This window comes from Rhinatrema bivittatum, chromosome 2, assembly GCF_901001135.1.
Source record: "Rhinatrema bivittatum chromosome 2, aRhiBiv1.1, whole genome shotgun sequence".
Lineage (NCBI taxonomy): Eukaryota > Metazoa > Chordata > Amphibia > Gymnophiona > Rhinatrematidae > Rhinatrema > Rhinatrema bivittatum.
In genome coordinates this window covers 592,482,177-592,554,265 of record NC_042616.1, presented here as the reverse complement: position 1 = coordinate 592,554,265, position 72,089 = coordinate 592,482,177, and the positions used below count along the sequence as shown (strand labels likewise).

Here is a 72,089-nt window from a genome sequence, read left to right as displayed (position 1 = left end):
AATACAAAGGTAACCAGGAGTGTAGCTCTGGTATCAATTATTATTTCCTGTGACATTTCAAGTATAGCTGATAAATTCAACAAAGAGTCATTCAATATATAGCTTTCCCCTCACTTTTAGAGGGGATGTAAAAGATTTTTGAAATTGCTGGAACTGCTTGTTCAGGAAATTTAAGAACATTAACTAAATAGCTCTTGAACATATCTCTCACGGTTACCATTCTTGACTTAGGGAAATTTGTTATTCTTAAATTCGCTCTTCTTAATTCGTTTTCCACTATTTCCAATCTTTTATTGCAAATACTCTCCGATTTAATCAGATTATTTTGAAACCTCTTGGATCTTTTCTATTTTAACGTCCATTTCTTTCACAGAAGTTTCAAAAGTGTCCAGCCTCTTATTCAAAATTTGAACTTTATCCATACTTTCTTTGGCCATAAAAGTTAATGTATTCAGAGTACTATTCATGGAAGAAAGAATGTTCCAAATTTCCTCCAAGGTGATCTTTGGAGGTCTCAACAAAGGTTTATTGCAAATTACCTCTAGTTCTGGTTCCTTCATTCCTTTCTCTGCCTGGCTTTCCCCTCCTTTCTGGCCGAGCTGTGCCTCTCCCTTCGCGGCCGTGGAGCTCTCAAACACTGAGCTCACTGAAGGCAGCATATCTCCTCTGCTCCTTCTCTGGGCCTCGTGGTCCTCTGAGGCAGTTCTCTTCAGCTTGGCTATCCCATCCTCCGATACCATCGGGGATCCGGACGGGGGGGTCAGGAACGGCTGGCGCGCCGAGGCTCAAAGATGTCTCTTCTGCCATAAGGATTGGCGTCTGCCCCACGCCGAATTTGCTGACCAAAAAATTCTTGCTTCTGATTTTGGAATGCCAGTCTCAGCACGGTATCTCTCAGAAAGAAATACAAAGGTAACCAGGAGTGTAGCTCTGGTATCAATTATTATTTCCTGTGACATTTCAAGTATAGCTGATAAATTCAACAAAGAGTCATTTGCTTTTTTGTGACCTATAATGCCTCCGAAGAGGAAGGGGAGAATAAGAACTTATCCCTCGGTCTCCTCATCCTTACCCGGGCAGAAGACAATCCTGCAGTTCACAGGAACGGCTGCCGCAGTGTGTGGAGGAGAACTTGCCCTGGCCTTGGAGGAGTTATCGCTGAGCCCCCAGGTGAACATCAACTGCCGGCTGCATGGGCAGCCATGTCGCAGCACCCTGCGTGGAGCCCCGAGGAAGGAGTCCAATTGGCGGAGGTCGATAGAACAGCAGCATTGGAAGTTCCCGTGCTTAGTTCTTCATTGATCGATGGAGAGAGTGCCGTTGCATCTGTGCTGGCCAATATGATCACCCAGGCTGAGAGTGGAGGTGAGAGATTGTTTGCCGGGACTCTCCCATCTAATGGTTTACCAGCTTGTTTGGAAAAGCCTGCAGTGATTACCTTAGACTCCCTGAGGGATTTAATTGTCTTCTCTGGGAAAAGCTTTTTCAGATTTCTCTCTGAAGATTAATTCATTATTGCAGCAAGTGGACACTATTGCTAAGTACAATGATATCCATTGACAGGAAATCTCTGATAAATTCAAGAATGTGGAAGAAGGAATACAATATGTTAAAGGTGTTCAGTCTATGATTATTCAAGACTTTAGTGTTTTAAACAGGAAAGTGGAATTTATAGAAAACAATTTAAGGCATTTGAATTTGCCAGTATTGGATTTTCCCAGGGTTGTGGGAGAGATTCTGCAAATTACTATAAGATATTTCCTTGAAGGTTTGGAGTTTACAACTGAATCTGCTCTCCCCCCCCCCCCCCCCCACACACACACACACCTGGATTAGGTGTACTTTCTACCCTCTCGCTCTAGTGCTCAAGTTCAGATCCCTCCTGTAGATCTAAACAACTTACCTGATTATTTAGAGTCATCTAATTTTGAAATATCTGAAAGAACCACTTTGCTAATATCTCCATTTAATGAAAAAGATCTCAGTATTGTTATGAAAAGCTATTTTAAGAAATCTAATGCAATATTCATGGGGCGAAAAGTCAGGATTTTTCCAGACTTAACAAAATCAACTCAGGAGAGAAGGAAGGGATTCTTGGCCTTAGTGATTGGAGCAACCTCCTTCCTAAGGTTTCAGTGTAAATGTATTGTTAAATATAATAGAGATAACTATATATTTTTCTCACCAGAGCAGCTTAAAAGCTTTATAGATTCTAAGAAGACTATGTTCCATGCTAGTAATGTCTAGGCTATTCATCATCCTAATATGGAATATGTGTATGCCATGTAAGCTATGTCATTGCTATTTTTAGTTTCCGTGATTTTCTCCTTTTTTTTTGCTGATATCCTCCCCCCTTTATATGGTGGTCTAATGGGTATTGCTTTTTCTGTATAAAGTGATTTCTTATTTATTGTATTTTCCTTTTTATTTGAATCCCATATTTCTGTACAACGTGGATACTAGGGATGTGCAAAGCACTTTGTTTTTGACCCGCGGCGGGCAATTTCATATTTCCTGCATTTTGGGCCTTTAAAATTCAGGGAGACCCGAATTTCATTTTAGTGCACAGTAACTCCATGTTAGTGCACACTAACTCCCGTTAGTGCATACTAATTCCCGTTAGTGCACACTAACATTTTTTCGGGAAAAATTCCTTCGAACCAGGACAAATTAGGCAATTTCATTGAAATTGCCTAATTCGTCCTGGACGAATGCACATCCCTAGTGGATACTTTGTTTCAAAGATGTAAAATTAATAAATACAAAATGGAAAAAAAAAATCATAAGGAAGATACGCAAAATACCTTTGCTCGAGTGACCACTTAAAATTAGGAGCACACATATGCATGGTAGGCATATTTTAAATCATATACACACAACTGCACACATGATTTAAAGTTCCAGAGGGGAGAGTGCCGCTTGGAAGTTTGCTGCTGCCCTCCTTCGTGACTTGGAATTCTTGGGGTGGAAGGATTGGCATCGACCCCCTCTTCTGATGTTACCATCAGAGTAACCAGGGCCTTTAAAGATCATCTGGCCTATGGCGCACTGACATCGGCGAGCAGCCTAAGGTGCAAGCTAAAGGGGCATGCCCATTGTGAGCCCCTTGGCGAGCCCAGCTGGGAGTAAGTGATTCTCTTCCACTTGAGTGTTTTGTTGTAAGTTTCTTCTTTTAGTCTTGCTTTCTTTTACATTTGGCTTATGGGTAAAAAGAGGAAGGGGCAGAGAATGCCATCTCCTGTGACAACTTCTGCTACTGCTCAGCCCCCCTTGACTCTTGGATCCTTCCATTACCAAGTCAAATTAATGGGACTGCTCTAGGAGGGACACTGAATATGGAAGCTTCAGTATCTCCTCGGAACTATGTATGTATCTTGAGCCTTGAAGAAAAGATTCCACCTTCGCAATCAGATATAATTGACTCTTCTAGTGATTCTCTATTGCCCACTTCCAATATACCAGAAATGGGTGTTATTGGGGGGTTTCGATCGGTGAATACAGGTCTTTAAATTTATCATTTGAGTGGAGTTCTTTGTCTTCCCACAAGTTTGTTAGTGGGGTCAATCTTACAAGTGGAGAAACAAGTGTTCCATCTTTTTCTTCTTCCAGTATACATCCTGAATCCCTCCCTGATTTACAGAAGAAGTCAGCCATAACTTTTAAGAGGAATATTTTTTTTGAAGACTTAGCTTCATCTTTGAAACATGAGAAAGGGATACTATTTTTTATTTATTTTATTTTAAGTTTTTCTATACTGGCATTCGCGAAGGATATCGCATCATGCCGGTTTACAATTAACAAGTGGTGAGGAAACATAAAGTAATAATAAATAGTAATAATGAACTTTAACAGGTGTTAGATAAAAGATTGCAGTTACAATAAACAGGGGAATGACAACTTGGAAACGAGAAAAGGGGCTAGTAGTTTAAAATAGGCAACAGGTTTGCTAATTAATGGTGAGGACTAAATTATAGCATTTGCAACGTCAATGAATTTCCCTATTGAGGAGAGGTAGTTAATTACCAAGTTAGGAAAAGGTCTGAGCATAAGTTAGTGGTAAATGATGGTTCAGTTGGTGTCTGGAAAGGCTTTTATGAATAACCACATTTTGAGTCTTTTCCTGAAAGTGGTAAGGCAGGGTTCCTGTCGCAAATCTGGTGGGATGGAGTTCCATAGTGTCGGTCCTGCAGTGAAGAAAGCCCTGTCTCTGGCGGTTATGAGCCGAGTGGTTTTGGAGTGTGGTACTTGTAGGGATTCTCTGAGTGACTCTCTGATGGGTCTGTAGGAAGTATATTTTCTGAAAGGAATTTGAAGGTTAAGCGGAGAGTATTGATGGATGGCTTTGTAGATAGTTGTTATGGATTTAAATAAAATTCTATACTGGATTGACAGCCAATGAAGGTCTTTGAGAATTGGAGATATGTGGTCTCTTCTCCGAGTGTTTGTTAAAATTCTCGCTGCCGTGTTTTGTACCATCTGAAGGGGTTTGGTATGAGATGACGGGAGACCTAATAGAATGGAGTTGCAATAATCTAATTTAGAGAAGATTATTGTTTGCAATACTGTTCTGAAGTCGTGAAAGTGGAAAAGTGGTTTTATTCTTTTTAGGACTTGGAGTTTGTAGAAGCAGTCCTTGGTAGTTTAATAAATGATTTTAGGTTTAGCCTGTTATCAATAATAGCTCCCAGGTCTCTTACTTGTGAAATGTGTAAGTTGTGTGGAGGATTTGTGTTGATGTTACTGTTTTCAGTAGAAATTAGAAGGAGTTCGCTTTTTGAAGAATTTAGTATTAGGTTTAGGCTGGACAGGAGTTCGTTGATTTTTAAAAGACAAGATTCCCAGAATTCAAGAGTTTTAGTGTAGGATTCTTTGATGGGGATGACGATCTGGACGTCATCCGCGTACAAAAAGTGTTTAAGGTTTAGTTCGGTTAACAGTTGGCAGAGGGGGAGCAGGTAAATGTTAAAGAGCGTAGGTGAGAGTGATGAGCCCTGCGGAACTCCCAGAGATGAAGGATAATGCTGAGATTCTTTGTTGTGTATTTTGACTTTGTAGCCTCTGTTCCCCAGGAATGATTTGAACCAGGATAAAGCTGTCCCTGTTATTCCGATGTTCGCTAATTGAATTAGTAGGGTGGAGTGGTTAACCATATCAAAGGCAGCTGAGAGGTCCAGGAGGATCAGTAGGTAGGCTTGACCTTTATCAAGGCCCATGATAAGGTAGTCTGTTAGTGATATGAGTAGTGATTCAGTACTTAAAGATTTTCGGAAACCGTATTGGGTTGGGAACAGGATTTTGTGTTCTTCGAGGTAGTCTGAAAGTCTGGCGTTAACTAATTTTTCCATTACCTTGGCTAAGAAAGGGAGATTGGATATTGGATGGAAGTTGGTGAGATCTTTAGGATTTAAGTTGGGTTTTTTTAAGAGCGGTTTGATGGAGGCAGTTTTTAGGTCGTCTGGGTAGATTCCTTGGGCTAATGAACAGTTGATAATGTCTGTCAAAGCTTTGGAGATGGTATCTGGTATTAGTAGGAGTAGTTTGGATGGGATGTGGTCCAATGGATGTGACGATGGTTTTAATTTCTTTAAAATCGATAGTATCTCTGAAGTCGTGGTAGGTTCAAAGGATCGTAGAGTAATGTCTTTGTTAGGATGGAGGTAAGTGTTGAATGGCGTTAAAGTGTTGGACTTCAGCTGAGTTAGGTTGGAAATTTTGTTGCTGAAGAAAAGGGCCAAATCCTCTGCTTTTTCTTGCACTTGGTTGAATGGAATGTCAGGTGTAATGGTTTGCGTTAAATTTGATACATAAGTGAAAAGGGCTTTTGAATCAAAAATAAGATGATGGATCTTGTGTGTGTAGAAATCCCTTTTTGTTTTTAGTGTGGAGCTTTTGTATTGGTGGAGGGTGAGTTTGTAAGCGGAGAGGGAGGTCAGTGAGGGAGCTTTTCGCCATTTGCTTTCTTTCTGTCGAAGGGAGTGTTTGAGTTTTTGAAGTACTTCGTTAAACCAAGGTTGTCTTTTAGCGGAGTTGTGTTTGAGTATTTTTGTTACCAGTGGACAGAGTTTGTTTGCTGCCATTTCTGTTATCTTTGACCAGGAGTGGAGGGCTGATTTTGGCGTGGAGATGTCTATGAGCGGGAGCTCTGGGATAAGGTGATTGTGTAGTTTTTTGTGTTTATTTCATAAAATTATCTTTTGTTTTTTCTTATCAAATCATTCTATATATTTTATACTTGTGTTTGAGTCTCATAGGTTATATATTAACCTAATTTATTTCTAAAGCGGGTTTTTCTGTTGGAATGCACCTGGCAGATGGTTCTCACTTGCATGACAGACACAGTGAATATATGACTATCACAGGCTAAATGTAAACATATGCTTTGCATCCACAGGAACTTCCCGACATCCCTAAAATGGGTTCTGAACAGAGCTAGGACATTCCCCATACAACTCACCATACAAAACAGATATTCTGGTGTCAACTCTCTGTAACAGCAACACAAACTCCCTTTACTACCAGGTGCAATAGCCCTACTTATGAAAAGTCAGCAATTTACCACCAATACATGTCCTATTGAGAAAACAACAAATAAGACTACATGCTACATGCTAGTAAAATACTTCACCTCAGTCGCACACACAGAAGCGACCTTCACACAGTACAAAAAGACCACAAATTACAAATATGGAGATAGAAACTGGTAGAGAACCCCCAAAAAGGCATTCTGCATAATGCACACAAAGGACCTGATTTGGGGAGAGAGAGAGGTCACTTTATTTATACCACTGTAAGAGGGGGCACTTTAAACTCAGTGTCAGGTTTGGGGGGTGGGGTAGATTTGTAGGGGTAGTTTTACATACACAGTAGGAGGTACGAACAGCAAAGTTGACATCACTGAAGGTTTTCTGCTGTTTGAATCAATGAAATGTTGCAATTCTGTCCATAGCTAGCGCCACAGGCAGCCTCTTACTTCTTCTTCACCTGCCTGCCTGCTTTCTGCGGCCCAGAGGCCGCCCACGTTATCTCCAGCATGGTGGGCCTTGCCACCGTGCGTCCATACGGCCTGGAGCCGCTGTCGACACTGCCACTGTCTGCGGCTGGGAGTCACCACCGCCGCCCTGCTTCCATTCTCATGGCCAGGGGGCTACTGACCCGGCCTTGCTTGTGGCAAGGAGCCGCTCCCAGCTGCCTCTTTGTGGCTTGGACACCGCCTCTCCAGCGTCGGGGCCTGTTCTGCGGCCCAGCCCAGCTCCTGTATCTCAGCAGCAAGGACGCTGCTCTCTAAGGTCCTGCACTCCTCCTCTTTAGGCGCGGGGCCATGCCTCTGTGCTGAATTTAAAGAGCCAGCCCTCCTGGCCCCTCCTGATGACCTCATCAAGGGAGTTCCTTGTCAGCCTTATAAAAGGGCCCTGTCTTCACTCCAGCTTTGCCTTTGCAAGGAGTCAGTCCTCCTTAGGACTTCTTGAACCCAGCTCCTCCTAGGTACTCTCTTCTCTGTGGGATCCCATGTCTTTGTCCTGGTCTCTCGTCTTGTCCTGTGTCTTCGTCATGGTCTCATATGATCCAGTGTCTCCATTCATGATGTATCCAGATGTTCCTGTCATCAACCATGTTTCCAGATGCCTCCGAGGCTCCGCTTGTTCCGTTCCTGCGTGGTCCGTGACCACCCCGGCTGGGGTGTGTAGGGCACTTGGTGGGATAGTTCCATCCGTCATAGCCGAGGATTCTCCATGTCCCCCATCAGATCACAATTATGTTCCTGGTTCCGGATTTACCTCCTAGTGGCCCATCCTCAGTCCAACTTTGGGATGACCTTCTGATGCATCTTTCAAGCTGGGTCAGAAGTTCCGTCTTCCATGAAATGATCTGTCAGGTGCGTCGATCACACCGAGTTCCCGAGGCTTGGTCCAGGACATTGCTGCTATGAGTCTTGGCCGGTTACCTCCATCCATCTGTCCTGACATCCTACGTCTCTGATGTCCAGATGTCAGTTTTCCTACTCCTTCAGTACTTACTGCCATCTTTAATCTATTTGAGTCAATATAAGTTTGGTGTCTGCTTTGCCTCCAATGTGGTCCGTGACCAGTCAGGAGTGGCTGTGTAGGGTGCGTGGTGAGGCAGCCCTCCTTCAGTTTTCATCTTCATCCTGAACCCCATCTGAAATGTTGTCTGAATCCACGTCTGAATCCACATCTGAGTCCATGTCTGTGTCTTTGTCTGAACCCATGTGTTCCGCCCTCAGCCTCTGTCCGTCCTGTCGCATCTGCCGTTCCCTATGGCAGGTCCAAAAGGGCTGTTGAGTGGGCGGAGGGCTCCTCCAGAGACCAGCATTGTGTTGCTGGGTCTCTCCGAGGTTTCAGGTTCGGCAGAGGCCAGGGCCACCCATCTCTAGCCTGTCCGCCCAGGCTTGGGCACTCCTCGCCTGCCTCGGCGCTTCCCGGAGCTCCTCTGCGGGCACATCATGGCCTACCTCACCAGCGCGCCCCCGCAACATGAAAGGTACAAGAGGAGCTGGTTTGTATAATACACTCTCTAGTGTATTATAGTGCATGTGTTTGACAAAACGTATGCAAATAAACCACAAACTAGTACTACTACGTCTCAAACAGCCGACTTTAAAAATAAGAAATATAGCTAAATCTAAAGGTTTGCTCTGAGCCAGTGAGCTTTTTATCTGTCTGTACATACAGTATATGACAATTATTAAACACTTCACTGAATAGAAAATGGTACTTATATGCTTACACATTAAACTTCATTTTCCAATTTGCAACACAATTTTCTAATGTGTGCATATCCTTTGCAATCTATGCCTTCATTTAAGTACATTTCCTGGATCATTCAACTGTCATATGTAAAAATAGAAATCTAGTTAGTAATATTCACATCTAAGTCATTAACTTCTTCCATGTGGGTGATGAAAAAAACCCTTCATCTCTCATGCCCTGGCTCCTCATTTTGTCTGAGTCACTGAGTTAAATGCTTTGGTGGTCCTGCTAGAAATATCTCATTATCCATGCTCCCTTACCTACTTACTAAGTATTTTATAAAATGAAAATGTAAAATAAAAAAAATAAAATTAGAATAATTTTGTAGGGTCACAGCAGAAGCTTGTTGGCTAAAGTTATAAAGTTATGAAATTCATTTCATACCAAATGCTTGTAATCACACCCTTATTAATTGATTTCTCGGTATATAATAAGCCTTGAATGCATTTTTAGAAATATTTCCATTTGTGAATGATTCATTATATATCAGATTCATGCCAAATAACTGGTACTGATTCCAGGCTCAGTCACTGATATGGGTCCAAAGATATTAGCAGTGTCATTTTTCATTCTTCTAACATGTGCTGTTAAATAAGAGACATTGAACCTTCTATAGCAAAAACATATTAAACATATTCACAGAACAGAAGATAATTCCTGTAGGAACTTCTTTAAAGAATACTTTGTCTGAGGATGGCCCTATTAGAGATCCTTTGGGGGAGGTTCTTCCATTAGCAAAACGAAGACTGTTTCTAACAGATCCATAAATCAAACAGAGAACACCAATTAGCTAAGACAATGGGATCCAAGTTTGCTGGCAGAAGAAGCCTGATCACTGGTATTGATACTGAAAAAAACCCAAAAAAACTAGAATCAAGTAGATCAATCCACCCTCAGGAGCCCCTGGATAGTTCTGCTGGGGAAACACTGATATTTAAGTAAGAGGGTCTAGAATTTGTTTTCCATATTAGACCTGAATAGAAAACTGATGATACCATGAAGCACATTTTATTTATTATTTATCTATTTGAAAGATGTATAATACGTGACTTCCAACAAAACAATGTTGGATTTTCTTGTGAATTGCTGTGAATGAAGGAGAAATTGTCCATAAAGAATGGGCTGAATTATATCTCTGATGTTAAAGGATAACATTTTATATTAAAGCCCAAAGCAGGCCTGGCATGACCAGGTGTGCATACCGTGCATTTGCATGGGGCAGCACACTCGGGGGGGTGGGCAGCAACAGGAGAGGCCGCAGGGCCACCAGCAAAGCAAACCTGCCAGTGGTTGAAGATGAAGAGAGGCCGTTGACAACGTTCAACCTGCCAGCGGCTAAAGAGGAAATACCGCATCTCTGCAGTGCTCCCTGCAATATGCCGAGTGTGTACCCGCACACTTTTCCCACTTCAGCGTCAACCCTCCCCAAGAGCAGGAAGGCCAGCAGTTCATGGTGGGGCCACAGAGAAGAGGAGCCTGTCTGACCATGATGGAGCTCATCCCACCACAGCCCGATGAGAAGAGAAGCCCACAGGGGCATGATGGAGCTCAACCCAGCAGGCCCGAAGAAAAGAGGAGCCTGGGGGCCAGGATGGAGGTTGTGTATGTGTGTGTCTGAGTCTGTGTGAGAGCTTATGTATGTGTTTATGTCTGTATGCAAGTCTGAGTGTGTCTGTGTCTTATGTGAAAGCTTGTGGTGTGTGTGTGAGTGTGTCTGTGTGACAGCCTGTATGCATGTGTGTGTCTGTGTGAAAGCTTGTGTGATAGCCTGTATGCATGTGTTTGGCTGTGTGACAGCCTATATTCTTATGTGCATGTCTGTGTGTGCCTGTGTGCATGTGTGTGTGACTGAGAGCCTATGTATATATGTATATATGTGTATGTATGCCTGTGAGAGCCTATGTATCACATATAGGCTGTCACAGGCATGCACACACACATTTATCTGTGAGAGAGAGGGAGTATGTGTGAGAACATAGGCATGTTGGATTTGTGGACCCTTGGGCCAGCTAGGACAGTTGGTGGCTCACTGAGGTGGTACCCATGGGTGTCGAAGCCGGGAGGTGGCACAAACAGGAGACCAAGAGATCTTCACCACTGGAGACCCAAAGTCCCCCCAGGAGGAGCCCGTGAGGACCCGGGCCGCTTGGACTTACGAGTGGTCTCCTGCGAGGCGGTATCCAGGGAATGGAGACGAAGAGCTGAAGCCAGGAGGCCAAATGGAACTTCACCACTGGAAGCCCGCGGTCCCCCCGAGAGGAGCTCGCGAGGACCCGAGCCGCTTGGACTTAGGCGAGGCCTCTTGGACAAAGCCGAAGTCAGAAGCCAAAGGATGAAGCTGAATCAGAAGTCTGTGGATGGAAGCCGGAGTCAAAAACCAGAAGTCAGAAGCCGAAGGATCCGAAGCAGCAACTAGCAACTCTTATCAGAGTGAACCTCGTTGCAAGGCAAAGGCCCAGTCCTAGCTGCAGGGTTTAAATACCCCTGCAGCATCTGATATCATCTGGGGGCTGTCCTGCCTGTTCCAGCGCTGGCCCCTTTAAATCTGGAGCTCCTGCATTCACGCGCGCCTAGGGGATGGGGCCAGCTGCGACGGATTGGCGGCGTCTCCCTCGAGGAGGGAGCACTGCGGGAGAGACTCCGACAGGGCCTGCCGGCCGGGACGGAGCAACAGCGGGCCGGGCCGCTCCCGAGGTGAGTGGAGGGACCGAGGCACGGCCCGGTACCGTAACAGATAGGGAGTTTGTGAGAGAATCACTGTGTTATTGTATGTGTGTATGAAAGAGAGAAGATAAGTTTGTGTGGCTCTATCTTCCTGAATCCATGGAAATCTCAGGATGATTGGAAATCCAAAGATCTCAGGTATGGAGAGCAGGAGTTTTTAAAATCCCTATTAGTTTTAATTATTGTATGTAATTTGATGTTTTTGCTGTTTTTAAATGAACTGTATTGAACTGTATGAACTGTATTCGATGGGGGGGGGGAAGGCTGACGTGCACGGAGCAGGAGAGGGACCTTGGGGTGATAGTGTCTAATGATATGAAGTCTGCGAAACAATGCGGCAAGGCGATAGCAAAAGCCAGAAGAATGCTGGGCTGCATAGAGAGAGGAATATCGAGTAAGAAAAGGGAAGTGATTATTCCCTTGTACAGGTCCTTGGTGAGGCCTCACCTGGAGAACTGTGTTCAGTTCTGGAGACCGTATCTGCAAAAAGACAAAGACAAGATGGAAGCGGTACAGAGAAGGGCAACCAGGAAGGTGGAGGATCTTCATCGCATGACGTACGAGGAGAGATTGAAGAATCTAAATATGTACACCCTGGAGGAAAGGAGGAGCAGAGGTGATATGATACAGACTTTCAGATACTTGAAAGGTTTTAATGATCCAAAGGCAACAACAAACCTTTACCATAAGAAAAAAATCAGCAGAACCAGGGGTCACGATTTGAAGCTCCAGGGAGGAAGATTCAGAACCAATGTCAGGAAGTATTTCTTCACGGAGAGGGTGGTGGATGCCTGGAATGCCCTTCCGGAGGAAGTGGTGAAGACCAGAACTGTGAAGGACTTCAAAGGGGCGTGGGATAAACACTGTGGATCCATAAAGTCAAGAGGCCGCCAATGAAGAGTAGGTGACTCGCCAGAATGATGGCTACTGCCTAGAGACAATACCCTTATTCAATAAACATACACATGGTTACTGTGACTCCAACATCGCTCTAAGCTTCAGCAGCGAGAGGAAATGTGGAAAAGGGGATTTGCACTCACAAAGACGGGAGTGGCTGGCTTGTTACGGCGGTTACTACCCCAAACCAAATATCCAAATTACTACCTCCACCTTCCTCTATTCCTGATGCCTTTCAACTAGCTTGATCACTCCATTCTTATACTTCACTTTCAATGCATATCCAGCATAGTTCTCTGCTTCAACAGCAGGGGAGAAGAAAAAAGGGTTCGCACTCACAAAGCGGGGAGTAGCTGGCTTGTTACGGCGGTTACTACCCCAAACCAAATGTACCTGATACTTCACTCTCGACGCATATCCAGCGTGGCTCTCTGCTTCGACGGCATGGGAGGAAGACTGATACATCACGAATTTCCAGCATAGCTCTCTGCTTCAACGGCAGGGGAAAAGAAAAACTGATACTTCACGCATATCCAGCATAACTTCAACGGCAGGGGAAAAGAAAAAAGGATTCACACTCACAAAGCGGGGAGTAGCTGGCTTGTTACGGCGGTTACTACCCCAAACCAAATTTGCCTGATACTTCACTTTCGATGCATATCCAGCGTGGCTCTCTGCTTCAACGGCAGGGGAGAAGAAAAAAACTGATACCTCACGCATATCCAGCATAGCTCCCTGCTTCAACGGCAGGGGAGAAGATAAACAACCAATAAGGGCTGTATAACATAATCTGGGTAAAAACAAATAAGCATGGGTGTAGCTTGCTTATTGCGGCGGTTACTACCCCTACTACCTCTAACTAATCAAGCTGGATATTTCACTTGGATGCGGCTCCATCACCGCTCTCTACATTGATGGCGGGGGTGGAAGGGAATTAGAACCAAGAGCTAAGAGAAACGGATAAGTATGAGAGAAGAAGTGGGGGAGGCTTGCTGGGCAGACTGGATGGGCCGTTGTTCTTCTTCTGCCGTCATTTCTATGTTTCTATGTTTCTATGTAAATATTTTATTGTTTTTTGGGGAAATATTAACATTTTTAAATTATTTGATTTTTTGAAATATTATATTGGTGTTTGGGACATTTTGGATATTGTATTCATTAACTGGTTTGAAATATTTATTCTTTTTATGAATATGATTTTACTATTATGTTTTATATGTCTTGATTTTATTATTTAATGTTTTATGAAGAATGGTAATGTTTCTGTTTTTCCATTGTTGCTCTGAATATAGAGGCTGGCTTATTGTGGATTCCAGTTCATTTCTTCTTAGCACGTTTCTGTTTATACTTTCTGGACTCTTTATTCTATATATGGTCTGGGTCTGTCTGTATTCTGCATATGTGACCGAGGTGAGCTATTTTGCTGGCATGTAGCTTCTGTGTAGGGATCTATAGCAACCTGGCTTGTGTTTTCCCAATAGGAGGTGTATTGGTGTTTTAGGGCCTGGTGTAATATTTGCAATGTTGCCTTTTCATAGATAAGGTGTTACTGTTTGAGTGCTGGCAGTTAGGATTGTTTTGGTATGGGAGGTTTACTCTATTGTAATGGTAATTGCATTTATTCATGGCTTTCTGAGGTACCTTATAAATTCTATAGGAGTTCCAATTGTCTTTTTTTGTAGAATTTTCTGGTTGGCATCTTAGCAGTGCATGTGAATCTAATATATATGTTGTAAGTGATATTTTACTTCAGAAGACTGTACTTTTGAATGTTCTTTTTCATGTAAAATTTGTTACAATTGCATAATTAAATTTTGTTTGGTTTAGAGGGTATGACAGTGTTTGTGTGTGTGTGTGTGTGGGGGGGGGGGGGGGGGGGAGTTTCCCTAGGGATTGTAACACCCTTCCCTTTACTGGTCTATTTCATATGCCTGACACTGCATTGCAAGGTAGAAAACACTCTGGCTCTTGTACTACCATGCTTGTTTTCACCAGGCATATAAAGTACTGTCAGCCAGGCCTGGATTTGTCAATAGGCACACTAGGCCTGTTCCAAGGGTGACAAAAATCTGGGGACAGCAGACTAGCTGAAGATTTGATGATTTTCAGCTCTGCTGAATCTCACTCTGCTTCTTGATCCAGCCCCTCCCCTCCCAAGCAGCATGCAGGGAATAGGATGGAAGGGTTGAGCCAGGATCAGATAGAGCAAAGGGGGATTATTTTGTGAAAGTTAGGAGGGATTGAGTGGGAATCATTGGGGGGGGGGGGAGGGGGTGATAAAGGCTGAAGAATGAGAAGGGATCATCTGAGGGGTGTGTCTAAGTGAGAGAGAGAAGGGAATTGGGAAAGAGTAGCAATGTTTCTGTGTGTGTTTAAGAGAGAAGGGATTGGTGCCAGGTGTGTATGTATGTATGCCAAATAGATTTGGAATTTAAGAAGAGGATGCAAGGGGTAGCAGGACTGAAGCATTCACACTGTAGTTACACAATGTTAGGTTCCATATTAGGAGTTACCACCCAGAAAAAGGATTTGGGCGCCATGGTGAACAATACTTTGAAAACCTTGACTCAGTGTGCGGCAATAGACGAAAAAGCAAACAGACTAAGGATAACTTTCAAACAAAAGCATGCAGCAGCATATATGTGCATATATGGCCATGCAAGTAAGCGAGTATTTAATAACTTGCACATATGATATATGCGTGTTTTATAAAATACATGTATTTCTACCCAGTAACATTCTCACATATGTAGACTTACACACAAATATATGCAAGGCCTTCAAGCCACATATATCAATGCATTAAATGCTTGCACTTTTCTTATCTATTAAAAAAAATGCATGTATGTTTTCCACATGAAAGTAAAGTTGAACTTACATAAGTCCCTATTTACATGCGTAAGTTGGCCAATTTTAAAACAGGTGCGAGTAAAGGAAAATAATCAGTTTACCAATTAGTCCACCAGTTTGCCCGGTCCTTCACCTAGTCATCGAGACCTTCCTGATTCTTCAGCCTGAACTTCCCCCAGCTCCCCCAGACCTCCCATCCTGACAGTATTAGACAATAAACACATTTAATATCACTTATGCCATATAATTAGCAGTTGTAAAAATATGTAAATTGGCAAATTTACGTGCATAAGAGTCTCTTAAAATAGTAACTTATGTGTGTTTGTGTTGGTCCCGCCCTGGAATACCCCTACACTGCCCATCTTTTAGCTGCATATATGTGCACACAAAAGTGAAAGCATGCAGATATTTTCAACTATTATAAAATACAGAACAGTAGAGGGTATTTAAGTGCATATGTGCTAATTTTTATATGCGTAACATTTTAAAAATTCACCCCAATGATAAGAGTTAATAGGAAAGGAATAGAGAATAAATGGAGACCATCATAATACCTCTATATTGCTCCATGTTGAGACAGCGCCTAGAGATTTGTGTGCAATCCTGGTCACTCCATCTAAAAAAAAGATATCATTAAACTGGAAAAGATATAGAGAAGGATAACCAAAATGTTAAAGAGGATGGAATGGCTCCCTTATGAGGAAAGGCTAAAGAGGTTAGGACTGTTCAGCTTAGAAAAGAGATGGCTGAGGAGGGGTTTGATAGAAATCTATAAAATCATGAATGGAAAAGATCAGGTAAATGTTGTCTGGTTATTTACTCTTTCAAAAAATACAAAGACTAAGGGACATTTGATGAAGTTAGTAAGTAGCTCGTTTAAAACAAATTGGAGAAAAGTCTTTTTCACTCAATGCACAATTAAGCTGTGGAATTCATTGCTGGAGGATGTTGTAAAGGCAGTAGGTATAGCTGGGTTTTAAAAAGATTTGGACAAGTTCCTAGAGGAGAACTTGATAAACTGCTATTAACCAGGTTGTTGGGGAAAGATACTACTTACTCCTGGGAATTAGCAGCATGGATCTATCTATGGTTTGGGATCTTGCTAGGTACTTGTAACCTGGATTGGCCACTGTTCGAAACAGGATACTGGGCTTGATGGACCCTCAGTCTAGCCATTCTTATGTTTTTATGTTCTTATGGTAGAAAGACATGTCCGCACCTCCAATGCAATTCAGATCCTCTCTCTTACTTGTGCTTGATTCTCCCAGATTCTGAAACCTTTCTTCATTCCTACCTCTCCTTTCTATCCAAATCCTTTCTCCTAAAATTACTCCCTAACCTTTCCTATCCCTTCCTCCTCTTCTTCTGCCCCAACCCGCCCCTTTCTATATGTGTAAATGTATTGTGCGCCATTACTTACGCGTGTATATTTCAGGTTTATAAAATAGTAGTTGCACAAATATGCAGTGCACTATTTGATGGTAACATTAAAATGGGCATGTGGTGCATATACATGTGTGTATGGGCGCATGGACAAATGGACTGCAATTTTATATCATGCGCGTGTGGCCCCTGTGTACCACGGAATGGATTGCAGAGTGTAATGTGCAGACAATGTATTATGGTTATTGTGATTTCCCCCTATGGGAATTACTAGTAGGGATGTGAATCGAGGGCGGGAAAACCGGCACACCAAAACAACCTCTAAACCCACCCCGACCCTTTAAAACCAATTCCTTACCCTCCCCCACCCTCCCGAACCCCCCAAAATGTTAAATTACCTGGTGGTCCAGTGGAGGGGTCCCGGCGCGACCTTCCGCTCTCGGGCCATCGGCGCCATTTTGGCTGCCACTAATTAAAATGGCGCCGATGGCGCGATAAAAAATAAACCTCACCTGACCCTTTAAATAGACCCCCCTTAACCTCCCCCACCCTCCCGACCCTTTTTTTTTAGGGAGGCCCGCGCCGCTAAAAAACAAACAAACACCCGACCCTTTAAATCGACCCCACCCTCCCGACCCCCCCAAAACCTTTTAAAATTACCTGGTGGTCCAGGGGGGCCTCGGGGGGCCTCGGGGAGAGATCCAGGGAGGCCTCGGGGAGAGGAGAGATCCAGGGGGGCCTCGGGGAGAGATTTCCCGTTCCCAGGCATCAGCTGTTCTAAAAATAAATGGCGCCAATGCCCCTTTGCCCTTACCATGTGACAGGGTATCCGTGCCATTGGCCGGCCCCTGTCACATGGTAGGAGCACTGGATGGCTGGCGCCATCTTTAAAGATCTTTAAAGGAACCTTTTATTCGCATTATAAGCACGCCTACTTGTGCTTTGGTCATTGCTTATGACATTGCTTCTGGGATACTGTTTTGTTTCTTCATGCACTAGCAGTGGACTTTGATGAGTCTTTAGTGTTTGTTTGTTTTGTGTCATTTTGGGTCTTTGTCTTTAGGGTCTGTGTATTGTCCTGAGTATTTTCATGTGTTTTTATGTATATTTTTAGAAGAGTATTTGTATTGTGTAGCACATTAAATGACAAAGAAATATTGTTCTTAAACAATGTAATTTTTGACATAGTATTTTTTGAATAAAAATTTGATACTGTGTACTATTTTAGGTAAGTTTTTTTAGGTATTTTCCTTGTTAGAACAATTTCTGCGATCCCTTTTGTATTCACTAGCACCAATATTTGCCAAGTAACTCCAATCAGCTAAAATACTGCTCTAAAGTTATTCAGGTAAAGTTGGATTTTAGATTTAATTATTCACCTTTTTCAAATACAAGCTTAAGGTAAATTAAATTTCAGATATAGTAGTATTTACCTGTCCCAAAATGGCTTACAGTCTAAATGTACTTTGGAAAATGGAGTTTGAATTGGTTTGTTCAAGGTCATAAGTTGCATCAGGGAGCATTGAAATTTGAACTCTAGCTTAGCTGGTTTGCAACCCTCTGATTTAACCACTAAGATACTCCTCCACCATTTAGCTGGGTATATTCAGTGGAACTCTTACCTAGGTATATTCTGCTGATTTGAGAAAACCCAGGTAAATTTCCCACTCCTCAACTTACTCAATATGGACCTCATAATGTTGACTTTGATAAAAAGATTATCTTATAAACAGATGCATCTGAGGATGGCTTGTGTGCAATTCTCTCACATGAAATGAATGCAGAAGAACATACAATCTTGTATGTCACCAGGAAATTTTTCACAAGATAGGGAAATTATTTGGTAGTGGGGAAGGACTGTTTGACTGCAAAATGGGGATTCTTTTTTTCTGCATAATGCAGCAACACATGAACAGGGTATGGGGTAGATTTTTAAAGTTATGCGAGGTCATAGATTTGTTCGCGCAACCCAATGTGAACAAATCTACGCCTGGTTTTATAACATGCGCGCGCTGCCACGTGCATGTTATAAAATCCAGGGTTGGCACGTGCAGGGGTGTGCATAATTGTGCAACCTCCACGCGCCGAGCCAAGCAGCCTACCTCCATTCCCTCCGAGGAATGGAGGCAGCCCTAACTAAATCCCCCCCTACCTTTGTTCAGAAAGTTATGCCTGCTCGAGGCAGGCGTAACTTGCGCATGCCCGCCGGCTGCCAGCGCGCAATTCTCCGGCCCGGGGGCTGGTTCAGAGGCCTCGGCCATGCCCCCAGAACGCCCCCAGGCTGGCACCACGCCCATGGTCCCGCCCCCGGAACGCCCCCGGAATACCCCCGACACCCCTCAAGCAAAGCCCTGGGACTTACGTGCGTCACAGGGCTTTGCGCATGCCGGCAGCCTATGTAATGTAGGCGCACCGGCACACAAGTCCCCTGCGCACGTAAATCCGGCTGGATTTACGCGCGCAGGGCTTTTAAAATCTGCCCCTTTGTGTATAAACATGCTATTTTATGAACTACTCTTCATATATATCTTATGCATGCCAGTTTACTATAGTTCTTCATTAGGTGCAGGAATCTGGAGAGAGTAAGAGATAGAGAGAGAGAGAGAAACGCTTTATAATGTTCAGTCTGATACTCTATATATGGACCATTGTAAGGGGCACTTTGAATCGGGGTTAGTTTTTGGAAGATGGGTTGGGGTTAGGAGGATAATGTTACAGGAACATTCAGAGGTATACATTTAAAACTGACATCAGTAAAGAATTTTAGACCTTATTAAGTGATGAAACGGAATTGATTTGTACAATGCAGTAAACATAAAAAACTTGCTTTAAAACAATACTCAGTACTTCCTAATATACAAAATTTATACAACTCTTTGTTTTACATGTCAAATACTTAAAAATATACATGTATCAGTCATACCTCATAGATATCACATTCATGAAACAGAGAGTAGGATTAAATGGACATTTTTCTCAGTGGAAGGGAGTGGGCAGTGGAGTGCCTCAGGGATCTGTATTGGGACCCGTACTTTTCAATATATTTAAAGATGATCTAGAAAAGAATACGATGAGTGAGATAATCAAATTTGCAGATGATACAATATTATTCAGAGCAGTTAAATCACAAGTGGATTGCGATAAATTGTAGGAAGACCTAGTGAGACTTGAAAATTGGGCATCCAAATGGCAAATGAAATTTAATGTAGATAAGTGCAAGGTAATGCATATAGGGAAAAATACCCCATGCTATAGTTACACAATGTTAGGACCAAGAAAGAGATCTAGGCATCATAGTGGATAACACAATGAAATTATCGGTTCAGTGTGCTATGGCAGTCAATAAAGCAAACAGAATGTTGGGAATTATAAGGAAGGAAATGGTGAATAAAACAGAAAATGTCATAATGCCTCTGTATCGCTCCATGGTGAGACCACACCTTGAATACTGTGTACAATTCTGGTCACTGCATTTCAAAAAAGAAAAAGTTGCAATGGAGAAGGTACAGAGAAGGGCGACCAAAATGATAAAGGGGATGGAACAGCATCCCTATGAGGAAAGACTAAAGAGGTTAGGACTGTTCAGCTTGGAGAAGAGACGGCTAAGGGGGGATATGATAGAGGTGTTTAAAATCATGAGAGGTCTAGAACGGGTAAATGTAAATCGGTTATTTACTCTTTCGGATAAAAGAAGGACTAGGGGGCACTCCATGAAGTTAGCATGAGGCACATTTAAAACTAATCGGAGATAGTTCTTTTTCACTCAACCCACAATTAAACTCTGGAATTTGTTGCCAGGGGATGTGGTTAGTTCAGTTAGTGTAGCTGAGTTTAAAATAGGATTGAATAAGTTCTAGGAGGAGAAGTCCATTACCTGCTATTAATTAAGTTGACTTAGAAAATAGCCTTTGCTATTACTAGCAACAGTAACATGGGATAGACTTAGTTTTTGGGTACTTGCCAGGTTCTTATGGCCTGGACTGGCCACTATTGGAGACAAGATGCTGGGCTTCTTGGTCTGACCTAGTATGGCATGTTCTTATGTTCTTATTCACCACTTCATAACATAAAATTATATAACCATAACTGAAAATAGTACAAGTGAAATCTAATGCAAATTGAATGCAAATAGAACACACATTAAATAATGGGAACATACGAACATAAGAACATAAGAAATGCCATACTGGGTCAGACCAAGCGTCAATCAAGTCCAGCATCCTGTCTCCAACAGTGGCCAATCCAAGTCAGATACACCTGGGAAGTACCCAAACATTAGACAGTTCACAAGCTACTATTGCTTATTAATTACTAGGGATGTGAATCGTTTTTCAACGATTAAAATTATCGTCCGATAATTTTAATATCGTCTTAAATCATTATAGAACACAATACAATAGAAATTCTAACGATTTATCGTTAAAAATCGTTAAATTGTGTTAGTGCGCACTAACAGAAAATGATACAAATTGAAACTTTCCAGGTCAGTAAAGGTCAGTTAGGAATGAATATGTATTCCTATTGGCTGGCTGCCCTCTTATCTATTGATGTTACCAAGGTTCCCACTGAGGTGATGGTTGGGGGGATGGGAAATGGAAATGGAAACTCAGGAACACTAACAGAAAATGATACAAATTATTGACACTTTCCAGGTCAGTAAAGGTCAGTTAGGAATGAATATGTATTCCTATTGGCTGGCTGCCCTCTTATCTATTGATGTTACCAAGGTTCCAACTGAGGTGATGGTTGGGGGGATGGGAAATGGAAACTGTTGGTAGTTGACAAAAAAAGTAATGTGATCAGTCAATATGACTAGAACTTGTGCCCTATTCCTGATACCAGGGGTGTTGTGATCTTCCTGCACTCAGTGCCCTATCCCTGATACCAGGGGTGTTGTGATCTTCCTGCACTCAGTGCCCTATCCCTCATACCAGGGGTGTTGTGATCTTCCTGCACTCAGTGCCCTATCCCTGATACCAGGGGTGTTGTGATCTTCCTGCACACTGTGCCCTAACCCTGACACCAAGGGTGTTGTGATCTTCCTGCACACAGTGCCCTATCCCTGTTAATACCAGGAGTGTTGTGAACTTCCTGCACACAGTGCCCTAACCCTGATACCAGGGGTGTTGTGATCTTCCTGCACACAGTGCCCTAACCCTGATACCAGGGGTGTTGTGATCTTCCTGCACACAATGCCCTAACCCTGACACCAGGGGTGTTGTGATCTTCCTGCACACAGTGCCCTATCCCTATTAATACCAGGAGCGTTGTGATCTTCCTGCACACCGTGCCCTAACCCTGATACCAGGGGTGTTGTGATCTTCCTGCACACAGTGCCCTTACCCTGACATCATGGGTGTTGTGATCTTCCTGCACACAGTGCCCTATCCTTATTAATACCAGGAGTGTTGTGATCTTCCTGCACACAGTGCCCTAACCCTGATACCAGGGGTGTTGTGATCTTCCTGCATGCAGTGCCCTATCCCGCCTGCATTACTAGTGAGAGGCTGGCTTCACAGACAGGGGGAGCTGCCTGACCCTCACTCCTGACTTCCCCCATGTCCCAGCCAGTGAATGCTGTGTGGGTGAGGGGGAGGGAAGGATGGTGAAGTCTGAGACAGCTCCCTCCCTGCATTACTAGTGAGAGGCTGGCTTCAAAGACAGGGGGGAGCTTCCTGACCCTCACTCCTCCCCTCCCCCATGTCCCAGGCATTGAATGGTGTGTGGGTGAGGGGGGGGGGGGAGGATGGTGAGGCTGAAACAGCTCCTTCCCTGCATTACTAGTGAGAGACTGGCTTCACAGACAGGGGGAAGCTGCCTGACCCTCACTCCTCCCCTCCCCCATGTCCCAGCCATTGAATGGTGTGTGGGTGAGGGGGGGGTGGGAGGATGGTGAAGGCTGAGACAGCTCCTTCCCTGCATTACTAGTGAGAGGCTGGCTTCACAGACAGGGGGGAGCTGCCTGACCCTCACTCCTCCGGGGTGTTGTGATCTTCCTGCACACAGTGCCCTATCCCTGATACCAGGGGTGTTGTGATCTTCCTGCATGCAGTGCCCTATCTCTATTAATACCAGGAGTGTTGTGATCTTCCTGCACACAGTGCCCTATCCCTAATACCAGGGGTGTTGTGATATTCCTGCACACAGTGCCCTATTCCTGATACCGGGATGTGTGCAAGAAGATCACAACACCCCCGGTAACCGGGATAGGGCACTGCATGCCGGAAGATCACAACACCCCCGGTATCAGGAATAGGGCACTGTGTGCAGGAAGATCACAACACTCCTGGTATCAAGGATAGGGCACTGTGTGCAGGAAGATCACAACACCCCAGAGAAGTGAGGGTCAGGCAGCTCCCCCCTGTCTGTGAAGCCAGCCTCTCACTAGTAATGCAGGGAGGGAGCTGTCTCAGCCTCACCATCCTCCCCCCCCCTCACCCACACACCATTCACTGGCTGGGTCATGGGGGAGGGGAGGAGTGACTGTCAGGAAGGTCCCCCCTGTCTGTGAAGCCAGCCTCTCACTAGTAATGTAGGGAGGGAGCTGTCTCACCCTTCACCCTTCACCATCCTCCTCCCCCCTCACCCACACTCCATTCACTTGCTGGGACTTGTGGGAAGGGAGGAGTGAGGGACAGGCAGCTCCCCCCTATCTGTGAGGCCAGCCTCTCACTAATAATGCAGGGAGGGAGCTGTCTCCGCCTTCACCATCCTCCCACCCCCTACTCACCCACACACCATTCACTTGCTGGGACTTGGGGGAAGGGAGGAGTGAGGGACAGGCAGCTCCCCCCTGTCTGTGAAGCCAGCCTCTCACTAATAATGCAGGGAGGGAGCTGTCTCCGCCTTCATCATCCTCCCATCCCCCACTCACCCACACACCATTCACTTGCTGGGACTTGGGGGAAGGGAGGAGTGAGGGACAGGCAGCTTCCCCCTGTCTGTGAAGCCAGCCTGTCACTAGTAATGCAGGGAAGGAGCTGTTTCAGCCTCACCATCCTCCCCCCCCCCCCTCACCCACACACCATTCACTGGCTGGGACATGGGGAGGGAAGGAGTGAGGGTCAGGAAGCTTCCCCCTGTCTGTGAAGCCAGCTTCTCACTAGTAATGCAGGCGGGAGAAGGCACTGCATGCAGGAAGATCACAACACCCCTGGTGTCAGGGTTAGGGCACTGTATGCAGGAAGATCACAACACTCCTGGTATTAATAGGGATAGGGCACTGTGTGCAGGAAGATCACAACACTCCTGGTATTAATAGGGATAGGGTACTGTGTGCAGGAAGATCACAACACTCCTGGTATTAATAGGGATAGGGCACTGTGTGCAGGAAGATCACAACATTCCTGGTATTAATAGGGATAGAGCACTGTGTGCAGGAAGATCACAACACTCCTGGTGTTAATAGGGATAGGGCACTGTGTGCAGGAAGATCACAACACTCCTGGTGTTAATAGGGATAGGGCACTGTGTGCAGGAAGATCACAACATTCCTGGTATTAATAGGGATAGGGCACTAGGGATGTGAATCGTTTTAGGACGATTAAAATTATCGTCCGATAATTTTAATATCGTCTTAAACCGTTATGGAACACAATAGAATAGAGATTCTAACGATTTATCGTTATAAATCGTTAGAATCGTGAGCCGGCACACTAAAACCCCCTAAAACCCACCCCCGACCCTTTAAATTAAATCCCCCACCCTCCCGAACCCCCCCCCAAATGAGTTAAATAACCTGCGGGTCCAGCGGCGGTCCGGAACGGCAGCGGTCCGGAACGGGCTCCTGCTCCTAATCTTGTTGTCTTCAGCCGGCGCCATTTTCCAAAATGGCGGCGAAAAATGGCGGCGGCCATAGACGAACACGATTGGACGGCAGGAGGTCCTTCCGGACCCCCGCTGGACTTTTGGCAAGTCTCGTGGGGGTCAGGAGGCCCCCCACAAGCTGGCCAAAAGTTCCTGGAGGTCCAGCGGGGGTCAGGGAGCGATTTCCCGCTGCGAATCGTTTTCGTACGGAAAATGGCGCCGGCAGGAGATCGACTGCAGGAGGTCGTTCAGCGAGGGTTCCGCCGCCTCGCTGAACGACCTCCTGCAGTCGATCTCCTGCCGGCGCCATTTTCCGTACGAAAACGATTCGCGGCGGGAAATCACTCCCTGACCCCCGCTGGACCTCCAGGAACTTTTGGCCAGCTTGTGGGGGGCCTCCTGACCCCCACGAGACTTGCCAAAAGTCCAGCGGGGGTCCGGAAGGACCTCCTGCCGTCCAATCGTGTTCGTCTATGGCCGCCGCCATTTTTCGCCGCCATTTTGGAAAATGGCGCCGGCTGAAGACAACAAGATTGAGGAGCAGGAGCCCGTTCCGGACCGCTGCCGTTCCGGACCGCCGCTGGACCCGCAGGTTATTTAAGTCATTTGGGGGGGGTTCGGGAGGGTGGGGGATTTAATTTAAAGGGTCGGGGGTGGGTTTTAGGGGGTTTTAATGTGCCGGTTTTGCGATTTTTCGATTTTTCGATTTTTCTCGATTTTTCACGATTTTTCACGATATTTTACCCCCCCAAACGGCAACAATACGATTCCCTCCCCCTCCCAGCCGAAATCGATCGTTAAGACGATCGAGGACACGATTCACATCCCTATAGGGCACTGTGTGCAGGAAGATCACAACACTCCTGGTATTAATAGGGATAGGGCACTGTGTGTAGGAAGATCACAACACCCCTGGTATCAGGGTTAGGGCACTGTGTGCAGGAAGATCACAACACTCCTGGTATTAATAGGGATAGGGCACTGTGTGCAGGAAGATAACAACACTCCTGGTATTAATAGGGATAGGGCACTGTGTGCAGGAAGATCACAACATTCCTGGTATTAATAGGGATAGGCCACTATGTGCAGGAAGATCACAACACTCCTGGTATTAATAGTGATAGGGCACTGTGTGCAGGAAGATCACAACACCCCTGGTATCAGGGTTAGGGCACTGTGTGCAGGAAGATCACAATACTCCTGGTATTAATAGGGATAGGGCACTGTGTACAGGAAGATCACAACACCCCTGGTATCAGGGTTAGGGCACTGTGTGCAGGAAGATCACAATACTCCTGGTATTAATAGGGATAGGGCACTGTGTACAGGAAGATCACAACACCCCTGGTATCAGGGTTAGGGCACTGTGTTCAGGAAGATCACAACACCCCTGGTATCAGGGTTAGGGCACAAGTTCTAGTCACATTGACTGATCACATTACTTTTTTTGTCAAGCTACCAACTGTTTCCATTTCCCATCCCCCATATATTGTCAGTGGGAACCTTGGTAACATGAATAAATAAGAGGGCATCCAATAGGAATACATATTCATTCCTAAACTGACCTTAACTGACCTGAAAAGTGTCAAATTGTATCATTTTCTGTTAGTGCGCACTAACTCCCGCTTAGTGGGCACTAATTGGAAAAAACAATTTTTTAACGATTTTTTAACGAAACAATCGTGCCAAACACGATTTTCTTCTCCTGCCAGACGATTTCAATCGTTAAGACAATAGGGGACACGATTCACATCCGTACTCATTTTTGGTTTTTACCTGCCGGTGCCAGTGCAAAAGTGCGCAATTTTGGACACATTTAAAGTTACTTCATCTGCTCTGCCTTTCCCTCTCCCTCACATCATTGATATATGTCACCGGGGATGTTAAGATTACTACAACGATTTAACATTTTTCCGTGGTATTATATTGCCCACTGCCTAGTGCCCACTGCACACACTTTGCCTTCTGCCAGGCAAACAGTGAATGTCATCCTGTCTGCTCTGTCTGCACTATTTCTCTGTCACAGACAGGCTTCACAATACAGCCTGTTATGCTGCACTTTCTGGCCTGCCTTCACTGCTTGCTTATGCCCAGTACTACCTAGCTCCCACTGCCCACAATGTGCCCACTGGCAGTCATACAGAGAATAAATAACTAATCTGAAGTGTAGCTAAGGCTTCAATCACGAAAAAGGAAAAACAGAACAACAAGCAAAGCAACACAAATCTACAATGATGCAGAGATATTGTGATGCCATGCTGCCGCCATGGTTTGTTTTTCTGTCTTGTGTTAATGGGCTATGCTTTCACACAGACAATGTCTAGAGAAACAATGCAGAGCAAGGCTGTGACATGCTCATTCTTCGAACTCAGCATCACTGTAACCCGCTCTGCGGCATTATAGGAGACTAGGAAAATGCTCCGTTGCGATACATTATTATTATTATTTTATTATTTAGGTGTTTTTATATACCGGGATACGTTGGGAACATCATCTCGGTTCACAAATAACTAAAACTGCAACAGGCTTTACAGAGAACAAATTAAACAGTGGAAGTAAATAATGTAAACCATGAACGACATTTGAACAGTTAACACGATATGCTATATAGTTAACAGATTATAATGGGAAAGATAATTCAATGTAAGCATGATTATATAGAATAGATGGCAGAGAGGAATTATACATATCATAACTCTCATTGCTTGACGATATGCCAAGCCGTCCCTTCTCTGCAGCCTGCCCGCTCCACAGTGTATGAACCTTTCTCCATACATTTGCAACTGTTGCTATGCCTATGATTTCCATGGGTCTTTTGACTATAATTGCTTATAGAAATCATTCTGTTTGACAGAAATGAAACAAGTAGGATTCCTTTAGTTCACGGGTCCCCTTCAGCTCATTTTGGACCCTAAGAGTTTGGAGTCAGAGTTTAAAGCTTTTAAAAAAGCTCTAAAAGCATGGCTGTTCGAACAGGCTTATATTGACTATCTTGAAAAAAAGGACTAATTGGTTTAAAGAAACATTATTTTTATCTTTGTTTTATGTTCATTTATTAATAATTGATTAACAATTTTATTTTTTATCATATTTTACTGTACCTTTTAGATATTTCAGTTTGATTTTATGATTTTGTAACATGTAAACCGTTGTGATGTATATTATGAACGATGGTATACAAGAATTTTTAATAAATAAAATAAATAAATAAAAATAAACAAGTTGGCTCCACTGATTTCATTTTTATATTTTGTTTTCAATGAATGCACTTCTCTAGCTGAGATGCTTGTTCAATTAGTCCGCCTTTAGTCTGGCATCAAGACTTCAACAGTTGCTCACAGGTTAAAAGAAGAGGTTAGTTGGTTCCATAATGTAGTGGGTATCACATCTGCTTTACACATGGAAGGGCCTGGGTTCAATCCCCAGTGGAGCTATTTTTAACTTGCTGCAGAAACAGGCATGCGTCTGAGTGCAATAGAGATGTGAATCGTGTCCTCGATCGTCTTAACGATCGATTTCGGCTGGGAGGGGGAGGGAATCGTATTGTTGCTGTTTGGGTGTGTAAACTATCGTGTCGTTCAGCGGGGGTTCCGGACCGCCGCTGAACGACCTCCTGCACTCGATCTCCTGCCGGCGCCATTTTCCGTACGAAAACGATTCGCGGCAAGAAATCGCTCCCGGAACCCCGCTGGACTCCCAGGAAACTTTTGGCCAGCTTGGGGGGGCCTCCTGACCCCCACAAGACTTGCCAAAAGTCCAGCAGGGGTCCGGAACGACCTCCTCCGTCGAATCGTTTTTGTCTATGGCCGCCGCCATTTTGCGGCGGCTATTTTGAAAAATGGCGCCGGCTGAAGACAACACGATTCTATTGAGGAGACCGTTCCGGACCGCCGCCATTCTGGACCACCGCCGGATCCCCAGGTAATTTAAATCATTTGGGGGGGTTCGGGAGGGTGGGGGATTTAATTTAAAGGGTCGGGGTGGGTTTTAGGGGGTTTTAGTGTGCCGGTTTTCCTGCCCTCCCCCTTCCCCCGATTTACGATTTTTTAACGATAAATCGGGGGAATTGGTATTGTATCGTGGCCCTAACGATTTTTTGACGATTTAAAATATATCGGACGATATTTTAAATCGTCAAAAAACGATTCACATCCCTAGAGTGCAAGGATAACTTAGATACCGAAAAAGCAAGTTGAAGACCAATGGGTTCCATATATGTGCAGTGGAAACCCCACCTGTCAGGTTTTCAGGATACCCACAATCTATATGCGTGGGATAGATTTACAGGCCCTTCCTTCTATGCGTGCTACTTGATCTCATGCAAATTCATAGCAGATATCGTCTTCCCCAGAAGAAGTTTGGGAATGGTTACTGGAGACGAAATAAGGAAGCTTTAGGTAAACTCCTAAGCCAACACCTTGTGTGGTAAAAAGAATTGAGTCCCTCACAGGCTTTCTGCTTCGGATATATTGAAAAAAGGTTTTACTGTGAGTTTTTGCCTCTACAGCCAACTTCTTTTCAAATAGTCTCTTAGCCTGTCTTATCAATGTCTTACAATTAACTTGCCAACATTTATGCTTTATCCTATTTTCTTCTGTTGGATCCTTCTTCCAATTTTTGAATGAAGATCTTTTGGCTAAAATAGCTTCTTTCACCTCCCCTTTTAACCATGCCGGTAATCATTTTGCCTTCTTTCCACCTTTCTTAATGTGTGGAATACATCTGGACTGTGCTTCTAGAATGGTATTTTTTAACAATAACCTCGCCTCTTGGACATGTTTTTTACTTTTGTAGCTGCTCCTTTCAGTTTTTTTCTAACAATTTTTCTCATTTTATCAAAGTTTCCCTTTTGAAAGTTTAGCACGAGAGTCTTGGATTTGCACTTTGTTCCTCTTCTAGTCATTAAATCAAATTTGATCATATTATAATCACTATTGCCAAGTGGCCCCACCACCGTTACCTCTCTCACCAAGTCCTGTGCTCCACTGAGAATTAGATCTAAAATTGCTCCCTCTCTCGTCGGTTCCTGAACCAATTGCTCCATAAAGCTATCATTTATTCCATCCAGGAACGTTATCTCTCTAGCGTGACCCGATGATACATTTACCCAGTCAATATTGGGGTAATTGAAGTCTCCCATTATTATTGCACTACCAATTTGGTTAGCTTCCTTAATTTCTCTTATCATTTCACTGTCTGTCTCACCATCTTGACCAGGTGGACGGTAGTATACCCCTATCACTGTAGTGTTCCCCGACACACAAGGGATTTCTACCCATAAAGATTCAATTTTGTATTTAGTCTCATGCAGGATGTTTATCCTGTTGGACTCTATGCCATTCCGGACATAAAGCGCCACACCTCCTCCCGAGTGCTCCTCTCTGTCATTGCGCTATAATTTGTACCCCGGTATAGCACTGTCCCATTGGTTATCCTCTTTCCACCAAGTCTCTGAGATGCCAATTAAGTCTGTCATCATTCACTCCTATACATTCTAATTCTCCCATCTTACTTCTTAGACTTTTTGCATTAGCATACAAACATTTCAAAGTTTGTTTTTTGTTTGTATTTTCATTCTGCTTTTTAATTGATAGGGATAAGTTAGAAATTTTTAGCTCAGGAGAGGTTTTAGTTACAGGCACTTGGACTACTTTTCTAATTATTGGAACCTCACTGTCGGGATGCACTAATTCTAATGCATCATTAGTATCCTTTAAAGATACCTCTCTCCGAACCATGCGCTGCTGAGCGATTGTCGGCTTTCCCCTTTGTTCTAGTTTAAAAGCTGCTCTATCTCCTTTTTAAAGGTTAGCACCAGTAGTCTGGTTCCACCCTGGTTAAGGTGGAGCCCATCCCTTCGAAAGAGACTCCCCCTTCCCCAAAAGGTTCCCCAGTTCCTAACAAAACTGAATCCCTCTTCCTTGCACCATCGGCTCATCCACGCATTGAGACTCCGGAGCTCTGCATGCCTCTGGTGACCTGCGTGTGGAACAGGGAGCATTTCAGAGAATGCTACCCTGGAGGTTCTGGATTTAAGCTTTCTACCTAAGAGCCTAAATTTGGCTTCCAGAACCTCCCTCCCACATTTTCCTATGTCGTTGGTGCCCACATGTACCATGACAGTCGGCTCCTCCCCAGCACTGTCTAAAATCCTATCTAGGTGACGCTTGAGGTCCGCCACCTTCGCACCAGGTAGGCATGCTATCAGGCGATCCTCATGCCCACCAGCCACCGAGCTATCTACATTCCTAATAATTGAATCACCAACTATGATGGCCGACCTAACCCTTCCCTCCTGGGCAGTAGGCCTTGGGGAGATATCCTCAGTGAGAAAGGACAATGCATTACCTGGAGAGCAGGTCCTTGCTACAGGATCCTTTCCTGCTGCACCTGGTTGGTGTTCTCCCATCATGAGACCTTCTTCCTCCAAGGCAGCACCAGGGCTGCCAGTCTGAAGTTGGGACTTGACTACTATGTCCCTGAAGGTCTCATCTATATACCTCTCTGTCTGCCTCAGCTCCTCCAGGTCTGCCACTCTAGCCTCCAGAGATCGGACTCGTTCTCTGAGAGCCAGGAGCTCTTTGCATCGCATGCACATGTACAACTTCTCACCGGTGGGTAAAAAATCATACATGTGACACTCAATGCAAAAGACTAGGAAGCCCCCCTCTTATGCTGGACTGCTGTCTTCATCTCAATTTTGATCAGTTCCTAGGTAAGTTTTAGGTTGCTATGGGAGTAGGAATGTGTCTAACGTCCTTTAAATGTATTAGTGAATTCACTATGTGTCTGGTAGTGGCCTACTGGGCTCTGATCGAATTCTCAATAAAGGTTTTGTTGGGTTTGGTTTTTTTTTTTTTTTGTGAAAGTGGCACTTGCCTATAAATTAAGGGATGACCTGGGGGGGGGGGGTGGGGAGGGTTGGGAAATACAAACAGTCTTAACTTCAGTTAGTCAGCCTGAGTGACTCACTGCTCTCTTGATTAACAAATGTTGGTGCCTATTCAAACCCAATCACACTACCTCAACACCTTTCCAAGGTGAGTAACTGAGCTGAACTATTCAACTTTTCTACTTAGGTATATACTGCTCCTAGCTTATTTCTAGCTTCTGGATACTTTTTGGGTTGGTTGTTTTTTTTTTGTGGGGTTTTTTTTCAATACAAACACTCAGTTTGTATTGCAGACTTTTAAAAATAAACACACTACCTACTGCTACCTTATTTACTGACTATTTAAAAATACAGTCTAACTTGTTTATTCACTGCCTACCTACTGCTACCTTATTGACTGACTATTTAAAAATACAGTCTAACTTGTTTATTCACTGCCTTTCTGACTATTAAAGGCACAAACACACTAAATAATATTCCCAAATAGTTAACGTTGCCCCAATACTTTTAAAAAAGACAATGTCCCAAGCAAAAACTTACTGATTCCTTTCAGCCACCAGCAAGGTGATCCTCTCCTCTCAGGATTTGGTGAGACAGGTAACAGTGGTGGGGCTGCTTGGCAATAGTGATCATAATATGATCAAATTTAAATTAATGACTGAAAGGGGAACAGTATGTAAATCTATGGCTCTAGCACTAAACTTTCAAAAGGGAAACTTTGAGAAAATGAGAAAAGTAGTTAGAAAAAACAGGCATGGGCCTTGTTTAAAAGTAGCATCCTAGAAGCACAGACCAGGTGTATTCCATGCATTAAGAAAAATGGAAGGAAGGCAAACTGATTACCAGCATGGAAATGTTCCCAAATTTAGCTTAGCCGGTTCAGCACTGAGAAGCCTCCAGAAGATCTAACCTCACTGAAGGGCCTGTCCCTTAATCTAAAAAAATACCCACCTCTAACCTGACTCCCAATCGCTCGGTCATTTTTGATGCAGGCTTGTCTTCGTCTGTTAAAGAAAGTTTCAGACTTTAAAATGTGTAAGGCTGAATGCACATCACTATTATATACAGGGAGGACAATAATGAAAGCCATTTCTGGGGGTAAAGCGCTCTTTTATCCACAGAAATAGGCTGTTTGATTACTGTCTATCCTCTACACAAGTAAAGGTAGGAGCATATAACAAGGCATATTTCTGGTTTGGAGTTCGGACAGGGGGAAAACTATAGCCAGAGAGCAAAGTGTTAGGTCCCTTTAAGGGCTGCAGCTGGAGAGCTAAGCCAGCTCGGGATTATGATGTCTGATTATGACATCACCATAGTAGAGGTTTGAAACCAGGCAACTCCTTTCTTTCTTGCTCTTTGCAACAGACGTCCTCTGTTGCTCCTAGGCTGTGATCCCTGTGCTTTGGTGTCGTGCCTCCAGTGTCTCCTGTGTCATCGTCCCTCCAGCGTCTCTTGGGTCTTCATGCCTCCAGCGTCTCCTGTGTCTTCATGCCTCCAGCGTCTCTTGGGTCTTCATGCCTCCAGCGTCTCCTGTGTCTTCATGCCTCTAGCGTCTCTTGGGTCTTCATGCCTCCAGCGTCTCCTGTGTCTTCATGCCTCCAGCGTCTCTTGGGTCTTCATGCCTCCAGCGTCTCCTGTGTCTTCATGCCTCCAGCGTCCCTTGGGTCTTCATGCCTCCAGCGTCTCTTGGGTCTTCATGCCTCCAGTGTCTCCTGTGTCATCGTCTCTCCAGCGTCTCCTGTGTCTTCATGCCTCCAGCGTCTCTTGGGTCTTCATGCCTGCAACGTCTCCATGTTCCTGTGACCATCACTTCGTCTCTTCACTATCTGCCACAGACCTTCTGCCTGGACTACGCTGTCTCTTCAAGAGATTGGTTCCTATCTTGCTGGGTGAACGCTCTATATCTTCCTTCTCTTTCCTCTCTGCCCACCTGCCTTTGCTGTTCTTTGCTTTTCATTCCCTTTCTCTGTCTTGTTTATGCTTCCCCTTTTCCTTTCCCTTACTTCTCCTTTTAGCAAAACAGTTTTAGTGGTTAATATTATTTCCCTCCCATGTAAAATTCCCTTTTATTACCATTAGAGGGTCCCTGAGGGAGAGATAGAGCTGTGGGTTAATAGGGACAGACAGGGAGAGTTTGTAAAGCTAAAGAAGCCCAGCCAGTTGTACAGTCTGAGCTGATCCTATCAGCACCCTCAGAGCCGACTGAGACAGGTGCAGCATTCAGCTCTGCAAAAACATTCACTTAAAAACCAGTTGGAGTTACTGTGAAATTCCTTTTCTTCTTCCCCTGCTTGTAATACATTCTTCATAACAAGCTCTGTTTATTAGCACTGTGGATCCTAGGTAAGTGAGTTTTTCAGTGATTCTGGTATTTTTTGGATGTGCCTTCTTTATTTGTCTGGATACTGTGAAACCCCAGGTTTAGGGAGTCACAATGTCCTCAGAAAGCCCTCATGAAGGAGCAGGTGGTAGGGTACTTGGGAAACCCAATTGGTAGGTGGGAGGTTGTCAGGAGAGAGGCACAAGTGCAGGAGCAGGCAAGGCCTCTGCAGTGCTTGCTAGGATCTTCAAGGTCCAAGCAAGTGAGCAAGGGTTTAACCTCCACGTGTCAGGTGAAGCAGCTTTTGCTTTACTTCTGCTAAGAATGTTTTATTCCAGGGAGGTAAAGGAAGAGATGTGATGTGTGCTCTTCATTCCTGCCATGAATATTTCATTCTGTGTGGCAGGGGCAGAGCCAGAAGCAGCACAGCTCTTGCTCTGTTTTCCCTGTGAACATTTAAGTGAAGGCTAAGCAATCTTGTATTGCTTAGCAGATAATAACGGGGGTTAGCGAGAGGTAGGATAGGATTAAATTATAAGTTAGGAGGGAAAGGGGAGGGGGAGAAAGTAAAGCTAAGGGGCCAATGAAAAGGAAGTATTTTGAATTGAGGAGCTGGGATTGGTTGGGGTAATAGTTAGTTATGGCAGAGAGCCCTTTCGCGCCTCAGTTGGGTGCGAGAGGGCTGAGGGAGCAGGCTGGAATAATTTCCCTCCTCCCTCCCTTACGGGAGAATCATTGGATGTTATTCAATGTGTGTTGTCTTTATTGATTGTCACAGTGGCGGGTAACCCCAGCCCAATATGGTTGATTTTATTATGTGTTGTTAAAAGGCATTGGGGGGGGGGAGGTATCTCGTGTAGCGTGGGGCTGCTACATGAGGTGGCCAATGAACAAGAGGGGGGCCGAAGCTCAGAGGCCGGGGTACTTACCCACGCTGGTGCGAGGCGGGGTAAGGAAATGGACTCTATGGGTGTAGCTCTACCACTGGGTCGAGGTGGGGAGCAAGTTGTTAAGAAGGGGATGAAAGGGGGGGTGAGTGTATATGTTGAATAGTGTATTAAGTGTTAGGGGCTCGGGTCATGTTATAATAAACTGCGGCCTTTATTTAACCAAAACAAACATTGTGTGGGATTATAAAGGGGGAGGGGAAGCAATTGAAAGTGAGTCTTGCCTCTCTCAGTTTTTCTTGGGGTGGGAGGCTGCAAGAAGGAGCCAAGGATGAGGCAGGAGCTCTCGTGCCACTCTCCAGTCCTTATGAATATTTCATTCAAGGACAAGGTGGGGAGATGAACCCAAGCTGTGGCAGCAGATCATGCTCGCTCCTGCCGTGAACATTTGATTATGGGGGGGAGGGGGAGGAGTCAGAGACATGGAGCAAAAGCTCCCTCCATGAACCTCTGGTTTGGGGCTCTGGCAGTGGCTGCCTGGGACTGAGCTGTGGGTCTCATCTGGGTCTGGATGTTTCCCAGCCTTGACCTAAAAAATCAAAGTATGCAAGGTCTGGCCAATCCCATCTGAATTTTAACCTGAGGTGATAAGGAATGCAAAAGTACACATCTAGATTTGCTTTGTTTATTGCCCCCTCAAAAATATCCCTGCCTGCTTTTTGTGAGGGCACGGTGTTAAAGGAAAGCTCTGCATATAGTTTTCCCCCTGTCCGAACTCCAAACCAGAAATATTTACAAAACTACACGGGAAAAAGCCCACGCCTTGTTCTATGCTCCTACTTTTACTTGTGTAGAGGATGGACAGTAATCAAACAGCCTATTTCTGTGGATAAAAGAGCGCTTTACCCCCAGAAATGGCTTTCATTATTGTCCTCCCTGTATATAATGGTGATGTGCATTCAGCCTTGCACATTTTAAAGTCTGAACCTTTCTTTAACAGACGAAGACAAGCCTGCATCAAAAATGACCGAGCGATTGGGAGTCAGGATAGAGGTGGGTATTTTTTTTAGATTAAGGGACAGGTCCTTCAGCGAGGTTAGATCCTCTGGAACTGCTCAGGCTTAAGTTTTCAGGAGGCTCCTCAGTGCTGAACTGGCTAAGCTAAATTCCCTGTACGTACCCGGATCAGTCCAGACTCCTGGGTTTTGCCCCCCCTCTAGCAGTTGGAGACAGAAGTTTATCAAACAAACCTATGCCTTATCTAGGCTGGTGCCACCTACAGTCTGGCAGTATTCTTCTGTCTCCTAGCAGGTGGAGGAGGTGCAGAACCTACAGTCTGTGCTGAGGCTAGTTTTTCAGTTCTAGATAGTATTGTTAGCTGGGTAAAAAGAAGGATAAAGTTAGAATAAGGTGTAGGAGCGCAGTGGTTTGCCTGCAGGTCCAGTCTCCCGCCTCCCGGGGTGTTGTGAGGTCCGGAGGGGACCATCCCCCCTGGTTTCCGAGGCCACTGAGGTGTGGGGTGCTTTGCCCTCCTGCCAGTGTGAATTCGTGACTGGGGGTGATACCGGGGATCCCGGCTCACTCCCCCCAGTAGGTCCAGGACCCGGAGACTATTGGGCAAGTATATTTAAAAAAAAAAAAGTTAAAATTTTTTTGTGTGTGTTCTGTCGGGGCTTCATTCTCCTTCCCTTCCGGTCGCATTTGGGTGCTTGCGCGCCATTTTCGCCACCTTCCGAGCGATTTTCGGGGCTGTTTTTTGCTGCAGCATGCCGCATCGGGCTGCTTGTAGGGCCTGCGGCACCGCGCGGGCGCAACTGTCCTGGGACAATTTGTGTTCCGATTGCCTCTCCGGAGGCAAGGGAGTCTCTGCGGCCATGGGCAGGGACCTGATGAGGGTCCAAACAGTGACCGGAGCATTTGGGAACTTACATTCTTCAGGTGCCGACCCGTTCCCGTGGGAACGCCCCAAGGCGCCAGCGGCACGGGGGGAGGACGACCCTCAACCGCGATTGTCACCACAACGCAGAGTCCCTAAGGGGGACAAACCTTCGAGACCCAGCTGTGCTGCCAATCCAGAGGTCCCTGAGGGGGATCAGACAGATTTGTCTTCAGACTCTACTTTTTCGTCTGATTTCGTGTTGCTTATGCATAAAGCCTTCAAGGCACGCAAAGATTGCCATTTAAATACAGTCTCGAGCGGTATGTGATCCGAACTGTGCGTGCGGCAAACGCAGGTGTGCCCGGCACTAATGCACCTCTTTCTACCGCACCTTACTGTATTGGCCTGTTTGTGATAACCAAGATCAATACCTGTAGCTCAGATGGAAAGTAGGACATCAGGAAATGCTCACATATCTCCTTTCTTTCTCTTTCCGGTTCCGCTCATCCTGCAAACTTCAGCACCGGTGCAACTATTCCCACCCCTCTTTCCACTGCTCCCTCTGCTCTCCCCTACCCCAAGCCTCTCCCTCTCTATCTTCCCTCCACCCATCCCATCAATCTCCCTGCCTTATCTCCTGTTCTCCCCTTCCATCTTTTTCTCCTTTGCTCCTTCCTGTTACTGTATCGACTCCTCCCACCCTCCTTCCAATGCTCTTCTGCTCTCACTCCTCTCCCCTAGCCCATGCCTCCCTTCTCTATATCTTCCTTTTCCTTCCTCTCTGCCCACCTGCCTTTGCTGTTCTCTACTTTTCCTCCCCTTTCTCTGTCTTGTTTATGCTTCCCCTTTCCCCTTTTCCTTTCCCTTACTTCTCCTTGACATCCCGTGTGTATTTGGTCTGATTGCAGTGCATGCGCTTCGAAGAAAAAAAAACGGTAAGGAGACTTTGCAAACATCGCTTTGTGCCCTATAATACTTTTAAAGCTCCTTGGTCAGCGGATTAGGCCGGCTGAATTCGGAATTTAGCTGGACAAACCTCAAAGTGTTAAAATTGTGGGCCAATGAATGGCTAACTTACCTGGATAAAACGGGATGACTGGGTGTGGGGCTTATGTTTAGCTGGGCTGCATATAGTTTTCCCCCTGTCCGAACTCTAAACCAGAAATATACCTTGTTATATGCTCCTACCTTTACTTGTGTAGAGGATGGACAGTAATCAAATAGCCTATTTCTGTGGATAAAAGAGCACTTTATCCCCAGAAATGGCTTTCATTATTGTCCTCCCTGTATATAATGGTGATGTGCATTCAGCCTTACACAATTTAAAGTTTGAACCTTTCTTTAACAGACGAAGACAAGCCTGCATCAAAAATGACCGAGCGATTGGGAGTCAGGGTAGAGGTGGGTATTTTTTTTAGATTAAGGGACAGGCCCTTCAGTGAGGTTAGATCCTCTGGAGCTGCTCAGGGTAAGTATTCAGGAGGCTTCTCAGTGCTGAACCGGCTAAGCTAAATTTGGGAATATTTCCAGCCGCCAAGCTGTGATTGAAAATTTATCCAGTAAACGGAATCAACTCTTGTGGTCACTTAGCAGCTCTTCTGAAAACTTACCCCTTACTTTGAATACAGAAATGGGCACAATTAACTTTGTGATAACCAATATCAATGCCTGTACCTCAGATGGAAAGTAGGACATCAGGAAATGCTCACATATCTCCTTTCTTTCTCTTTCCGGTTCCGCTCGTCCTGCAAACTTCAGCACCGGTGCAGCTACTCCCATCCCTCTTTCCACTGCTCCCTCTGCTCTCTCTCCTCTCTTCTACCCCATGCCTCCCCCTCTGCATCTCCCCTCCTCCCTCTCCCATCAATCTCCCGGTCTTATCTCCTGTTCCCCCCTTCCATCTTTTTCTCCTTTGCTCCTTCCTGTTATTGTATCAACTCCTCCCACCCTCCTTCCAATGCTCTCCCTGCTCTCCCTCCTCTCCCCTAGCCCATGCCTCCCTTCTCTATATCTCCCTCCTCCTTCCTCTCTGCCCACCTGCCTTTGCTGTTCTCTACTTTTTCTCCCCTTTCTCTGTCTTGTTTATGCTTCCCCTTTCCCCTTTTCCTTTCCCTTACTTCTCCTTGACATCCCATGTGTGTTTGGTCTGATTGCAGTGCATGCGCTTCGAAGAAAAAAAACCGGTAAGGAGACTTTGAAAACATTGCTTCGTGCCCTGTAATACTTTTAAAGGTGCTTGGTCAGCGGATTTGTCCGGCTGAGTTTGGAATTTAGCTGGACAAACCGCAAAGTGTTAAAATTGTGGGCCAATGAATGGCTAACTTACCTGGATAAAAAGAGATGACCGGGTGTGGGGCTTATGTTTAGCTGGGTAGCAGCCCTGAAGTGAGATAGATAAACTTACACCACTGTCTTTGGGTCTATCCAGCGGGGACCCGTACCTGGGTAAGTCTAGCTAACTTCCTGCTCTCAGCACCGCTGAATGGACCTATTAGTTTATAAATATAAATGAAGAAATATTTTGTTGGTATTCAGGGATTTCACAGTGCTAATCAGTGATTTCTCAGAGACGAGGAGTCCCTCAGAGCACAGGGAACTGTCTGCCCTCTATAGTTACTCCAGTGAGCCATAGCAAATGGTTTAGTCCACTCACTACCCTAAACTAGGTCCTCCTCTGGGAGGTGCTTAGACCTTAGAAAAGGGACCCAGAAAAGACAAAACAATAAATATAACAATTGAGGAATCACTAAATAGCAGTCAAATGTTTATTTATTAGCACAATCTGTGGTCAGAAGACCTCCTCACTGATTCAGATGCTGGTTGGTTACTCCAGCTCTACCTGACACAAAAACCTGAAAGAACTGTGTGAGACTTGGTGCAGGACCCTGCTGACACCCAGTACTAACTCACCTGTCACTAATCCTTCACAGAAACAGTGCTAATGAATGAATGTTTGTTATTATAGACAAGAAAAGGATTTACAGTTAACTCAAAAGGCTTGAAAAACTGCAAACAGCAAAGAGGAAAAAAGGAAAGGAGCAGTAACTACTGGTACTTAACAGTTTGTCTGCAGAGTGAAATGCTGCTTCCTTCCCAGTCAGATAGGAGGGTCCTGTGCAACCTTTTCCTGTCACCCCACAGCTGTACTTCCCTGCTGAAACAGGTCTCTCTCTCTCTTTCTGCTAATTCCAACTCTCATTCTCTCAGCCCGTTCTGTCCCTTAACAGATCCTCAGCAGCAGTGCAATGACTGCTGAAACGAGCATCTCTCTCTCATTGTTACAGTCTCTCTCTCTCAGAACTTAGCAGCAGGGTGAAGACATCGGTCCTGGGATTCATCCCCTCAGCTCCAGCTCCTGGTGCCAGTGGAACACTGCCCTCTTATACTGCTGCCCGGCTGAAGATCATCTGAATAAAAAAACCTTCTCTCAATATACCAGGCAAATAACAAGTAAAACTTCTGCTCATCACCAACAATAATTTTCCAAGTGCGTGGCTCGACTTTTGTGCTGTACCAGAGAGACATTTGAAATTCTGCTGACTCTGCCCCTCCAGCTCTGCCTCAGCCCGATCCCTGAAACACCTCTGCTCGCTGGCTATAAAAGACTAAGGGTTAGAGCACTGGGAAGCCAGGGTTTAAATACCACTGTCACCACTCCTTGTGACCTCAGGGTCAGATTGTGAGCCCACTATGAATAGAGAAATAACTACTGTACCTGAATGTCATCCACTTTGAAGTGCTGAAAGTTGGAATATAAATAAAATTAAATTAAAAAAAAAAACCTCAGGCTCCTGATTGATTTACCCCATGTAACCTCTACAGTACCGGGGGGCAGGGTTAGGTCGGCCATAATAAATGTAGATAGTTGGGTGGCTGATGAACGGAAGGACTGCCTGGTAACCTGCCTGCCTGGTGCGACGGTGGCAACCTCACATGTCACCCGGTGCTGCCTTGGATCAGAAAAGTCTCACGGTTGGAGAACATCATCTTGGTGTAGCAGGAAGTGATGATCCTGTAGCAAGGACCTGCTCTCCAGGTGATGCATTGTCCTCTTGCACTGAGTACAAGACTCCTAGGGCTACTGCCCAGGAGGGAAGGGTTAGGTCGGCCATCATAAATGTAGCTAGCTGGGTGGCTGGTAGACATGAGGACTGCCTGGTAACTTGCCTGCCTGGTGCGAAGGCGGCACACCTCACGCGTCACCCAGATAGGATTATAGACAGTGCTAGGAAGGAGCTGGCTGCCGAGGTACATATGGGCACCAACGACATAGGAAAATGTGGGAGAGAAGTTCTGGAAGCCAAATTTAGGATTTCAGGTAGAAAGCTGAAATCTGGAGCCTCCAGGGTGGCATTCTCTGAAATGTTGCCCATTCCAGGTGCAGGTCCTCAGAGGCAGGCAAAGCTCTCGGGTTTCAATTCATGGATGAGACGATGATGCAGGGAGCAGGGATTCAGTTTTGTAAGAAACTGGGAAACCAGAATGAAATCAGGCTGCTGGCACTAACTTTTAAAAAGGAGATAGAGCAGCTTTTAAACGGTTCGGAGGAATGTATCTTTGAAGGATACTAATGAAATAGGAGAGCTATGGCATCCCAACAGAGAGGTTCCAATAAATGCAAACGTAGTCCATGTGCCTGTAAGTAAAGAATCCAAATTATCCCTATCATCTGAAAGCAGGTTGTTAATACAAATAAAAAACACACTTTGAAATGTCTGTATGCCATTGCCAGAAATCTAAGAAGTAAGATGGGAGAGTCAGAGTGTATAGCGGTGAATGATGAGATAGACATAATTGGCATCACAGAGACTTGGTAGAAGGAGGATAACTAACGGGACAGTGCTATATCAGGATACAAATTATATCACAATGATAGGATTATCTTGGAGGGTGTGGCACTTTATATCCAGGAGGCTATAGAGTCCAACAGTATAAAGATCATACAAGAGACTAAATACTCATTAGAATCTATATGGGTTGAAATCGCATGTGTGTTGGGTATGAGTATGGTGATAGGAGTATACTACCATCCACCTGGCCAAAATGGTCAGATGATGAAATGCTAAGAGAAATCAGGGAAGCTAATAAATTTGGCAGTGCAGTAATAGGAGATTTCAATTACCCCAATATTGACTGGGTAAATGTAACATCAGGACTTGCTAGAGACAAAATTCCTGGATAGAATAAACTACTGCTTCATGGAGCAATTGGTTCAGGAACCAACGATTGAGGAAGCAATTTTAGATTTAATTCTTGGTAGAATGCAAGATTTGGTGAGAGAGGTAATAGTGGTAGTGGTGGGGCCACTTGGCAATGGTGATCATAACGTGATAACATTTGAACTAATGACTGGAAGGGGTCAGTATGTAAATCTACAGCTCTAACACTAAATTTTCAAAAGGGAAACTTTGATAAAATGAGCGAAATAGAAAAAAACTGAAAGGTGCAGCTGCAGAGGTTAAAAGTGTACAACAGGTGTAGACATTGTTTAAAAATAGAATCTTATGGTGGCCCCAATTTCTCTGCTTGAAATTCAGGCAGCTATCAAGTTGTTACCGGAGGGTAAATGTCCTGGCCCTGATGGGTTCCCTACTGGTGGTGGGGGGCATTCCCTGGGCACTATGGCTGATGCTACGATCACTCTCATTCATAAAAAATAGTCACCCCTAGTATGCCTCACTGGCGCTCACAAATACAGGCTATTGCTGATCTGGAACAGCTACGATACAGTCTTAAGGGTAAGCATGCTAAATTTACCAGTACTTGGGGGCCATATCTTGATTATTTGAATGATACTTAAGCTAATTTGTGGTGCCACTTAGGGTTATTTTTTTATTTCCACTTCTATTGTCCCTCAATCGTTTCCTCCCCTATGTACTATCTTTTGCCATGTACCTCACTGCAATATGAGTTATTGCTTCTATGTACTTTTCTCTGTTTGTTTGGAAAAATATAAATAGTTATAACAATACAATCTTAGATGTGCAGTCCAGATGTCTTCCATGCATTAAAAAAGGTGGAAGGAAGGCAAAACGATTACCAGCAAGGTTAAAAGGTGAGCTGAAAGAGGCTATTTTAGCCAAAAAAAATCCTTCAAAAATTGGAAGAAGGATCCATCTGAAGAAAATAGGAAAAAGCATAAGCATTGTCAAGTTAAGTGTAAAACACTGATAAGGCAGGCTAAGAGAGAATTTGAAATGATGTTGGCTGTGGAGGCAAAAAGTCATAATAAAAAGTTTTTAAAATACATCCGAAGCAAGAAACCTATAAGGGAGTCGGTTGGATGACTGAGGGGTTAAAGGGGCTCTTAGGGAAGTTTAGGCCATTGCAGAAAGAGTAAATGAATTCTTTGCTTCTGTGTTTACCAATGATGATGCTGGGGAGATACCAGTTCCAGAGATGGTTTTCAAGGGTGATGAGTCAGATGAACTGAACCAAATCACGGTGAACCTAGAAGATGAAGTAGGCCTGATTGACAAACTGAAGAGTAGTAAATCACCTGGACTGGATGGTATACACCCCAGGGTTCTGAAGGAACTAAAAAATGAAATTTCAAATCTATTAGGTAAATTTTGTAACCTATCATTAAAATCATCCATTGTACCTGAAGACTGGAGGGTGGCTAATGTAACCCCAATATTTAAAAAGGGTTCCAGGGGCGATCCAGGAAACTATAGACCAGTGAGCCTGACTTCAGTGCCAGGAAAAATAGTGGAAAGTGTTCTAAAGATCAAAATCACAGAACATATAGAAAGACATGGTTTAATGGAACAAAGTCAGCATGGCTTTACCTATGGGAAGTCTTGCCTCACAAATCATATTTTTGAAGGGGTTAATAAACATGTGGATAAAGGTGAACCAGTAGATGTAGTGTATTTGGATTTTCAGAAGGCATTTGACGAAGTCCCTCATGAAAGGCTTCTAAGAAAACTAAAAAGTTATGAGACAGGAGGCGATGTCCTTTTGTGGATTACAAACTGGTTAAAAGACAGGAAACAAAGCGTAGGATTAAATGGCTAATTTTCTCAGTGGAAAAGGGTAAACAACTGGACAGCCCGGGACGGGTTCCCATCAGTCCTGTCCTGGTTTCAGCGAATGGCCTCATTTCTCCAACTTGAACGTTTAGACTTTGTACTGGGCAAGCAGAAGTCGGATAAACTGTACTGGGCCTGCTGGCAGGCTTGTGTTCTTCTGATGCCGACAGCTGTTCAAGAAGGGCTGTGGGCAAGTGGCTATGAGCTTGAATGGTGCAACCCAGGGTCTCAGTAGAGTGAGGGGGCTTAGGGGGTGGAGGGGGGAAGGGGAGGGAAGGGTAGTGTGTGGTGGTGTGAATGGCGTGTGGTGTGCATGAGGCAAAGTGAGGTGCAAATGTTAGTAGTATGAGGGGAACTGGTATGGGGAGAAACAGGAAAAACAGATAGGCTATAGTTATGAGGGAGGTCTCTGTTGTTGTTAGTTTGTTTAAACAACTTGTGTTGTATTGGATGTTTAGTATATTGGTTGTATCTACTGAGTGTGGGATTCACTGCCTATTCATGTATCCTCCCAATAAAAATTATTTTGATAAAAAAAAAGGAAAAGGGTAAACCGTGGAGTGCCTCAGGGATCTGTACTTGGACCTGTGCTTTTCAATATATTTATAAATGATCTGTAAATGAATATGATGAGTGAGGTTATCAAATCTGCAGATGATACAAAATTATTCAGAGTAGTTAAATCACAAATGGATTGTGATACATTGCAGGAGGACCTTGCGATTCTGGAAGATTGGGCATCCAAATGGAAGATGAAATTTAAAGGGAAATAAACATTCCTGTAGTTACAGATGTTAGGTTCCATATTCGGAGTTACCACGCAGGAAAAAGATCTAGGCATCATAGTGGGTAATATATTGAAATCATCAGCTCAGTGTGCTGCGGCAGTCAAAAAAGCAAACAGAATATTAGGAATTATTAGGAGTGAATAAAACAGAACGTCAGAATGCATCTATATCACTCCATGGTGAGACCGCACCTTGAGTACTGTGTACAACTCTGGTCGCCGCACCCCAAAAAAGGTATAGTTGCCATGGAGAAGGTACAGAGAAGGGTGATCAAAATGAAAAAGGGGATGGAACAGCTCCCCTATGAGGAAAGGCTGAAGAGGTTAGGGCTATTCAGCTTGGAGTAGAGACAGCTGAGGGGAGATATGATAGAGGTCTTTAAAATCATGAGAGATCTTGAACGAGTAGATGTGAATCAGTTATTTACACTTTCGTTTAATAGAAGGACTAGGGGCATACCATGAAGTTAGCAAGTAGCACATTAAGACTAATCAGAGAAAGTTCTTTTTCACTCAGCTTAAGCTCTGGAATTTGTTGCCAGAGGATGTGGTTAGTGCAGTTAGTGTAGCTGGGTTTAAAAAAGGTTTGGATAAGTCTATTAACTGCTATTAATCAAGCTGACTTAGGGAATAGCCTGTCTAATCCTAGCATCAGTAGCATGGGGTCTACTTAGTGTTTGGGTACTGTGGGAAACAGGAATGCTGGGTTTGGTCATTGTTGGAAACAGGATGCTGGGCTTGATTGACTCTTGGTCTGATCTAGTATGACAATTTCTTATGTTCTTAGTGATGACATGGACCCATGGGACAGTGATTCCTAAAGGTACAAACCAGTTTCTACTACTAATTATCATTCCCATAGTGCTACTAGAAGTACATAGCACTCTACCAAAACATATAAGAGACAGTCCCTACTCTGTAGAGCTTACAATATAATCAAGACAAAGATACAGGGCAAAAGAGACATTAGGCATTTCATTTCATCTTTTAAGGAAATAGGTTCCTGTTAGTACCCCAGATCAGTCCAGACGAGAGGGTTTATGCATCCCTACCAGCAGATGCAGAGAACAAAACTTTGAGGCACTGCTACATAACTGAGAGGGCCACCTGCAGTCCTTCAGTATTGACCTGTATTTCTCTGTCTCCAGCAGATGGTAGAGGTGCAAACCTGCAGTCTGGAATTGTTTAAAAAAAAAAAAAAAAGATAAGAAGAGAGTTTGGCTCCCCGAGGTGTTAGGTTCCTTCCTGGGCTATCCCTCGGTTGGAGCAGGGCGAGCGGGGACTTGGTAATCCCTGTCCAGACTCAGCCCTTCTTGACAGGGGAAGTAGATAGCCAGGAGTCTTGGGTCTTTGCCGTGGCTGCAGTTTGAGGCAAGCTCGCCTCGATGCGGCCTCGTTTTGCAGCGATGTTTTCTTCCGGGGCCGCGCATTCAGGAAGGAGGAGGAGCACCTGCACGTTTAAACGCAACTTTTTTCTTCGGGCCGTGGTGACGTGAGCTCCGCCACGGCTCTGCCGATCTGCCTGCTAGGTGTCGCTGCTCAGCTGCTCGTGGGATGAGGTCCACCGGCGGCTGCCCGAGCCTCCCTGCAACCATGGGTATTGGCTCCCCTCGGGATACCACTGCTCGCGGCGCCCCCTAATACTCGGGGCCTTAGGCCCAGGCCTGGTTCGCCTAGTGCTTCCACCGGCCCTGGGAGGGGCGGGTACAAGGTACAAAGGGAAAAGGGATTGAGGGGTAGAAAGCATATAGGGCGAGGGGGTGAGAACATTTGCAGGGAGTCAGAAGAGGGGGGGGATCTGAAGGGAGGGAGTTGAGAAGAGGGAAAAGCCTTGGAAGAGGGGTGAGAAAGCGTAAAAGCCTTTTATGGAGGGTTAAAAAGGAGGAAAAGCTTTTGAAGAGCGAGAGGGAGCGAGTGAGATGGAAAGACCTAAGGGGAATGGGGAGGAGCTGAAAGGCAGTGGAAGGAGCGTTACTCTCTTCATTTCTCACTTAGACAGCCAGCCTTCCATCTCCCTCTGTCACCCCCCTCTCCAGCCCCTTCATTTCCCCCTTTGATTTCACTTCTCTCTCAAGCTCTTATTCCTCCCATCTTCACCCTCTCTGCTCATCCTCTCCCAGCCCTCTGACCTCTCTCACCGGCCCCAGTTCCTTCCCTGTCATTCACCTCTCCCGGCATGGCCCAGCCCCTTTATTGTCTCTCTGATCTCCCACCTACATTCCCATTCCCCCTTTTTACCTCCTCACTAGCCCCATTTCCAAATTCACCACCTTCACAGTCCCCTCTCTTCTGTTTTGGTATTTTGCAGAGTGCAGGAAGGATTGCCTTTCTATTTCTCATCCTCCAGTATTGCACTGCTTATAGAATCTGGCTTCACGTTTTGTCCGCATGTTTCTGTTTCTGATTTGTGGTCCCTTGCTCTGTATTAGGCGCGAGTCTGTCCATGTTCTGAATGTGTGACGGAGGGGAGGAATTCTGCTTGCGTGTCGTTCCTGTGTGGGGATCTGTAGCAATTCAGCTTGTTCTGTTTCCCAATAAGAGGTGCATTGGTATTTTAGGCCTGATGTAATATTTGTAGAGCTGCCTTTTCGTAGCTAGGGTTTTGCTGTTTGAGTCTTGGAAGTTTATAGATTCTGACGGTCTTTTTTCACAGTTTTATGTTACTTTACAAAGTGTCAGTGGAAGGGAGTGGATGTTGCTCTTCCTGAGGTGACATTACAATTTGAATATAAATGTTGTTGACTGATAAAGTTGTAATGGGGAAATGTTCTACCTGCTTTGCGGAGGGAATTTCTGTGGTTCTGATGTGTGTTACAGAACTGGAGGTGCAGGGTTTTACTGAGATTCTGTCCCACTCTGTGTAGACTCCAGACCTCACTCCCATCTAGAACCAATGGTTGAACGATGCTATCAAATAAAGACAATGATAGGTTTATTTGAGGGGGGGGGGACTGAAACTGACTGGGGGGGTTCTTTGTGCAGAGAAAGCAAATGTTGCTTACCTGTAACAGGTGTTCTCACAGGACAGCAGATGTTAGTCCTCACATATCGGTGACATCATAGGATGGAGCCCAATCACGGAACACTTTTGTCAAAGTTTCTAGAACTTTGACTGGCCCCTACTGGGCATGCCCAGCATGGCACTAACCCTGCAGCCAGCAGGAGTCCCCCTTCAGTCTTGTTTAAAAAGCTACAGGAAGTGCCGAAAAATTAAATAAGAAACATAACGAACCCCAAACCGCGGGGCAGCAGGTGGGTTTTGTGAGGACTAACATCCTGCTGTCCTGTGAGAATACCTGTTACAGGTAAGCAACATTTGCTTTCTCACAGGACAAGCAGGATGGTAGTCCTCGCATATGGGTGAGTACCGAGCTGAGGATGTCAGAGAAATGCACCAAATGTACCCAGGTGTGCAAGGCACTGGGACTGGGGTGAATTTTGGCCGAGGGCATCCTGAACCCTACCGGGCAGGCGGAAGGGTGTTGGTACGTCCAGTTGTGAATAGGTTGCGTAGGACAGATTGGCCGAAGATGGAATCTTGTCTTCCGGCTTTGTCCAAGCAAAAGTGGGCTGTAAAGGTATGGAGAGAACTCCAGGTGGCAGCCCTGCAAATGTCAGGAAGCGGCACCGATCGTAGGTGCGCTACTGAAGTCACCATGACCCTCTCAGAGTGTGGTTTGACACGGTCTTGAAGTGGAATTCCTGCTTGCTGATAGCAAAAGGATATGCAGTCCGCTAACCCCCCAGGATTATTAGAAACTAATATTTCACCAATTATAGAATATTTAACTCTTAATATCAACCCCGACAGGCCTTCAATTCTTTTAGGAGATTTTAATCTACACATGAATGCATCTCCTCTTTCTTCTTCATGTTGTATATTAGTCGAAGCCCTGCAAGCCTTAGGTTTAGAATTGTTAACCCCATGGGCAACTCATATTCATGGACATGCTCTGGATCAAATCTTTGTTAATCCAACACTAATTAAACATGAAAAAACACACATCTGGCCTGTCCCCTGGTTAGATCATTACTTAATTTGTTCTAAAGTTTCCTATATCAGGCCCACTCTAACTGAAGAAAAAAAGTTATGTACTTTTGAATATAGGAAACCCTATAATTCCGAAGTACTTCAGTCAGAATTAACTGAGTACCCATCTAAATTCCAAGCATCTCTAGATCCTACCGAGATGTGGTATAAGACAACTCAAGAAATAGCTGACAGAATAAATCCACTAAGACTCAAAGCAGTGCAACTTACTAAAAAGCAGAATCCTTGGTACAATAATGATCTAAGACAATTAAAACTTATATTACGTAGAAAAGAAAGAATCTGGAAGAAATAAAAAAACTATTTTAGCATTAACTAATTATCGTATCTTTCTTGCCCATTATCGTAAAAAAATTATTATAGCTAAGAGGATTTATTATGATAATAAGATTCAAAGGTTTGGGTCCTGAATCTTCTGCTCCAGCGGGGGTGAGTGAACCGGGCTTCCCGGTGTCACCCCCGACGCTGCTGCCTACCTCGGCCTGGTCCTCGACCCTCAGCAGCGGTCTCAACCAGGGGGGGATGGTCCTCTCAGAACCTTCCCAACCCCCCTGGGAGACTTACACCAGAGGAGAATTTTCTTCTCTTTTCTTCTTCTGAATGTCTTTTACCCTTTTTATGTATTTCTTTCTTCTTTTTTTTTTTTTTAACTATCCCTGACTAACTACGAAAACATGAACCAGGGATCCCAGAGACTGTGGGTGGACCTGCCCCATCTGCTGGAGACAGAGAAAGACTGAGGGGCTGTGGGTGGCACCTTACTATATGTAGGGAGCCCGACAGGTTTTACTCTGTCTCTATCTGCTGGTGCGGAGTCACAACCCAGGTGTCTGGACTGATCTGGGTACGTACAGGGAACAAGTAATGACTCTTCATCTGAATAAAAAAGCACTAGGAGTCGAGTGGAATCATTTAGACTAACTGTTTTATTAAAGCATGAGCTTTCGAGGACACAGTCCACACCATCAGATGCATGAAATGATGTACAGTTGATGTGTTCAATATATATACAGAACAGTGAGAAGACATGGGAAAAGGCAGGAAACGGTGTGGAGAGAGTGTGAATAGGATTGTAGTTTAGCCTACTGACAACTGAGGTAAGTGTGAATAGACATAACGATCAGACAACAGTTCAGTTTATGCATATTTGTAGTGAGGCATGAATCCATTGCTTCTGTTCAGCCCTTGGGTGATGGTATTTAGATTTTTAATGAGTTCCAATTCAGCAGTTTCAGGCTGGAGTGCTCCTTTGAAGTTTTCATGTAGGAGTATGGCAACCTTAAGGTCAGATAGAGAATGTCAAGGAAGGTTGAATGTTGTCATTTCTAACCTCAGGTTTAAATCCTTTTCCCTTGTCCTTATAGATTGTCCCGTTTGTCCTATGTAGACAGAAGCGGGACTTTGCTGGCAGGTGTTGGCATATATTAGATTGGAAGAAAAGCAGGAGAATGTGTCCCGCATGTTGCTGATGATGTTGTGTCCAGTGATGGCATTGTCTGGGATAATATGTGGAAAGTGTTGGCATCTCCTTTTCTGGCAAGGTCTGGCTCCTGGGTTGGTGTCCTTGCACTATTTGCAGCGGCTGATGAGTATCTTTTGAGGTTGAGGGGCTGCTACACCAGACTAGCACGGCTATCCCTCTGAAGATTTTTCATGTAAATCAGTGGAGGAAAATTTGGCTTTCACTGCAACCTCTGCAGCAACATTTTCTCTCTCGTTGAACACAGAAGATTGGAGAGAAAAACACTCACTGTTATCTGCACTCTGCAGCAGTGACACATCATCAAGCTCGTATGCCAGTTTCTTTAGCGTAAAGCTGGCTCCTGCTGTTGTAGAAGTCCAGAAGAAATCCCTTTTCAGTTTCAGGGCAGGACCTCATTTTTAGGGATGTGAATCGTTTTTCAACGATTAAAATTATTGTCCGATAATTTTAATATCGTCTTAAATCATTATAGAACACAATACAATAGAAATTCTAACGATTTATCGTTAAAAATCGTTAAATCGTGTTAGTGCACACTAATGGGAGTTAGTGCGCACTAACAGAAAATGATACAAATTGACACTTTCCAGGTCAGTAAAGGTCAGTTAGGAATGAATATGTATTCCTATTGGCTGGCTGCCCTCTTATCTATTGATGTTACCAAGGTTCCCACTGAGGTGATGGTTGGGGGGATGGGAAATGGAAATGGAAACTCAGGAACACTAACAGAAAATGATACAAATTATTGACACTTTCCAGGTCAGTAAAGGTCAGTTAGGAATGAATATGTATTCCTATTGGCTGGCTGCCCTCTTATCTATTGATGTTACCAAGGTTCCAACTGAGGTGAAGGTTGGGGGGATGGGAAATGGAAACTGTTGGTAGTTGACAAAAAAAGTAATGTGATCAGTCAATATGACTAGAACTTGTGCCCTATTCCTGATACCAGGGGGTGTTGTGATCTTCCTGCACTCAGTGCCCTATCCCTGATACCAGGGGTGTTGTGATCTTCCTGCACACAGTGCCCTATCCCTATTAATACCAGAAGTGTTGTGATCTTCCTGCACATAGTGCCCTATCCCTATTAATACCAGGAATGTTGTGATCTTCCTGCACACAGTGCCCTAACCCTGATACCAGGGGTGTTGTGATCTTCCTGCACACAGTGCCCTATCCTGATACCAGGGGTGTTGTGATCTTCCTGCACACAGTGCCCTAACCCTGATACCAGGGGTGTTGTGATCTTCCTGCACACAGTGCCCTAACCCTGACATCAGGGGTGTTGTGATCTTCCTGCACACAGTGCCCTCTCCCTATTAATACCAGGAGTGTTGTGATCTTCCTGCACACCGTGCCCTAACCCTGATACCAGGGGTGTTGTGATCTTCCTGCACACAGTGCCCTAACCCTGACACCATGGGTGTTGTGATCTTCCTGCACACAGTGCCCTATCCCTATTAATACCAGGAGTGTTGTGATCTTCCTGCACACAGTGCCCTAACCCTGATACCAGGGGTGTTGTGATCCTCCTGCATGCAGTGCCCTATCTCGCCTGCATTACTAGTGAGAGGCTGGCTTCACAGACAGGGGGGAGCTGCCTGACCCTCAGTCCAGACTTCCCCCATGTCCCAGCCAGTGAATGGTGTGTGGGTGAGGGGGGGGGGGGGAGGATGGTGAAGTCTGAGACAGCTCCCTCCCTGCATTACTGATGAGAGGCTGGCTTCACAGACAGGGGGGAGCTTCCTGACCCTCACTCCTCCCCTCCCCCATGTCCCAGCCAGTGAATGGTGTGTGGGTGAGGGGGGGGGGGGGAGGATGGTGAGGCTGAAACAGCTCCTTCCCTACATTACTAGTGAGAGGCTGGCTTCACAGACAGGGGGGAGCTGCCTGACCCTCAATTCCCCCCTCCCCCATGTCCCAGCCAGTGAATGGTGTGTGGGTGAGGGGGGGGGGAGGATGGTGAAGGCAGAGACAGCTCCCTCCCTGCATTACTAGTGAGAGGCTGGCTTCACAGACAGGGGGAGCTGCCTGACCCTCAGTCCTCCGGGGTGTTGTGATCTTCTGCACACAGTGCCCTATCCCTGATACCAGGGGTGTTGTGATCTTCCTGCATGCAGTGCCCTATCTCTATTAATACCAGGAGTGTTGTGATCTTCCTGCACACAGTGCCCTATCCCTAATACCAGGGGTGTTATGATATTCCTGCACACAGTGCCCTATTCCTGATACCGGGATGTGTGCAAGAAGATCACAACACCCCCGGTAACCGGGATAGGACACTGCATGCAGGAAGATCACAACACCCCCGGTATCAGGAATAGGGCACTGTGTGCAGGAAGATCACAACACTCCTGGTATCAAGGATAGGGCACTGTGTGCAGGAAGATCACAACACCCCTGGTATTAAGGATAGGGCACTGTGTGAAGGAAGATCACAAAACCCCTGGTATCAGGGATAGGGCACTGTGTGCAGGAAGATCACAACACCCTGGAGGAGTGAGGGTCAGGCAGCTCCCCCCTGTCTGTGAAGCCAGCCTCTCACTAGTAATGCAGGAAGGGAGCTGTCTCAGCCTCACCATCCTCCCCCCCCCCCTCACCCACACACCATTCACTGGCTGGGACATGGGGGAGGGGAGGAGTAAGGGTCAGGCAGCTCCCCCCTGTCTGTGAAGCCAGCCTCTCACTAGTAATGCAGGGAGGGAGCTGTCTCACCCTTCACCATCCTCCTCCCCCTCCCCTCACCCACACACCATTCACTTGCTGGGACTTGGGGGAAGGGAGGAGTGAAATACAGGCAGCTCCCCCCTATCTGTGAAGCCAGCCTCTCACTAATAATGCAGGAAGGGAGCTGTCTCCGACTTCACCATCCTCCCACCCCCCACTCACCCACACACCATTCACTGGCTGGGACATGGGGGAGGGGAGGAGTGAGGGTCAGGCAGCTCCCCCCCTGTCTGTGAAGCCAGCCTCTCACTAGTAATGTAGGGAAGGAGCTGTTTCAGCCTTACCATCCTCCCCCCCCCCCCTCACCCACACACCATTCACTGGCTGGGACATGGGGGAGGGGAGGAGTGAGAGTCAGGAAGCTCCCCCCTGTCTGTGAAGCCAGCTTCTCACTAGTAATGCAGGCGGGAGAAGGCACTGCATGCAGGAAGATCACAACACCCCTGGTGTCAGGGTTAGGGCACTGTATGCAGGAAGATCACAACACTCCTGGTATTTATATTGATAGGGCACTGTGTGCAGGAAGATCACAACAATTCTGGTATTAATAGGGATAGGGCACTGTGTGCAGGAAGATCACAACACTCCTGGTATTAATAGGGATAGGGCACTGTGTGCAGGAAGATCACAACACCCCTGGTATCAGGGTTAGGGCACAGTGTGCAGGAAGTGCGCACTAACTCCCGTTAGTGCGCACTAATCGGAAAAAACAATTTTTTAACGATTTTTTAACGAAACAATCGTGCCAAACACGATTTTCTTCTCCTGCCAGACGATTTCAATCGTTAAGACGATAGGAGACACGATTCACATCCCTATTAATTACCGTAATAGTAGTTTATGGGTTTAACCTCTAGGAACTTATCCAAACCTTTTTTAAACTCAGTAACACAAACTGGTGAAACCATATCCCCTGGTAATGAATTCCAGAGTTTAACTATGTGCTGAGTGAAAAAGAATATTTCAGTACTCTCATCAGGACATGCCAAGTAGGTAAAGTTTCTGGATGCCATAAATAACAGCTTCATGCAGCAGCTAATACTGAAACCAAAGAGAGGAGGAACTTTTTTAGATCTAGTCTTCAGTGGACTGCAGAACCTGGTATAAGGGGTAATGATGGTAGGACTGATTAGCAAGAGTGATCATAATGCAATCCATTTTGGCATAATTATTAGAAGGACCTTATGAAATACTACTTCAGAAGCATTTAGCTTTAAAAAGGTAAATTATGACTATAAAATGAGGAAATTAGTTAGAGAAAAAACTAAAAACAGTGGCTACAAAGGTTACAAGTTTGTATGAGACATGGAAGATAAAATGTATTCCATGCAAACAAAAAAAAATCAAAAGAAACTGAAACAACTGCCAGCATGGTTAAATGGTGAGGTAAAGAAGGTAGTTAAAGGCAAAAGGACTTCTTTCAGAAAATGGAATGCAGATGTAAATGAGAAAAATAGGAACGAGCATAAGCACTGGTAAGTTAAATGTAAAACATGAATAAGTCAGGCAATGAAAGAATTTGAGAAGAAAGTTGCCATATAGGCCAAAACTAATAATAAAATCTTTTCTAAGTACATTTGAAGCAATAATTCTAGGAGGGAGTCAATTAGACTGCTAGATGACCAGAGGATAAAAGGTGCTTTCAGGGATGACAAGACCATAGCACTGAAACTAAATTAATTATTTGCTTTGAATGTTGGGCAGATATTCACAGTGAAAACATTCTTTGATGGTGATCATTCAGAGGAAATAACATAATAAGCCATTCAGTTCTGGTAATTTGTTACACTTCAGTTTGTTATTTTGCACTATTACTTCTTCAATTTTCACAGTGATTTGCTTCAGTTCCTCTGAATCATCACCATAGCTGTGTTAGTCTGGTGTAGCAAAAATGACAAGAGATGGGCGGCACCTTATCAATTAATCTATTTATTGAGGAATGAGCTTTTGAGGAAAGAGTCTACTTCATCAGGTGTATGAAGTATAGTACAGAGGTGGGGATGGGGGAGATATAGAACAAAGAGAAGGCATTGAATTAGGCAGGAAGGATGTGGAAACAGTGTTATTAGCATAATAAAGTCCAGACTGCTAACAATTGAGTTAAGTGTCATCAGTCTGGACTACAATGCTATTAATATAACTTACGTTCAAGGACTGCTATGACCTTCTCATCTCACAGTTCTGAAAGAACTCAAAAATAGAATTGCAGACCTGTTACTAGTAACAAGTAACTTATCATTAAAGACGGTCACAATACCTGATGACTAGAGGGTGACCAATATAATGCCAGTTTTAAAAAAGGCCTACAGGGGTGATCTTGGAGTCTAGCAGTCCATATTCAGATCGCAGAAGTTATCTGGCTAAATGAAGGTTTGAGCACTTATCTGGCTAAAATGTAGATAGATAGTAAGCTATCTGGCTAGAATTTAGCTGGATAAGTTAGGGGATTTCAGGGGCATAACTGGGAGGAGTTGAATTAGCCAGATACATTCTTTTTGATATTCAGAGATAGCTAGTTAGTTATCCAGCTAAATCTGGTAAGCCTGTATACATGTTGTAAAGTTAGCCGGATAAACTTATCGGGCTAACTCTAAAATAACTGGATATATTCAGTGGAATGGCCGCATCACTGAATGTGTAGGCTAAATTAGTCAGATTATTTTATCTGGCTAACAAACTGAGCCGCACAGCAGCTAAATATGGACCTCCTACAGACCAGTGATTTTTATATTGTTGCTGGGCAAACTGGTAGATACTATTGCAAAAATCAAAATTAATGCCTTAATAGGGAAGAGCTAACATGGATTTAGCAAAGGGATTTTTTTTGAAGATATTAACAAACATGTGGATAAGGAAGGGTGAACTGGTTCATTTAGTAAATCTCAATTTTCAGAAGGCATTTGATAAAGATCCATACAAGATATACCTCAGAAAATTAAAAAGTCATGTGGATAGGAAGTGATGCCCTACTGTGGATTGAAAACAAGTAAAAGACTGCAAATAGAAAGTATGATTGAATATGCAGTTTTCCCAATGGCAAAAGGTAAGTAGTGCAGATCCTTAAGTATTAGAATGGGACCTATATCATTTAATTTATGCATAATCTGGTAAAGGGAGCAATGAGTGATGATCAAATTTGAACATGATGCAAGATTATTCAAAGTTGTTAAAACACAAGCAGATTGTAAGAAACTGCAGAAGGACCTGCTGAGATTAGGAGACTGGATATCTAAATGTCAGATAAAATTTAGAGGGGAATTTTGTAACAATTTGCAGAAACTAGCTGGCAAATATGTGCATAAATTACATCAATTTTCAAAATGATATTACATGGTTAAATCTGCCTTTGAAAATTATTCCAGCAAAATTATGTGCAAACAATTGCACCTGCTGTTTGGCATGCATAGTTTTATAGAGAGAATTTACGTGCAGACATTTTAAAATGAAAAAGTATGCATTAAAATCTCAACCCCTCCCATACTCTACCCTCTGGAATATCTTTCCCCTATGCACATAAAATTATGCCTATTCAGTGTCTATGCCTGTAATTTTACCCATGTATCAGTCACACGGTTTTCTAAAGGGCCATTATTGTGAATTTACCCTCAGAAGTCCCTTTAAAAATGACTCTCTTAATCTGTATAAATGTGAAGTGAAGTACATAGGGAAATACATTCTAACTATAGGTCCAGAATGCTGGGTTTTGTATTAGGAGTCATCACTCAGGAAAAGAATCTTGGCATCATTGTGGACAATACATTGAAATCCTCATCTCAATGTGCAGTGTCAGTCAAAGAAGCAAATAAAACAGAAGCATGGAACATAACGGCAGACAAAGGCAAGATGTCCCATCTAGTCTACCCACCCATATCTCCTGCTCAGCTCTATAGTCCCTTCTTCTCAGAGATCCCCTGTGCTTGCCCCATGTTTTCTTCAATTCTGATGCTATGATATCCTCATTTCTACCACCTCCATCTCCACCTCCAAATTTACCACCATTCATGTAAAGAAATATTTTCGTAGGCAATTCCTGTGTCTATCCTCTTTTTCCCTCATCCCATGACACCTTTGTTCCAGAGCCTCCTTTCTGGTGAAAGAAATACTTCTCCAGTGTATTTATTATTTGCAGGTGTTTAAATGTCCTCAACATATCACTTCTTTCCCTCCTTTCATTCAGGGTACACATGTTTAGATTTTTAAGTCTGTCCCCATATGCTTTATAATGATGTCCATTGATCATTTTGGTGTCTTCCCTCTAGACCAAATCTATTTGGTAGGGAAGTGCATTCATTTGAAAGGAAATTAAATGACATTTCCTATTTAATTTTATAATGTTTTCAAAATGAAATGATAGTAAAACTAGATATTTTATTGGGATTTTTTTTGTGTTGTTTTGAAAAAAAAAAAGGAACCTTCCTCAAATATTGCCAGGGTTAGGAACCTCTCCAGCTCCAACTTACCCCATCTATGGGGGATCCCTACAATTCAGTTAGCCCAAGATCTAGGCTGAGGCTTAAGAGTAGGCTCAGCTCTGGATCCTAGCCTGAAGCCTACGCCTGATGCCAGAGCCTGAGTCCTAGGCCTGACACTGGGACCTAGCCTGGATGCCGGAGCATAACGCTAGATCTAGGCCCAATGCTGGGCTGAGTCCAACCCAGAGACTGGGTCCCAAGGCCTAGGCCTAGGCACAGGCCTGATGCCAAGGCCTGGCTTAGATACCATACATCAAAATGGCACCCTTTGTTAAGGAGGAAGGCGCCAGAGAGATGCCAATCCAAGTTCTAGAAGTGTAAGTCACCATTTTGAAGAGAATGTCAATGAAAGAAGATATTTAGAGGCCTGATTCCTGGCCATTGGGCCTAGGCATGGGCCAAGGGTGAGGCTCCAGCAATGGAACACCTCCTCAGGCCAGGCCCTGGTGTTGGGTCTATGCCTGGGCCTAGTTCAAAGTTTCAGTGTCTGGAACCAGTCCTCAGGCCAGGCCTTAGTGTCAGGCCTGGGCCTAGATCTGGATCTAGATCCAAGCCTCAGCGTTGGGACCTGGTCTCCGCAACAAGCCCCAGCACTGGGCCAAGGCCTCAGGCAGCTGTGACAAGATAACCCCCAACATGGATGGATAAATGGGGTTTCAAGAGGTTTCTGGCCCCAGCAATTTTTGGAGATGATAGAGTTGGAGCACAGGGTGGCCTGGAGAGTCCCCATTTCATGATTTTTGTTTTGATTTTGTTTTTTAAATGTTTGTTTTGTTTCTGTAAACTACATAAAATGAATGCTATCCAGGGGAAAAAAACCCCAAAATGAAAAAAAACAAAATGAAAATTTTTTTTGCTGTATTTTCCTACTGTTTGGTTTATATCCTTTTGAAGGAGCAGTCTCCAGAGTTGTATACAGTCCTCCAAATGAGATCTCACCAGAGACTTACACATAGTCAATATCTACTCCTTTTATCCTGCTGGCTATTCCTCTCTCTATACACCCAAGCATCTTACTGGCTTTTGGTACTGCTCTGTCTAATAATTTGGCTACCTAAAAATATCAGATATAATCACCCACAGATCCCAACTCTTGTTTTGTGCATAGAAGAACCTCAACCCTATACTGCACTGCTCCCTAAAAGCTGAATTTTTGAAAGATATGTGTATGCAAAACATAGCATGTGTACATGCAAAATAGCATATATTGAGTATATTCTATTTAGAAACCTCAACATATACGTGTAAATCAGGCTCCATGATTAAATTTGCATATGTAAAAATGGGGCAGACCAGGGGTATTCCAGGGAGGAGCCAACATTTACGTGAGTGAGTTGTTATTTTATAAGCAATTTACCATATACATTTGTCAGCTTACTTGTGTATATTTACTTCTGCTCATTAGCTGGAGTAAATGATTATAAATATCTTAAAATTGAAAAAAAAATTACTGGGGTGGGTAAAATTACTGGGGTAGGTAAAATTGAAAAAAATTACTGGTCTGGGTGAAATGAGGAATTCAGGCTGAAAAGCTAAGAGGATCTTCACGACCTGTATATAGACTGAGCAAATTGGTAGATGAATTTCATTGCCACATGTATATTAGAAAATCTCCTGACATGTGCAAAAACCGACTTCTAGAGGGTAAATGTATCTACATTATACATTTAAAATCTATTCGTATATCCCATTCAAATCTGAGGTAAAGGTATATCTATATATCATTTTTGTACACTTATCCGGCTAAATTTCGACTTATCCAGCTAAGTAGCGCCTTTACTGTTACTTAGACAAGTTCAAATGTATCTGGATAATTAGTAGCACTTCTCTAGGCAAATTCCGATTTATCTGTCTAAGTAGCAGCGAGGGTGCTACTTAGTCACATAAATCTGAAAAGTCTGTCTGAGTAGCACTTTTCATATGTATCCAGTTAATTAAGATAGCTGAATAAGTCTGAAAAAAAGTGCTAGTTGTCTGCTAAGTCAGACAGACAGACAAGTCTAAAACTACTAGTGCTGCTACTTATCTGGATAACTCTGAACTTGTGCAGCGCAGGTTTTTTATATATACATGTTTGTATTTTATAACCTGTACATATCATATACATACAGGGCCAGATTTTTGTACCTATGCACGGGTGTAGATTTGTGTGCGCAACCCGACACGTGCCGAGCCCTAGGGGAGCCCCAATGGCTTTCCCTGTTCCCTCCGAAGCCTCTCCGAAATTGGAGTGGCCTCGGAGGGAACTTTCCTTTGCCCCCCCCTCCCACCTTCCCCTATCTAACCCGCCCCCCCAGCCCTACCTAAATCCCTCCCCCTACCTTTATTTTATAAGTTGCACCTGCTTCTGGGCAGGTGTAGGTTGCGCGCGCCGGCCAATGGCCAGCCCGCGATCCCAGGCACAGCGGCAAATGGCCACTGTGCCTGGAGGCTCCAGCCACGTTCCGCACCGAACCCGGACCACCCTGCCCTATCCCACCCCACCCCTTTTTTTGAGCCCCTGGACATATGCGTGTCCCGGGGCTTTAAGCGCACCGCCGGGCCTTTTGAAAATAGGCCCGGCGCGTGTACCCTCCCCCACGCGCGTAAATCCGCCTGGATTTACGTGCATAGGCTTTGAAAATCTGCCCCACAGGTTATAAAATACCTTAGTAACTTGGCTTATGCCAATATAAACGCATATATAGGGGTGCACAGCTTTTAGAGTTATACTCCCTGGTTTTTCAACCCAAATGAATGATCTTACATTGTTTAGCATTAAAAATTAGCTTTCAGTAGGGATGTGCATTCGTTTGAAATGACATAGACAATATCAACAACGTGCGTATGTTGTTTCATTTTGGTTTTTGAACAAAATATTGTTTCATTTTCTATCTTTTTTTTTTTTTGCCCACTCTTTGCAGTGTGCACTATTTGCAAATAGTGCGCACAAGTAGCCACAACAAACCTCCTGAGTACAGGGTTTCTGGAGACCTGCTGTCCCAGCCTTTCACCGGTGCCATTAGGTAGCTCCTGTCATATAATAGGGCAAAGGGCCAGTCAACTCCATTTTGGAAAATAGCACCAATCAGGTTTGGGAGCAGAGGGGGTTGCTCTGGGCCCTCACTAGACCACTAGGGGAATCAGGCGGGTGGTCTAGGATGGGCTATGGAGAGGCTGGCTCCAAGGGGGCTATGTTTTAGCAAAGGGGAGGAGTTGGGTGTTGGGGAAAAGTCTGGGCTTTTCTAAAGAAATATATTTTCTGGATCAACAGACACTTCCAAGAAAGTGTGTGTATGGGGGGGGAGGGGGGCCAGGTCTTACTCATGTTTTTCTTCATTATGTTTAGGGAATTTTTCTCTTTTTTTTAAGTTTCTTTTTCTTTTAGTATCAGGAAATAGCACAATCTATTTGTAAATAATACACACTATTTCCCCAAAACCAAAGAACAACAAAAAAGAAACAATACTAAACAAAACAAAATATTTCGCAAATAAAACAAAAATATTTTGTTCTGCATTCCCCTAGCTGCCAGACTTTAGAACAGTTCTCAAGCTTCACTAGATCCTTTCTCATGTTTTCATACTTTCCAGACTGTCTTACCCTGTTGGAGATTTCAGTATCATCTGCAAAAAGGCACGTCATTCCCAGCAGCCTTTCTGTACTGACCCAGGCTGTGTGGAGCCCAGTACCCAAGCAGGGGAACAAACTCAAAAAATGCACTCCTACTTGCTCTGATTTCTAACCAAAATGCCACGCTAAGCTATGCTGCCAGCTATTTTTCTAAACACCAGGGAGAAGGCCATTCCAGCAATCTCAATGGAGGAGCTGTTCAGAAATGGAGCTCCCCTCTCTCTGCTATCTAAACTCTTTTATCCTAGCTCAAAAGGTTTCGGAACTAGGGTCATTGTTCGTCATGAATCCGAACGGGTCATTGCATAAGTTTAGGCAACTGGAACTAGGCAAGACTGGATACAAGGCAAGTCACTTGGAAGTAGGAAGGCAGACTAGAAACAAGGCCACAGCTGGATACAAGGCAAGAAACTGGAACTAGGTAAAGCAAGTCAGACTAGTGCTTTCCTGCTGCGGCAAGAACTTTACCGCAGCAGGAAAGCATTCACTTACATAAGAGAGCTGGGGTAGCCTTCTGGTTATTGTGAACAACATCCTGAACCCAGCAAGCCCTTCTAACCTGACTTTGGCCAATCTCCTTACTTCAGGGATGGGATTGCTTTGAAAATATGTACCCACTCCAAGAGCAGGGCAACTTGGACAGAACAAAATATCCATCTAATATGCAGGAGGAAACTGCAACAAGAACTCTGCAATGATACACTTAGTAGCAAGAGATTTGAGCAAGGAACCTTATATCAAGAATTGGTTTGCATCAATATACTTCCTGTGGAGCAAAGTTCGGGCTCTCCATCCAACCAGGTTCCCAAATTGAGACCTGGGGACAGCTGACCCTGACACTAACACAAGCAGCTCCATGCAGAATTAATGTGCAGAATTAATGGAGTCTACTTTCTATAAAACATGCATGGATCCTGCCCAGGCACAAAAACAAAAAAAACTGTCAATATCTTCTTAGACCTTCTGACGCGTTTTGAAAATTAGGAGTAGATAGGACATTAAGCACAAAAAAATATTAGGGGGACTCACAGATATAGCAATCTCATAAGTTTTTCTTACCTTCAGAAAGTAAATTATAAAGGTAATTAAACTGTTATAACTTATATCACACTCTGTAAGGGTAATCAAAACTTTGGTAGCATGCTATGATAACAAACAGTGATCATCTGCTGTAGGAGCAGATGCAATAACAATGACCTTCTTCCTTTTGTCTGTCTCAAAACAGACACTGCTCTTTAGCACAATAAGCAGGACTCCACTTCTATTTAAAATATCTTGCAGACTCTAATGGACTTTCATGAATTTGAGGTATAGAATGAAGGTGATATGGGAACGTTTTTAAAAATATTTTGTAACAGTAAACAGGTATTTTGACAGTTTTGTTTTTTGGGTGCAAATCTTTTTGCAAATTTCAACTGCAACAATTTTGGTTGGTCTCTCAAATTGTACTTATAAACAATCCTTTGTAAGCTACATATAATTCTTATTTCCCTGTTATTTCTCATAGAATACAGACAATTTAATTTCATTTATCCCCAAATAAAAATCTACATAAAAGTATGAAACAAAGTATTTAAGAAATACAAGGACTGACCTCTTGACAAGGTATCTATGACTGATTGATTTAAATTAGGCTGTTAGTGTTCTGTTATCCCAAAAAGTGAATTTTCAGGGCATATACCAAGTCCTGGCATAATATTAAACACTTCAACATAAATAATATTAAACCAAATGTACATTTTTGAGAAATGGCAAAAAAATTATTAAAATCATTCAAAGATGTAAAATACATGTCCTAGGATGTGCTCAATTTAGAGGCTGCATGATATTGTATCTGGGTCTCTAACAGCCCTTTCCGTGGACACAAGAAGTTATCTCTTTGATTGCTCCTTTGAAAGGCATGGCAAACCTTCATTCCCTCTCCAAGCAAATAGATCGTCTCCAGAAGTGGGGTGCACTTAGGGAAAATGCTAATAAAATATCAGAAGCGATGCAAAATGGTGCATCACATGATGCAAATTCCTTTTGCGACTATTAAATGTGTTCAGATCCCATCCACCAGGTCATTCAGTCCTAAATATACCATGGAGGTGGCACACTCAGATCCAAGGAGAGAAGCAAGATGGCAGCTACTGCTGTGGCAGATCCAGCTGATTAAGTGAGACTTAGGGGTGTGCCTTGCAGGAGCTGCCACTCCAGTCATTGGGCCGGGAAGGGTTTCCATCTGGGCATACTGTCTGTAGAGTGGGGGTGAGTGAAGCTAGGGGGGTCTGGGTTGGGCAGCAAAGAAAGCTAAGGGAGAAACATGGGGGGGTTAAAGAGAAAAAGTTGGTCTTTTGTACTTTTCTCTTTTGTTCAGACTGAAGAAAAGTGCCATAAATACTAAACAAATAACAATAAATGTGCTGTTGATTCAAAATGAATTTTTAGAACTTGGCAGTATTGAAAGGTTTGGATTGCTTGAACAGAACGGTAGTCAGCCTCCTTGGATTTGTAATGGAGAACAGAAAGCATCTTGCGTTCCTGTCTTGAAATGGCACCAGTTGATAGTCCACCCCCAAGTTACCAGTATGCTAGCATCATGCATGCCCACGCAGTACTCCTAGTACAGCAGCACTATCTTAGAATGAAATAGCATGAGTAGGAAAATATGAACTTATTTACATCCCATCTGGGATAATAATTCAAGAAAATGGGTTGTCCTTATGATACTGTATGTTTGGTAATCCTATTCAACACAAAAGGCATTTCTTCAATATCACTGTCCAAAATCTGAGGTTGAATTTAGGGTTAGAATTCCTGTGCATTAGTTTGGACTCAGGAGAACAAGCTATAATAATAAACATTTCTCTTTTTTTCACACACTCAGATACCTTAATATTTTCCTATTTTCTGTGAGCTAAAGTGGTAAATGAAAGCAATAATTCAACTTAATACGTGGATTAAAGATTAAATGATCCTGCTATAAGAGATTTCAGTATGCCTACAGCTTAAATAAAAGTCAAGAGAGCTTGCATTAGATAGCAGGCAAACAGAATGTTGACACTTTCTGATCAGGGAAATGACTATTGACTACCATTTAATGGTGGATGCCTTTGAGACCTGATGATCCTGAGGGTTGTACAGTTTGGAGTTTATGAGGGAAATTTTCAAAACTATTGTGAAAACTTCATTGGTTTGATTGTGCCTAGAATACATAAAAAAAACAACTGTGCACTATGCTTTGTTAATCTTAAAGTTTTAACTTTCATATGAGAAGGTGGGGCAGGGGTGAGTGGGAATTCTGCTTTCTTGCTGCTTTAGGCCTGGTCAAGTGGGGAGAAAACTGAAATGTATCAATTGTTTTTATAAAGATTTTTGGTGTTTAGAAGAACCAGGGTACACCAGGTATTTGTTATACTTTACTTCAATAAAAAAGTTTAAACATATAAAGCAAATTATCCATGTATATCGATTGTCTGGAAATTGCCTTCCCCCACGACATTCCCAGTGATGTATTTGGGTCAGAGGAGGAAGAGTACACATGTAGGGCCGGATTTTATAAATTAGCGTGATCGCGTACTTTTGTTCGCGCACCAGGCGCGAACAAGAGTACGCGGGATTTAATAGATACGCGCGTAGTCGCGCGTATCCATTAAAATCCAGGGTCGGCGCGTGCAAGGCTGCCCAAAATCGGCAGCCTGCACGCGCCAAGCCGCGCAGCCTGCCTCTGTTCCCTCCGAGGTCGCTCCGAAATCGGAGCGGCCTCGGAGGGAACTTTCCTTCCACCCCCCCCTGCACCTTCCCTTCCCTTCCCCTACCTAACCCCCCCCCCCAGCCCTATCTAACCCCCCCTACCTTTGTTGGCAAAGTTACGCCTGCTTCCAGCAGGCGTAACTTTGCGCGCGCCGGCCGGCTGCCCCGCTCCAAGTTCCAGTCCTGGGGGCTGGTCCGGAGGCCGTGGCCACGCCCCCGGGCCGAAACCACGCCCGCGGCACCACCCCCGAAACGCCGCGTCACGCACGACACGCCCCGGCATGCCGGTAGTGACGCTGCCGGCATGCCCCCGTCACGCCCCTCCATGCAAGCCCTGGAATTTACACGCGTCCCGGGGCTTGCCTGCGCCGCCGAGCCTATGCAAAATAGGTTCAGCGCACGCAGGGGGGGGTTTGGGGTAGGTTTTTCGGGGGTACGCGCATAGGATATGCGCGTACCCCTTTGAAAATCTACCCCGTAGATTACATTTTCAAATCTACATGTGGACTTTTCTAACAAAATTCTAAATGTACAGAAGGTAGGTGACATTGTCCGTGGGTACTTTGTATCAGAGGTAAGTTTCTAAGTGAAAGCACTTGTGTACTTTTGCTTTGAAACTTGGGGCAAAGTCCACAGGTAAACCAAAGACTTTGATCCAAAATGAACAGTTTGAAAACTGGCCCCTCAGTTTTTAAAGGTTGTGCTATCCTACAACTTGATTCCCTCCAAGACTTTCGAGCTTCCAATGTCCATTAGAAACGGATCAGATTTTTGCAAATATCTAATGTCGTAAAAGAGGATATTTGGCTGCTATTCCTTCTGTTTTGAAAGATTCAAAAGCTTATTTGGAAAGGCCTTAAAAATATATTTGTAGCATGTAGAAGATTTATACTTTCCATTATTGGGCTCCATTCCATTTCTAGATTCATCCCCAAAGGGACTAGAATGAATTCTACCTAGACATGTGGCACTCCATGAAGTTAGCATGTGGTACATTTAAAACTAATCGGAGAAAGTTCTTTTTCACTCAACGCACAATTAAACTCTGGAATTTGTTGCCAGAGGATGTGGTTAGTGCAGTTAGTATAGCTGTATTTAAGAAAGGATTGGATAAGTTCTTGGAGGAGAAATCCATTACCTGCTATTAATTAAGTTGACTTAGATAATAACCACCGCTATTACTAGCAAAGGTAACATGGAATAGACTTAGTTTTTGGGTACTTGCCAGGTTCTTATGTCCTGGATTGGCCACTATTGGAAACAGGATGCTGGGCTTGATGGACCCTTGGTCAGACCCAGTATGGCATGTTCTTATGTTCTTATGTTGTCCTCCCAGATTAGGTTTAGTCCTGCCTATGGGGATGACATTATGGCCAGTCTCTCTCTCTCTCTCTCTCTCTCCCTCCCTCCTTCAATAGGCCTTACGGGAGACATCACAAAAGGCAATGAAACCTTACCACATGGTCACGGCAGCTATCTCACAGCCTAACGCAATTCAAAGAGGTGTTGTTAAAATTGGCGTTACGGCTCTGCGATAGCTCTTCGCAGACAGGCTAACCCAGCCCACTCTCCACCCCTAACTCCTCCTATTGTCTGAATTTGCATCGCACCATACGATATGGTGCTATCGCATTTTGATAAATGACCCCCTTAGTTTCTTACAGGATCTTTATCCTGTTGGACTCTTTGTTCTCCTGTACACAAAGCACCACCCCGCCACCAAGTTGCTCCTTTTTATCATTGCATTATAATTAGTACCCTGGTATAGTACCATCTCATTAGTTATCCTCTTTCCATCATGTCTCTGAGATGCCAATTAAGTCTATGTCAATATTCAGTGCTATACACTAGGGATGTGCATTCTTTTGCGACAAAATAGGAAATATAGATGTTTTTTTTTTTTGGGGGGGCAGGGGAAGAAAGGGCACATAAAAGAAACAAACCCAAATCCACCCCAACCCTTCAGATTAAATTAATTATAATCTCCTACCCTCTCGACCACCCCCAAACACTTGACTAAAGTCCCTGGTGGTCCAGCGGGGGTCCCGAGAGCAATCTCCCCCTCTTGGGCTGTTAGCTGCCACTAATCAAAATGGAGCCGATGGCCCTTTGCCCTTACCATGTGACAGGGTCTATCGGTGCCATTGGCCGGCCCCTGTCACATGATAGGAGCAATGGATGGCCCGCTCCATTTTTTAAGATGGCGCCGGCCATCCATTGCTCCTACCATGTGACAGAGGCCGGCCAATGGCACTGATATCCCCTGTCACATGGTAAGGGCAAAGGGCCACCGGCGCCATTTTGTTTACTGGCAGGCGATGGTCCGAGAGCGGGAGATCATTCCCAGGACCCCGCTGGACCACCAGGGACTTTAGGCAAGTTTTTTGGGGGGATCAGGAGGTAGGGGTAATCTAATTAATTAAATCTGAAGGGTAGGGGTGGGTTTTTTTTTCACAAAATAGCACGATAAAGGTTTTCCGATCTCTGACTAAGAACATAAGAACATGCCAAACTGGGTCAGAACAAGGCTCCATCAAGCCCAGCATCCTGTTTCCAAAAATCCGGGGTCGGCGCGTGCAAGGAGGTGCACATTTGTGCACCTTGCGCTCACCGAGCCCTAGGAGAGGCCCGATGGCTTTCCCCATTCCCTCCAAGGCCGCTCCGAAATCGGCCTTGGAGGGAACTTTTTTTGGTCCCCCCCACCTTTCCCTCCCTTCCCCTATCTAACCCACAACCCAGCCCTACCTAAATCCCCCCTATCTTATTTCATTGTTGCGCGCGCCGGCTTGCCATCCCCTGGCACAGGCTGCTGTGCAGGAGGATTCTGTCCCGCCCCCGGACCACCCCTGAACCTCCGCCATACCCCGGCCCCACCCCGAACCTCCGCCACGCCTCGGCCATACCTCTGGGCCACTCATTTTTTTAAGCCCTGGGACATACGTGCATCCTGGGGCTTGCACGCACCGCCGAGCCTAAGCAATTTAATTAATAGCAAGTATTGGACTTCTCCTCCAAGAATTTATCCAATCCTTTTTTAAACCCAGCTACACTAACTGCACTAACCACATCCCCTGGCAACAAATTCCAGAGTTTAATTGTGCGTTGAGTGAAAAATAACTTTCTCCGATTAGTTTTAAATGTGCCACAAGTTAACTTCTTGGAGTGACCCCTAGTCCTTTTATTATCTGAAAGAGTAAATAACCGATTCATATTTAACCATGGTAGACCTCTCAGGTTTACTTGTTCTAGACCTCTCATGATTTTAAACACCTCTATCATATCCCCCCTTAGCCGTCTCTTCTTCAAGCTGAACAGTCCTAACCTCTTTAGTCTTTCCTCATAGAGGAGATGTTCTATCCTCTTTATAATTTTGGTCACCCTTCTCTGTACTTTCTCCATCGCAACTATATCTTTTTTGAGATGTGGCGACCAGAATTGTACACAGTATTCAAGATGCGGTCTCACCATGGAGCGATACAGAGGCATTATGACATTTTCCGTTTTATTCACCATTCCTGATCCTAGTTTGTCATTTATATTTTCTCTGAATTTTTTAAATGTTTGCCTTGTATACAGTGGGGCGGATTTTAAAAGCCCTGCTCGCGTAAATCCGCCCCGGATTTACGCGAGCAGGGCCTTGCACGTCGGCGCGCCTATTTTCCATAGGCCTGCCAGCGCGCGCAGAGCCCCAGGACTCGCGTAAGTCCCGGGGTTTTTTGAGGGGGGGCCTGTCGGGGGCGTGTCGGGGGCGGGGACGATCGGCGTGGCATTTTGGGGGCGTGACGTGGTGTTTTGGGGCGGGCCCGGGGCGTGGTTTCAGCCCGGGGCGGACCGGGGGCGTGGCCACGCCCTCCGGAACCGCCCCCAGGTCGCGTCTCGGCGTGCTAGCGGCCCGCTGGCGCGCAGGGATTTACTTCTCCCTCCGGGAGGCGTAAATCCCCCGACAAAGGTAGGGGAGGGGGTTTAGATAGGGCCGGGGGGGTGGGTTAGATAGAGGAAGGGAGGGGAAGGTGAGGGGAGGGCGAAAGCGAGTTCCCTCCGAGGCCGCTCCGCGCCGATCCTGGATTTTAGCAGATACACGCGGCTACGCGCGTATCTACTAAAATCCAGCGTACTTTTGTTTGCGCCTGGTGCGCCAACAAAAGTACGCGAAGGCGCACTTTTTTAAAATCTACCCCTGTATATATCCCCCTTTTTTGTTATGTATATATATTTTGTGTTTATGTTTAATAAATATTTATTTATGCTTTTTATATACCATCATTCCAAAATGATCACATTTTACAACTTAACATACATATTGGGGTAGATTTTAAAAAAGTGCGCCTTCGCGTACTTTTGTTGGCGCACCAGGCGCAAACAAAAGTACGCTGGATTTTAGTAGATACGCGCGTAGCTGCGCGTATCTGCTAAAATCCAGGATCGGCGCGCGCAAGGCTGCCGATTTTGTGCTGCCGGCGCACGCCGAGCCGCGCAGCCTGCCTCCGTTCCCTCCAAGGCCGCTCTGAAATTGGAGCGGCCTCGGAGGGAACTCGCTTTCACCCTCCCCTCACCTTCCCCTCCCTTCCTCTATCTAACCCACCCCCCCGGCCCTATCTAAACCCCCCCTACCTTTGTCGGGGGATTTACGCGTCCCGGAGGGAGAAGTAAATCCCTGCGTGCCAGCAGGCCGCTAGCGCGCCAAGACGTGACCCGGGGGCGGTTCCGGAGGGCGTGGCCACGCCCCCGGACCGCCCCGGGCTGAAACCACGCCCCCGGGCCCGCCCCCGAAACGCCGCATCGCGCCCCCAAAACGCCGCGCCGATCGGCCCCGCCCCTGACACGCCCCCAACACGCCCCCCCTCGAAAAACCCCGGGACTTACGTGAGTCCCGGGGCTCTGCGCGCACCGGCAGGCCTATGGAAAATAGGCGCGCCGGCGCGCAAGGCCCTGCTCGCGTAAATCCAGGCGGATTTACGCGAGCAGGGCTTTTAAAATCCGCCCCATAATGTAAAATAATAAAAAGGTTAACAAACATATTTATTAAAATAAAATAAAACATCTAATCAAATGGTAATAAAATAACATCAAATCAAATAAATTTTAAAATACAATTTCAGTACTCTCTCATATGAAGTTATCAGTTTCCCTCAATCAATCACATAAGAATTCTCCATAACACTCACACCACAGATTGTAGGAATTTCACTAAACAACCAAGATTTCAATTCACATTTACATTTTTTACCATCAGTTAATGTAGTAATCTTTCTGGCATTGAGTTCCACAACTTGGGGCCTGCTATGGAAAAGGCAAGGTCTCTCACTTCACTTAGGTATGCACTCTGAATCGAGGGGATAACTAATAAACCTTTATTTTGAGATCATAGAGTTTTTTGCAGAATATAAAAATGCAAAGCTGATTCAATCCAACTAGAATCTTTAGAATGAATAAATTTAAAAATGAATGTAAGAATTTTGTTCTGAATTCTAAATTTTACATTTAACCAATGTAGAAAAATTAAGATTGGGGAGATATGGTAAACTTTTTTACAACCAGTTAAAAGTCTAGCTGAAGCATTCTGTAACATTTGCAAAGATCTCAAGCATAAGCAGGAAGACCAAGCAGTAATGAATTACAATAGTCAATATTGGAAAAAATTAAGGTCTGTAATACTGTGTGAAAATCATTAAAAGTTAACAAAGGTTTTAGCTGATGTAAAAGATGTTATTTCCCATAGCAGTTGTAATTAACATTTTAACATGTATGTTCATAGAAAGATTCTCATTTCTTTGAATAGTTTAATTAAAATTTTTTTTTATAGTTTTCAATACCATTTGTATGCTTCCTAGATATAAAAGTAACACGATATCCTTTGACATCTACACATTTATGACATCTACACATTTACATATGCACAGACACCTTTCCAAAAGAATGGAGCTTATTGCTATCATGAACAAACAATGGTGTCATCATGCAAAGAAAAAGAAGATCCTGAGTAGAGAAGTCTGAAGAGTTGATGAGCCAGAGCTATGGTGAGCAACATTTCTATAAGATGGCAAACAATGTGCTAATCATGCTGCTATGACTTCACTGAGTTAAGGCTTACTACATGGGGTTGCCCAAATTAAATAGAGTCTTGTAAACATATCTAATGAAACCTGTATCAATTCAACATTTGTCCCAGAAGTTCAATAAATGACAAGGAAACCAAAACAAATCCCTCAGTTCAGAATGAAGCAATAAGCATTCACAACTCCAAAAGATGCAAGATTAATTGCTTATAAAATAGCAAAGACAAATGGCAGATGAAATTTAATGTGGATAAGTGCAAGGTGATGCATATAGGGAAAAATAACCCATGCTATAATTACACAATGTTGGGTTCCATATTAGGTGCTACAACCCAAGAAAGAGATCTAGGTGTCATACTGGATAACACATTCAAATCGTCAGTTCAGTGTGCTACGGCAGTCAAAAAAGCAAACAGAATGTTGGAAATTATTAGAAAGTGAATGGTGAATAAAATGGAAAATGTCATAATGCCTCTGTATCGCTGCATGGTGAGACCCCACCTTGAATACTGTGTACAATTCTGGTTGCCGCATCTCAAAAAAGATATAATTGCGATGGAGAAGGTACAGAGAAGGGCGACCAAAATGGTAAGGGGAATGGAACAGCTTCCCTATGAGGAAAGACTAAAGAGGTTAGAACTTTTCAGTTTGGAGAAGAGACGGTTGAGGGGGGATATGATAGAGGTTTTTAAAATCATGAGAGGTCTAGAACGGGTAGATATGAATCGGTTATTTAGTCTTTCAGATAATAGAAAGACTAGGGGGTACTCCATGAAGTTAGCATGTGGCACATTTAAAACTAATCGGAGAAAATTCTTCTTCACTCAAAGCACAATTAAACTCTGGAATTTGTTGCCACAGGATGTGGTTAGTACAGTTAGTATAGCTGTGTTTAAAAAAGGATTGGATAAGTTCTTGGAGGAGAAGTCCAATACCTGCTATTAATTAAGTTGACTTAGAAAATAGCCGCTGCTATTACTAGTAATGGTAACATGAAATAGACTTAGTTTTTGGGTACTTGACAGGTTCTTATGGCCTGGATTGGCCACTGTTGGAAACAGGATGCTGGGCTTGATGGACCCTTGGTCTGACCCAGTATGGCATGTTCTTATGTTCTTAGAGGTGGTTGGATTTATGGTAAAGGAGGGGATGGAACTTAAAAATGGGAAATCAAATGGTAGATTTGTTAATTCCCCATGGTTCTCTTCAGATTTGGCCAAGCTTAAAAGAAAATGTCGATATTTGGACCGAAAATGGCATAAGAATTTTAGACCAGAAGAGAAAAAGATAAATAAATAAATAAATATGTTACATAGGAAATAAATAGATATCCGGGTTTACCCTTGTGTGAATATGTAAAGGCATAAGATATTTATTTCTAAATCTGGGATTCACAGTCCTCTACTGGATGTTCCCAGTTCTTCCCTTTAACCCTTGAATTGTCTGCAACATGGTAGTGATCCAAGAAACCCATTTTGTGATCCCCGAAGACCAATCCAATTCAACAGGGATGGGCTTGCAAGTCTGGGCTTCAGGTTGCAAGCAAGCCCTTCTGGCTTGTTCCACTCTTGCCACTCAGAGCCACCCAGAAGCTCCTATGCAGAACTAAAGCCTTTTACTCCAATCATCACCAGTATGAGGCCAGCCAGAGCAAGGTTTTGCCCCCAGACACTTGTATAATATATTTGCTACATGTGGTTCATTTGTATTCCACTAATTTATAGAAAAA

General features: G+C 44.4%; 2 long non-coding RNA genes across 3 annotated transcripts; both read left to right on the top strand.

Moving 5' to 3' along the window:
* The first annotated feature begins 33,055 nt into the window (after window positions 1-33,055).
* On the top strand, window positions 33,056-37,016 carry LOC115086222. 2 transcript variants are annotated; one of them, XR_003855170.1, is made up of 3 exons: window positions 33,056-33,209; window positions 35,528-35,580; window positions 36,928-37,016. It is a non-coding gene; the product is annotated as an uncharacterized LOC115086222 (long non-coding RNA). The 2 variants fall into 2 exon arrangements; XR_003855169.1 differs by lacking the exon at window positions 33,056-33,209 and adding an exon at window positions 33,256-33,663.
* Window positions 37,017-37,206: 190 nt separating this feature from the next.
* Window positions 37,207-38,279, top strand: LOC115086221. Its single transcript, XR_003855168.1, has 3 exons — window positions 37,207-37,341; window positions 37,755-37,807; window positions 38,165-38,279. It is a non-coding gene; the product is annotated as an uncharacterized LOC115086221 (long non-coding RNA).
* The last annotated feature ends 33,810 nt before the right edge of the window (window positions 38,280-72,089 follow it).